This window comes from Triticum urartu, chromosome 2 (genome assembly GCF_003073215.2).
Source record: "Triticum urartu cultivar G1812 chromosome 2, Tu2.1, whole genome shotgun sequence".
NCBI lineage: Eukaryota > Viridiplantae > Streptophyta > Magnoliopsida > Poales > Poaceae > Triticum > Triticum urartu.
In genome coordinates, this window is record NC_053023.1 from 713,549,721 (window position 1) to 713,621,809 (window position 72,089).

The following is a 72,089-nucleotide window of genomic DNA, read 5'->3' on the forward strand; positions in this document are numbered from 1 at the left end:
TAGGGCAATCTAGAGGTATCTTTAAACTGTATCGGCATCACAATCATCTTATTTTCCACATCCATCTAGACGGTTTTGTCATGGACACACACACAGACCATCGGATAGACTCAAAATGGGAAATGCAAACCAAGCTCAAGCCGTGCCCGCTGAACCGTGAACAACGTATGCGGCGGAAAAGGAGAGGAAAACGTGGAGGTTTAGGAAGAAAGGGAACCAAGATCCTTGGCACGGCACACGAAACGCATGCGTTATATGGATTTAGACCGACCTACGACAGTGGATCCAGTTTCTTTCTTGCTGCATGTCGCCTTGCTTGCTTGCCCGGTTCAGTGGATTTGGGAGTGGGAGCTAGCTAGCGCAAGTTGGCTAGCCGTACCAACGAACAAACAGCATATGCCAATGGCGTACCGGACCATCGACGGTGCCTGGCGTACCGGACCATCGACGGTGCCACGGACACGTGGATGCATGGTCACATGGCCTGCACTGCCACCGCGGCAGCGACGAGGTAGTTGCCGTCTCTAGCTAGTCCGGTCCGCTCTGGGACAGGGGACGGGGGACCAAGAAATGCATGCATGCAATAGCAACCGTGACCGGACACACACCCGTGTGCTGGATTGGACAGAAGCTGCACTAAACGAAAAATATCTCTCATCACAAACATTAATTCACATGTGAAAAAATATATAAAAAAGACGGACCGCCTATTCGTGAGATACCTAACAAAAATGTTGACAAGTCGAATATTTGAGACGCTAGATCTCCATCCAACAACCAGGGTTGTGTTATTGTCCATCTTCTTTCACATGCCGTCTCCGACCCAGCCCTAACCGCAAACCTCCGCCACTAGACTGTCTTTGTACACTGTAGCAGATGTGTACAATAAACTTTTATAGTATAGAATGTGTTTGGGACTCACGCCCAGGCCTGGGGCCTTGCATGCTCCGCCCCTGCACCCACTCCCCCCTCATGACACATACAGTAATGCACGTCATCGCCTTGCAGGGACGGAGCTACGTGAGGGCCAACAAGTGCCCCGGCCTGCCCAGCCTAGCAGGATATGCACTCAGTTTTGAGATGTGGAACTGCAGCTCAAGAGTAATCTTCTATAGCTTAGCTCGCCGACCCGCCCAATCTTTTCCTTCAAGCTCCGCCATTGTTGCCTTGGCCATCCCTCTACCCTCCATGTCAAGTTTCAAACCCGCTCCCGCTTTCGACCTCGTGGCATCGCAAGCTCCCACTCGTACAATGCTCACATTCGCCATGGAGTTTCAAATCCACGGACGACTGCAGCCTTACCGTCTCTCGGCTTCGGGGCGAAGTGGAAAAAGTATTGAGATGCAAAACGGTTTTAGATAACAGGTGTTTAGCAAAACCAAAAAAAGAAGATAATACGATCTACGCAAAATCGCATCCAATAGAAAAGTAGCCTGTAAATTCAAAAAAAAAAAGTAGCCTGTATCACGTGAAACAGAGAGCTGTCTACACTCATCTAGCTTTCACCAGAAATGATACTACAAAGAGCTTTACTGCACTGACACTGCTATGCTACTGGTAGGTCTCACGTGCAAGACACACGACACACGTCCATGTCATCACGGGCTCACGGCGCGGTGACTTTCCACAAACTCCAGTGGCCGATCCCGAGCCCCGCCGCTATATATTCTCGACCCCGTCCCGCTCTCCAAATACTCCATGCCATCCAATTCTCAAGTTCAACGAAGGCAAACAGCAGCAAATAAACGTATATGTGTTTGCGTCCTATTAGCAGATCTGTTGGCTGTACGGTGGAGCCAAAGGTATTCAACTGCACACAACCAGCTAAAAAAAGAGCTCGATTTGTGTTTTACTTTGTAAAAGCTGAGTGTGAACTCTTTCCTGTATCTACTTGTTTTCTAAGACACATTATAAATGCAAACCCTCACAACACGCACGCGCACACACTCACTCATACGAACACGGTGGTTGAGGAGGAGAGGAAGGGGACGGAGAGGAAAGTACTTAGTTTTTTTTTTTGCGGTGGAGAGGAAAGTACTTAGTTGCTTAGGTTTATGTCCTATACTTGGTACTCTGATGTGTTCATTGATAACTTGTTTTTAGGATACGTCTGGTCTTGTCCGAAAGAACTAGTGGTTGGTGGCTCCCGAGCTCAAATGAGCTCGGCGTGAACAGTAAATTCTGAAAAAAAATGAAAGCAAGTTCAAAAAAAATCTGTTTTTTTATGGTAAACTTTAGCAGATGTTTTGAATGTTTGTAACATTTCACTGTGGAATGACATCCGTGGAAGGCGTGCCAAAAATAACAAAATCAGCATTGCAAGATGCTTTTGAAAATAACACTTTTGAAGCATCAATTTTTCTGCCACGACTTCCACAGATGTCCTTTCATGATTTGATTTTACAAGCACCCAGAACATTAGTCAATGTTTGTTAGAAATAAATTTTAGAACTTTTTTGGAAAAATAATTTGTTTACGAATTCACTATCATGAGCTCGAGCTTGGAAACATCACGTCCACTGCAGTTGCTTCATTGTCTCTTCGATGCCCTAATTTGCGTGGCCGAGACATGGAGACATCATATGGCTGCGGGTAACCGCGATCCTACATTGCGATGTGTCTTCGCGGAGGTAGTGCGTCGTGCATTATTTGGTCTGATGATGGCAGATCATGGCTATAGCGATGGAGTGACAACTCGGGTGCATTGTCTCGAGACCATTAGTCGTGTCCAGATTTACCATTGAAGTACACTTGCATCAGAGGGGATCGTTGGATCGCCTCTAATATGAGATTCTAGCAGCACTATCTTCCATCACCCTATAATTCGCGCCACTTGTGAATCGATGGATGTTCTTCGTTTCATAGACCACTTTGGGTGCCTGGCTGCTTGCCTCTGTTGGAAATATGCCCTAGAGGCTATAAAGGTGCACTACGGGTATCTCCGAAAGTGTCTGTTGAGTTGGCACGAATCGAGACTGGGATTTTGTCACTCCGTGTAAAACGGAGAGGTATCTGGGCCCACTCGGTAGGACATCATCATAATGTGCACAATGTGACCAAGGAGTTGATCACGGGATGATGCGTTACGGAACGAGTAAAGAGACTTGCCGGTAACGAGATTGAACAAGGTATCGGGAAACCGACGATCGAATCTCGGGCAAGTACTATACCGGTAGACAAAGGGAATTGTATACGGGATTGATTGAATCCTCGACATCGTGGTTCATCCGATGAGATCATCGTGGAGTATGTGGGAGCCAACATGGGTATCCAGATCCCGATGTTGGTTATTGGCCGAAGAGTTGTCTCTATCATGTCTACGTGTTTCCCGAACCCGTAGGGTCTACACACTTAAGGTTCGGTGACGCTAGAGTTGTAGAGATATTAATATGCGGTTAACCGAAAGTTGTTCGGAGTTCCGGATGAGATCCCGGACGTCACAAGGAGTTTCGGAATGGTCTGGAGGTAAAGATATATATATATATATATATACATATATATATATATATATAGGAGTAGGATTTTCTACAAGTGCTTGCCACAGAACTAGTTAAGGGTTTCAGCGGTGCAAAAGTACTCAAAAATTCTGAAAAAAATACTGAACCAACACACCTATAATATAACATGATCCAAGGGAGGGATTAAAAAATACAACTGTATGTGTCCTAGACAAAAAAACAAATAGTTCAGTATATATTTATGTCGCACTGAGCTGAAATGCTTATTATTTTTATCGAGGACACATAGATGCATATTTTGACAATCCCTCCGTTGGATCATCTTATTACATTAGAGAGATGCTCCCATATTTATTTCATATTTTTTGATAACTTTTGAACCTTTAGAAGTTTAGGAAGTCTAGTTTCGGCCACCGGGAGAGTTTCGGGGTCACCGGTATTGTACCGGGACCACCGAAAGGGTCCCGGGGGTCCACCGGGTGGGGCCAGCTGTCTCGGAGGGACCCATGGACTGAAGTGACATGGGAACCAGCCCCTGGTGGGCTGGTGCGCCCCCCTTGGGCCTCCCTTGCGCCTAGGGCTGGAAACCCTAAAGGGGTGGGGGCGCCTCCACCTGGCTTGGGGCCAAGCCACCCCTAGGCCGCCGCCCCTCCCATTAGATGGGATCTCTAGGGGCCGGCGCCCCCGAGGGCCCCTATATATAGTGGAGGGGATGGAGGGCAGCAGCACCCAAGCCCTGGCGCCTCCCTCCCTCCCGTGACACCTCTTCCTCCCCGCTTGCGCTTGGCGAAGCCCTGCCGGGATCCCGCTACTTCCACCACCACGCCGTCGTGCTGCTGGATCTCCATCAACTTCTCCCCCCCCTTGCTAGATCAAGAAGGAGGAGACGTCTCCGCTCCGTACGTGTGTTGAACGCGGAGGTGCCGTCCGTTCGGCGCTAGGATCATCGGTGATTTGGATCACGACGAGTACGACTCCATCAACCCCGTTCTCTTGAACGCTTCCGCTTAGCGATCTACAAGGATATGTAGATGCACTCTCTTCTCTCTCGTTGCTAGATAACTCCATAGATTGATCTTGGTGATGCGTAGAAATTTTTTAAATTTCTGCTACGATCCCCAACAGTGGTATCAGAGCTAGGTCTATGCGTAGATTCTATGCACGAGTAGAACACAAAGTAGTTGTGGGCATCGATTTTGTCAATTTACTTGCCGTTACTAGTCTTATCTTGATTCGGCGGCATCGTGGGATGAAGCGGCCCGGACCGACCTTACACGTACGCTTAGGTGAGACTGGTTCCACCAACTGACATGCACTAGTTGCATAAGGTGGCTAGCGGGTGTCTGTCTCTCCCACTTTAGTCGGATCGGATTCGATGAAAAGGGTCCTTATGAAGGGTAAATAGAAATTGGCATATCACGTTGTGGTTTTGGCGTAGGTGAGAAACGTTCTTGCTAGAAACCTATAGCAGCCACGTAAAAACTTGCAACAACAATTAGAAGACGTCTAACTTGTTTTTGCAGCATATGTCGTGTGATGTGATATGGCCAAAAGGATGTGATGAATGATATATGTGATGTATGAGATTGATAATGTTCTTGTAATAGGAATCACGACTTGCATGTCGATGAGTATGACAACCGGCAGGAGCCATAGGAGTTGTCTTAATTTATTTATGACCTGCGTGTCAACATAAACGTCATGTAATTACTTTACTTTATTGCTAACCGTTAGCCGTAGTTGTAGAAGTAATAGTTGGAGAGACAACTTCACAAAGACACGCTGATGGAGATCATGGTGTCATGCCGGTGACGATGATGATCATGGCGCCCCAAAGATGGAGATCAAAAGGAGCAAAATGATATTGGCCATATCATGTCATTTTTGATTGCATGTGATGTTTATCATGTTTTTACATCTTATTTGCTTAAGAACGACGGTAGCTTAAATAAGATGATCCCTCGCAATAATTTCAAGAAAGTGTTTCCCCTAAATGTGCACCGTTGCGAAGGTTCGTTGTTTCGAAGCACCACATGATGATCGGGTGTGATAGATTCTAACGTTCGAATACAACGGGTGTAAGCCAGATTTACACACGCAATACACTTAGGTTGACTTGACGAGCCTAGCATGTACAGACATGGCCTCGGAACACGGAAGACCGAAAGGTCGAACATGAGTCGTATAGAAGATACAATCAATATGAGGATGTTCACCGATGATGACTAGCCCGTCTCACGTGTTGATCGGACACGGCCTAATTGACTCGGATCATGTATCACTTAGATGACTAGAGGGATGTCTATCTGAGTGGGAGTTCATTGAATAATTTGATTAGATGAACTTAATTATCATGAACATAGTCAAAAGGTTTTTGCAAATTATGTCGTAGCTCACGCTTTGGTTCTACTATTTTAGATATGTTCCTAGAGAAAATTTAGTTCAGAGTTGACAGTAGCAATTATGCGGACTGAGTCCGTGAACTGAGGATTGTCCTCATTGCTGCACAAAAGGGCTATGTCCTTAATGCACCGCTCAGTGTGTTGAACCTCGAGCGTCGTCTGTAGATGTTGGGAAACATCTGGCATACACGTTTTGATGACTACGTGATAGTTCAGTGCGTAATACTAACTGTTAGAATTGTGGCACCAAAGACGTTTTTAAAACGTCGCAGAACATATGAGATGTTCCAAAGACTGAAATTGGAATTCTAGACTAGTGCCACCGACAAGAGGTATGAGACCTCTGACAAGTTTATTAAGCCTGCAAACTAAGGAAGAAAAGCTCAATCGTTGAGCATGTGCTCAGATTGTCTGAGTACTACAATCGCTTGAATCAAGTGGGAGTTAATCTTCCAGATGAGATAGTGATGGTTCTCCATAGTCACTGCCACGAAGCTATTGGAGCTTCGTGATGAACTATAACACATCAGGGATAGACATGATGATCCTTGAGAAACTCACGATGTTTGACATCGCGAAAGTAGAAATCAAGAAGGAGCATCAATTGTTGATGGTTAAACCACTAGTTTCAAGAAGGGCAAGGGAAAGAAGGGATACTTCATGAAACGGCAAATCAGTTGCTGCTCTAGTGAAGAAACCCAAGGTTGAACCCAAACCCGAGACTAAGTGCTTCTGTAATGAGGGGAACGGTCACTGAAGCAGAACTACCCTAGATACTTGGTAGATGAGAAGGTTGGCAAGGTCGACAGAAGTATTTTGAATATACGTTATATTATTGTGTACTTTACTAGTACTCCTAGTAGCACCAGGGTAATAAATACCGGTTCGGTTGCTAAGTGTTAGTAACTCGAAATAAAAGGCTGCGGAGACTAGATAAAGGTGAGATGATGATATGTGCTGGAAGTGTTTCCAAGGTTGATGTGATCAAACATCGCACGCTCCCTCTAACATCGGGATTGGTGTTAAACCGAAATAATTGTTATTTGGTGTTTGCGTTGAGCATAGACATGATTGGATTATGTTTATCACCACACGGTTATTCATTTAAGCAGAATAATGGTTACTCTGTTTATTTGAATAATACCTTCAATGGTCTTGCACCTAAAATGAATGGTTTATTGAATCTCGATCGTAGTGATACACATGTTCATGTCAAAAGATATAAGATAGTAATGATAGTACCACGTACTTGTGGCACTGCCATTTGAGTCATGTTGGTATAAAACGCATGAAGAAGCTCCACATTGATGGATCTTTGGACTCACTCATTTTTGAAAAGATTGAGACATGCGAACCATGTCTATTGGTAGATATGCATGAAGAAACTCCATGCAGATGGATCGTTTGGACTCACTTGATTTTGAATCACTTGAGACATGCAAATCATACCACATGGGCAAGATGACTGAAAGGCCTCGTTTACAGTAAGATGGAACAAGAAAGCAACTTATTGGAAGTAATACATTTTGATGTGTGCAGTCTAATGAGTGCTGAGGCACACAGTGGATATCGTTATGTTCTTACTTCACAGATGATTTGAGTAGATGTTGAGTATATTTAGTTCATGAAACACAAGTCTGAATTATTGAAAGGTTTAAGTAATTTTAGAGTCAAGTTGAAGATCGTCATGACAAGATGATAAAATGTCTATGATATGATCATAGAGATGAATATCTGAGTTACAAGTTTGGCACACAATTAAGACATTGTGGAAATTGTTTCACAACTAATACCGCCTGGAGCACCATAAGTGTGATGGTGTGTTCGAACATCATAACTGCACCCTATTGGATATGGTGCATACCATGATGTCTCTTATCGAATTACCACTATCGTTTATGGGTTAGGCATTAGAGACAACCGCATTCACTTTAAATAGGGCACCACAAAATTCCATTGAGACGACACCGTATGAACTATGGTTTAGAGAAACCTAAGCTGTCGTTTCTTAAAAGTTTGGGGCTGCAACGCTTATGTGAAAAAGTTTCAGGCTGATAAGCTCGAACCCAAAGCGGATAAATGCATCTTTATAGAATACCCAAAAATAGTTGGGTATACCTCCTATTTTAGATCCGAAAGCAAAAGTGATTGTTTCTAGAAACGGGTCCTTTCTTGAGGAAAATTTCTCTCGAAAGAATTGAGTGGGAGGATGGTGGAGACTTGATGAGGCTATTGAACCATCACTTCAACTAGTGTGTAGCAGGTCACAGGAAGTTGTTCATGTGGCACCTACACCAATTGAAGTGGAAGCTTATGATAGTGATCATGAAACTTTGGATCAAGTCACTACCAAACCTCATAGGTCGACAAGGATGTGTACTACTTCAGAGTGGTACGTAATCCTGTCTTGGAAGTCATGTTGCTAGACAACAATGAACCTACGAGCTATGGAGAAGCGATGGTGGGCCCGGATTCCGATGAATGGCTCGAGGCCATAAAATCCGAGAGAGGATCCATGTATAAAACAAAGTATGGACTTTGAAAGAACTACTTGATGGTCGTAAGGCTGTTAGGTGCAGATGGATTTTAAAAGGAAGACAGACAATGATGGTAAGTGTCACCATTAAGAAAGCTCGACTTGCGTTAAGATGTTTCCCGACAAGTTCAAGGAGTTGACTACGATGAGACTTTCTCACTCGTAGTGATGCTAAGAGTCTGTTGGAATTATGTTAGCAGTTACTGCATTATTTATGAAATCTTGCAGATAGCATGTCAAAACATTGTTTCCTCGACATTTTTTTGAGGAGAGGTTGTATGTGATACAACCAGAAGGTTTTGTCAATCCTGCAAGATGCTGACAAGTATGCAAAGCTCCAGCAATCCTTCGAAGGACTGGAGTAAGCATCTCGGAGTTGGAATGTACACTTTGATGAGATGATCAAAGATTTTGGGTTTATACAAAGTTTATGAGAAACTTGTATTTCCAAAGAAGTGAGTGGGAGCACTATAGAATTTTTGATGAGTATATGTTGTTAACATATTGTTGATCAAAAATGATGTAGAATTTCTGGAAAGCATGCAGGGTTATTTGAAAAGTGTTTTTCGATGGAAAACCTGGATTAAGCTACTTGAACATTGAGCATCAAGATCTATAAGGATAGATCAAAACGCTTAATAGTACTTTCAAATGAATACATACCGTGACAAGATTTTGAAGGAGTTCAAAATAGATCAGCAAAGAAGGAGTTCTTGGCTGTGTTACAAGGTGTGAGTATTGAGTAAGACTCAAGACCTGACCACATCAGAAGAGAGAGAAAGGACGAAGGTCGTCCCCTATGCTTTGGACGTAGGCTCTATAGTATGCTATGCTGTGTACCGCACCTGAAGTGTGCCTTGCTGAGGGAGCCCTCGATTAGGGGGTGTCCGGATAGCCGGACTATACCTTCGGCCGGACTCCTAGACTATGAAGATATAAGATTGAAGACTTCGTCCCGTGTCCGGAAGGGACTTTCCTTGGCGTGGAAGGCAAGCTTGGCGATATGGATATGTAGATCTCCTACCATTGTAACCGACTCTGTGTAACCCTAGCCCTCTCCGGTGTCTATATAAACCGGAGGGTTTTAGTCCGTAGGACGAACAACAATCATACCATAGGATAGCTTCTAGGGTTTAGCCTCCTTAATCTCGTGGTAGATCTACTCCTGTAATACCCATATCATCAATATTAATCAAGCAGGATGTAGGGTTTTACCTCCATCAAGAGGGCCCGAACCTGGTAAACATTGTGTCCCCTGCCTCCTGTTACCATCCGCCTAGAGGCACAGTTCGGGACCCCCTACCCGAGATCCGCCGGTTTTGACACCGACACTTGCCATGAGTCAGTCAAGGGGTACAAGAGTGATCCAGGAATGGATCATATGACAGCGGTCGAACTTATCCTTAGTAACTAGTGGACTAAGGAATTTTCTCGATTATGGAGGTGGTAAAAGAGTTCGTCGTAAAGGGTTACGTCGATGCAAACTTTGACACTAATCCGGATGACTCTGAGGAGTAAATCGGATTCGTATAGTAGAGCAGTTATTTGGAATAGCTCCAAGTAGCGCGTGGTAGCTGCATCTACAAGATGACATAGAGATTTGTAAAGCACACATGGATCTGAAAGGTTCAGACCCATTGACTGATAAACCTCTCTCACAAGCAAGATATGAACATACCCCATGGGTGTTGGATTCATTAAAATCACATAGTGATGTGAACTAGATTATTGACTCTAGTGCAAGTGGGAGACTGTTGGAAATATGCCCTAGAGGCAATAATAAAATGGTTATTATTGTATTTCCTTGTTCATGATAATTGTCTATTGTTCATGCTATAATTGTATTAACCGGAAACCGTAATACATGTGTGAATACATAGACCACAACATGTCCCTAGTAAGCCTCTAGTTGACTAGCTCGTTGATCAATAGATGGTCATGGTTTCCTGACCATGGACATTTGATGTCATTGATAACGGGATCACATCATTAGGAGAATAATGTGATGGACAAGACCCAATCCTAAGCCTAGCACAAGATCGTATAGTTCGTCTGCTAAAGCTTTTCTAATGTCAAGTATCATTTCCTTAGACCATGAGATTGTGCAACTCCCGGATACCGTAGGAATGCTTTGGGTGTACCAAACGTCACAACGTAACTGGGTGGCTATAAAGGTGCACTACGGGTATCTCTGAAAGTGTTTGTTGGGTTGGCACGAATCGAGACTGGGATTTGTCACTCCGTGTAAAACAGAGAGGTATCTCTGGGCCCACTCGGTAGGACATCATCATAATGTGCACAATGTGACCAAGGAGTTGATCACGGGATGATGTGTTACGGAACGAGTAAAGAGACTTGCCGGTAACGAGGTTGAACAAGGTATCGGGATACCGACGATCGAATCTCGGGCAAGTACTATACCGGTAGACAAAGGGAATTGTATACGGGATTGTTTGAATCCTCGACATCGTGGTTCATCCGATGAGATCATCGTGGAGCATGTGGGAGCCAACATGGGTATCCAGATCCCGCTGTTGGTTATTGGCCGGAGAGTTGTCTCTGTCATGTCTACGTGTCTCCCGAACCCGTAGGGTCTACACATTTAAGGTTCGGTGACGCTAGAGTTGTAGAGATATTAGTATGCGGTTAACTGAAAGTTGTTCGGAGTCCCGGATGAGATCCCGGACGTCACGAGGAGTTCCGGAATGGTCCGAAAGTCCAGTTTCGGCCACCGGGAGAGTTTCGGGGTCACCGATATTGTACCGGGACCATCGGAAGGGTCCCGGGGGTCCACCGGGTGGGGCCACCAGTCCCGGAGGGCCCCATGGGCTGAAGTGACGTGGGAACCAGCCCTTGGTGGGCTGGTGCGCACCCCTTCGGCCTCCCTTGCGCCTAGGGTTGGAAACCCTAAAGGGGTGGGGGCGCCTCCACCTGTCTTGGGGGCCAAGCCACCCCTAGGCCGCCGCCCCTCCCATTAGATGGGATCTCTAGGGGCCGGCGCCCCCCAGGGCCCCTATATATAGTGGAGGGGAGGGAGGGCAGCAGCACCCAAGCCCTGGCGCCTCCCTCCCTCCCGTGACACGTCTTCCTCCCCGCTTGCGCTTGGCGAAGCCCTACCGGGATCCCGCTACTTCCACCACCACGCTGTCGTGCTGCTGGATCTCCATCAACTTCTCCTCCCCCTTGCTGGATCAAGAAGGAGGAAACGTCTCCGCTCCGTACGTGTGTTGAACGCGGAGGTGCCGTCCGTTCGGCGCTAGGATCATCGGTGATTTGGATCACGACGAGTACGACTCCATCAACCCCGTTCTCTTGAACGCTTCCGCTTAGCGATCTACAAGGGTATGTAGATGCACTCTCTTCTCTCTCGTTGCTAGATTACTCCATAGATTGATCTTGGTGATGCATAGAAATTTTTTAAATTTCTGCTACGATCCCCAACAGCCTCGTGTGTCCAACTTTCTCAGTCGCATAGTTGGGCCCACATCCGAATCGTGTGCACTTGCATCTTCTTCGTTGGCTCAATGACTGCTCGACAAGGATTACTATTGCAATTTTCTATTATTTTTAATATTATCCTCTGCCTTAGCATAACTTTCGTCTTGTATGACTTTGCTCTTTGTCGGTGTCAGACTTGTGCGTGCGTGTCAATGTTGAATGTGTGGATCCTAATTGTGCAGAGGCCGGATGTGTTCTCTTTGTGTTTTGTATCACTTGAAGCTCCATGATGAGTTAACAAAGAACATCCTTATAAATAAATGGGATGGCATTCTATCAATAAAAGATACTGATAGTTTAGACGGGTTTCTAAATGAGATATGCACCAAAATGGCTACGACGCAGTAGATGCCAATGCTTTATTATTTACCATTAATTTGTATATTCATAGATATTATTCTTTTCGAAGTTGGGGCAATTGCCAGCTTTGTAGGAGAGAGACAATACATATGTTCAAATTCTTTTAAAATTCTCTCTCCATCCACATTTGCGACTTGATTCGGGATTAGCTAAGCTTTATTGACATGAACATTGACTCCTGGGCCAACTTTCACTCGGTTAAGGATTGGTTGTGTTCCAATATTCATCTCTAGAATGTCCAGGGGCATGACATGCGCGTGCTAGTTTGTTGGGCAATATGGACCGAAAACCCGCGTGATTCTTTCAAAATAATTTCATCCATGTCAACCAACATTGGTACAAAGATTTAACTAGAAGACATGGGTGGAGTATCACTAGGGCTAAACACTCGAGCTATGTCATACAACGAGAGTGTACCTTTTTGTTTGTTTTGACCTTCGGAGCATCCTTATCTAGCTTGTAACACCCCGACACTAATCATGATGGCAAAATTTCATTTTCAGCAATGTTTATTCAAAATAAAATAATAATATTTTATAATAATTCATACTAAAGGAACACCATTATCGTTTGGCAAAACTATATGCAAAAGAATCTAATATGGAGTGAAGATAAAAATGTTCATCTCTCTACAATTTTTATTGGTACAATAATTATTTACCAATGGGAATACAATGGTTGGAAAAACAAATTAGATATTGTTTAAATAATTAGACTACAAGGAATACTACTAATATTCACATTTCTAAGATCTCATTTGATTGCTACGAGAAACAATCAATGAAAAATCTTGCATCCATAGAAAATACTCTTTTATTGGCACACCGGAAGATACGATTTTCTGTAAACACTTCTCCATAGTGTTAAGGATGAGTCATAATATGTTGTTACTTTGGGAGAGGTGCAGGCGGTGAGACATTATCTTTAACGACATCGAACGGCTATGTATTGGTCATAAACAAATCTGACAAATAACATAATCTTGCCTCCAGAATTAATGCGCGACCTCATATGGTGCCTCCAATTAGTAATATGAAATAGTTTTTACCATGTTATACAATTTATTTTTTATAACAAAGGGGAGATATCTAGAGAACTTCTGGACCGCTATGTTTTATAATTTTCATAACCTAATGCACACATCTGGCATGAAAACACCATGTAACATTACATTTGTAGAAAACACCAATTAATCTTATCATAAATCTTATTAAGATTTATTTTGAAGAAGACTCCATCTTTTATCTGTTATGCATTTCATGCAATAAGGCCACACCTATTTTATTAGTTCTAACAACAACTCGATTATTAATAATGTTAGTAAAATTTGAAATAACACATTAAGATGAAAAATCGACCTATAATGTTAAGTTTTACTAGCATCGACACATTTAGGATTAAGAGTGAGAATTCCATAATAAAAATCTTGCAATATCCAATCTGCCATGGTGGAATTCATGGAAAAAGAAAATGAAGATCATAATAAACTAGAGGCCATAATTTATCACAAAACTCAATAGGCAGTCCATCGGGCCGAGAAATTATATTATGTCTCCTTTGGGGAACACCGGCTTTTATTTATTACAAACTAAAAACACTACGAAGAAAAGATCTATCAGCATGATCTAGAGCACATGGCATAGGGTAATCTAGATATATGTTTAAAGTTGTATCAACAGCACAATAAATAGACCGTTTGGTACGGGTGGTTCGCTATCTACAATAAACACAACAAATAGATTACCCATATCCAATAATATGCTTTTCATTGTATCAGCAAAGCATTCTATAGAACATTCCATATCCATTCAAATGGATTTTTTGTGAAGAAACTTTTGATCTATTCATTAGTCATGACAGTACAAAGAACACATTATTAACAAAAATTACATCCATGTCCGTAGAGCAACAAGTGATGACTATAAGCACTGAAACAAGCTGAAGGTGTGGCACCGTCATCGTCCCTCCCTCACCGGAGTTGGGCCAAATTTGTTGTAGTAGACAGTTGGGAAGTCGTCGTGCTAAGGCCCCACGGGACCAGCACACCAAAACAGCAACCATCGCCAATGAAGAGAAGTATAGATCGAAAGGATCCAACCTATAGACACACGAACTAAGACGAACAAAGATTGTATCCAAGCAGATTCACCGAAGACCAGTATCCACCGAAGACCACGAGATACGCTGGAGACATACCTCTACACGCCATCCGACGACGCTAGACGCATCACGGAATGGCGGCTAGGTCGGAATAACCTTATTCCATCTTCAGGGAGCCGCCACTGCCTCAACTTTCTAAGGACACAAACCCTAAACAAACTCACAAAACACCTAAAAGCGAAGCGAGATCCCTCCTGTCGGTAAGGGCCAGGGTCCACCGCACCTCCATGACCCTAGGGCCACTGGAGACGAGGCAGACCCGCCGGAGGCAATGGAACCCTAAACTTTTTTCTTCCTTTGGAAGGAGGTGGCTGTTGTTGCACACCTTGGGTTTTTGTGTCATCCAAATGGATTTGTCAAGGGACACACCTAAAAGCTTGGATCATCGGATAGACTCAAAATAGGGAATGCAAACCAAGCTGAAACTGTGCTCAGCCGTGAAGTCACAACCAAGAGTGGAAAATAAGGAAATTTAGTTTAACTACACATAATTTTTTTGTTTTTTCTCTACTTGGGTGGCCAGGGCGACACAAAAATGTCCACTCATGTCTACCGGCGCACCAATGCACGCTACGCGCATGACACATATTAGGTTTTTCTTTATCCTTTTTTGAGATATGGTTGCCAAAAGTTTGTTCCATTAATTAAACTAAAAACATAAGTAAAAAATAAATAAACCCTAGATCTAACTAGGGTGGATGCTGGAGCATGCGGTGGCGCTGGAGCCTACTGCTCATCCTCGTCGCCGATGAGGTCGATGTAGGTTGGAGGCGACCATGGCCATGCTGGTGCCAGAGGTGGCGGTGGCCCTACTGTCAGTGTGTGTTGTGGCGTAGATGGCGCCTCCTACGTCTCGTGCTGCTGCTCCTACTGGCGCTCCTCCTCCTCCGGCTTTGGTGTCGCTTGGAATGTGGAAGCACTACTAGGAAAAGGGCTATAGATAGGATTGACACTAATGGCGCACCAGGGAAGCAGTGCGCCACTACTATATATTAATGGCGTACCAGAAAACAGGTGCGCCACTAGTGATAATTTTTTTTCATTTTTACATACATACTAATGGCGCATCCTACCGAAGTGCGCCATTACTAGTTCTAACTAGTAATGGCGCACCAGACAGGGAGTGCGCCAGTACTGAACTTTTTTATTCTTTTTTTTGCAAAACTACTAATGGCGCACCGCCTCACAGTGCGCCATTACTAGTTTAAACTACTAATGGCGCACCCTGTAGAAGTGCGCCATTAGTATATATTTTGATATCATGAATATTTTTAAATTTCATGGGCACTTTTTGAATTCATGAATATTTTTTCAAATTTGATGATATTTTTTCATATTCAATATGATAGAATATTGAATATTCATGAGGACACTCGATCTCGATCCCCCTTCATCTCGATCTCGATTCCCCCTCCATCTCGATCTCGATCCCACCCGCGCCTCCTCTCCCCTCTTCATTTTTTAAAAAAATAAAAAAAAGGATAGACTACAATTGTTGTTAAACAACAATTATTACTGTTTTTATAAAAAAATATTACTATTTCATATTCATATTCATTTTCTAAAAAATTATTACATGCAACAAAAAAATTACTTATGGCGCACCTCTGGCTGGTGCGGCATTGCTATATATATATATATAAAGATTACTAATGGCGCACCTCTGCCTGGTGCGCCATTGCTATGTAAAAAAAAAGATTACTAATGGCGCACCGGCCGCAGGTGCGCCATTAGTAAGATTCCCCCTTGCTAATTCCCTCCCTCTCGCCAGATCCCCTTCATCCCTCTCCCTCGCCCCCCTAACTAATTCCCCCCGCTGCCCCGACCCACGCCGCCGCCGCCGACCCCCCGCACCCTCCCCCGCTCCACCGCCGCCGACGACCCCCCGCACCCTACCCCGCTCCACCGCCGCCGCCGACCCCCCGCACCCTTCCCCGCTCCACCGTCACAAATGAATGCAACTAAAAATCCAAAAAACAAATTTGTTTATATTTTCAAATAACAAATTTGATGATATTTTCAAATAATAAATTTGATGATATTTTTTCGATTCATAAATATTTTCAAATAACAAATTTGATGATATTTTTAAAAAAATATTACTGTTTTTATAAAAAAATTATTACTGTTTCATATTCATATGCATTTTCTAAAAAATTATTAGATGCAACAAAAAAAATTACTTATGCAAAAAAAGTTACTTATGGCGCACCTCTAGGTGGTGCGCCATTACTATCAAAAAAAAAGATTACTTATGGCGCACCGCTCTGGGGTGCGCCATTGCTAATTCGACCGATCCCTTCGTCCCTCCCTTGCCAGATCCACTTCGACCCCCCCTCGCCACACCCTCACGCGTGCCCCCTCCTTCCGCCGCCCGGCCGACGCCATAGTCGCGCCACCGTGCTCGCCCTCTCTCCCGCTCGCCTTCTCCGCCAGATCCCGAGCCTCGTCGCCGTGTTAGCCGCGGCCATCGTCGTCCCCGCACCTCGGTGGCAAGTCCACGAGCTCCGCTTCGTCCTCCCCGACCCCGGCCTCGAGCTCGTCTCCGCTGCATCGCCCTCGTCTTCCCCCTCGGGCACCGCCACCCTCTGCTGCTACTAAGCTCTCGTCGGCCTCCTTGTGCCACCCGGTGAGCTTCCCCTCCCCCCTGCTGCTCTCCTCTTCCACCTGGTGCAAATTAACTGAAGCAAGATCTATAGACTTTTCTTAAACTTGTAAATGCATGCCTTATTACTGTCCTAGTAGATTGCATTGACTGTTCCAACCAAGGTAGTATGGGTGACATCTGTACCTAAGTCTGCTTTGAAATATTCAGCTAACAACTAAGTTTGATAATTGGTGGTGTCTGGCTAGCTAGTGCCCCAAATAACTATTCTGCTCTTAGTTCCATGTTACTGAAGTTGCGCTGTTTATTTTAATATAAACAACAGAAACCAACAGAATTTGAAATTCAAGTGCTCCTGAAGTGTTCCAGGATTCTGGTTTTTTGACTTGGGGATCTGTTGTTTCTAAATAAACCAGCAGAAATCAAATGCCATTGTTATTCATTAAAAAACTAATTATTAATGAACAAGAGGAAACAAAATTTTATGTTATGTTTCATGAACTAAATAGTCCTACCTTTGAAAATATTCAGCTCATCTTGGAGTATTACATTGTAAATCACAGTGCTATTTTGTTGTAAGGGAAAAGTATATTTAGATTGCATCAATCTGTAGTTTGTGTTTTTATTTGTTCCTGATTTGAGGTTGTGGCTTTGGCATTGTTCTGCTCCTTACATCTATCACTATCGTATATGTCAAACTTGAGATCAAGCAAATAACTATTCTCGATACTCCTGTTTACTTCATGCTGAGAACTTCAGCTTTTTCAAGTTGCTGGACTATATGTTCATTGGTACTACTTGTGATGCTGCTCCTGTACTACTTGGGAATTTTGTCAACTTGTGATGCTGCTGCTGTACCCCGAGAGGCCCTTGAGTTTGCTGGAATGTCAATTAACTTCCGTTCCAGCAAATTCGGTGTAACACCCCGGATATGTTTTGCCTAATATGTATTCCAACTCTTGTCGTTTCCGGCGTTAAGTTATTTTATTTTCTCGGGTTCGGGTTTTTGTCTCCGTGTGTTGTTATCTTTGTCATGCATCTCATATCATGTCATCATGTGCATTGCATTTGCATACGTGTTCATCTCATGCATTCGAACATTTTCCCCGTTGTCCGTTTTGCATTCCGGCGCTCCGTTCTCCTCTGGTGGTAATTTCTACCTTCCTTTCGTGTGTGGGGATTAAACATTTCCGGATTGACCGAGACTTTTCAAGCGGCCTTGGTTTACTACCGGTAGACCCCCTGTCAAGTTTCGTACCATTTGGGCTTCGTTTGATGCTCCAATGGTTAACCGAGGGACCGAAAAGACCTCGTGTGTGTTGCAGCCCAACACCCCTCCAAGTTGGCCCAAAACCCACTAAAACCCTCTCCATCATCTAGAGCGTTCGATCATGATCGCGTGGCCGAAAGCCGCACCTCATTTAGACACTCCTAACTCCTCCTATGCCTATATAAAGGCCACTCCCCGAAATTTTCGGACAAACCCTAGATCACTCCCTCTCCTTGCGCGCCGGACACAATCCGCGCCGACGGACATGTCCGGCTAGCCGCCCGCCGCCACGTGGCATCCTCTCGTTGGTCGCACCGCCCTCGCCCCACATCGCCTGTCCCCGCCGCCGCGAGGCCCGGGAGCCCGGAGCCGGCCCCCGCGGCCCGCTCCCTCGCGCCGCCCGCCCGTGCGTCTCTTCGCCCGTGCCGGCGAGCCTCAAAATGTTGTAGTGCTCTATCCATCCATTCGACGCCGACCCGCCGGACCACGCCACCGCGCCTCCTCGTCCCCGGCCGAGCCGCGCCGCTCGCCGCCCGAGCCGGTACCGGTCACCGCCGCCTCGCCCTCGACTCCACCGCCCGGATCCGGCGTCTTCTCCCTCCGGCGACCGCGGCAAGTCCGGCCACCGCGACTTCCATTTCCGGCGAACCTCGAGACTCGTGCAGCTACACTGCCCAGATCTAGATCCGTTGACTTTTGCCCCGGAACCCTAACTATTTTTGCTATGTTCATCGCATCGTAACTTTGCACGCGTAACTCCGTTTTGGGCATATAGCATATCAAAATGTTCGTCTCAGAGAGCACATCATTTCATCTCATTGCATTATTTTCATTTGAGTTCATCTTGATGCCCGAAATGCTGTTAGAAGAATGCTATTTGAGATAATTGTCAGATCTGCTGCTCCAATTAGATATTTATCATTTTTGCCATGATTATTGTGTGCATGATATGCCCCTGAGCTCTACATGTGTTTTCTTATATGCTTTGCCATCTTTCCAGAGATGCAACCCATGTATTTTTATGATGTGTGTGGTGACTAGGACAAGTTTGCAAAGTGGGGCATTCGTTAATGCTGATTTCAGGGACTTAGCATTTCCACCAAGTCCTTGACATGTTTATCTCAATATGCCATATGTTCATATTGTTTCCTAGTGATCCGTGCCTCTTTTGAGGATGACCAGTAAGGATGTTTTGTTAATCTTGTAGTGCTCTATCCATCCATGTTCTTGTTTGCAATTATGGAGCACCCTAGCTTGAGTCAATCGAGCTCTACTTTTGTCATTTCGTGAATCTGGTAAGATTGTCTACTTGTTAGCGATTTTGCCGAGGATGTTGTAGTTGATCCGTGCATGCTATGTTATTGTTCTTGCCATGTCTAGCTTGTATAATGTGTATTCTTGATGGGTGTATGCTTAGATTGTCATGACATGCTCTGTAGTGAGTGCATCGAGTTCGTTAACATGCCTACTTGATATCTGTTTTTGCATGCTCTAGTTTTCACTAAGTCTGGTAACTGATTATGTTTTTGCCATGTTCACATGCTTGCAAATGTATTTTCTGATCCCTTTTGGCTCAAGGTCACTAAGGGACTTTTGTTAAACTCTTTGAGTCGCTTCATTCCATGCTTTACTCTACCATGTTCAGGTCCTGTAGCATATAGTTTTCATGCTCCAAAGTGTGCTACCTGATCTGAAATTCCAGACAAGTGTTAATTTCACAAGTCTGAAATCTGTTTACCAAATGCATTTTTGCCATGCTTGTTTGAACCTGTTAATGGATGAATTGGCCGTAGCTCAGTGCTAGTCTTTTGTTAAGCTTTATGAGTGGATCCCTGCCATGTATTTGGTTGCCATGTTTTGGTGCTGTAGCATGTTCATCTTGTTGCATTTAGATGGCTACTTGCTGTAAATCGCAGAACGTGGTCATATTTGAATTGCTTGCCATTCCCAAACCGTAACTCCGATTCCGGTGATCTTTATATCGTTTTCAAGCGGTTTCATCTCACCTTTCCAGTGGCACACTTGGATTTCCATGTTGAGGCCAGGTTCATGCATTCCTTGTCAAATCTTGCATATACATCGCATATCGCATCCCGCATAGCATACCATCTTTGCATCATGTTGTTTGAGTTTGCACGTGGTTGATTGTGTCCTTGTTGCTTGTTTGTCTTGTTTGGGTAGAGCCGGGAGACGAGTTCGGTAACGAGGAGCCCATTGAGTTTGCTTTCGAGGATTCAGTCAACTCTGACAACTTTGCAGGCAAGATGATCATACCCTCGAAATCACTGCTATCTTTGCTTTGCTAGATGCTCGCTCTTTTGCTATGCCTATGCTACGATGCCTACCACTTGATTATCATGCCTCCCAAATTGCCATGTCAAACCTCTAACCCACCATGTCCTAGCAAACCGTTGATTGGCTATGTTACCGCTTTGCTCAGCCCCTCTTATAGCGTTGCTAGTTGCAGGTGAAGATTGGAGACCGTTCCTTGTTGGAACATTATTTACTTGTTGGGATATCATTATATTGCCTTGTTATCTCAACGCACCTATATACTTGGTAAAGGGTGGAAGGCTCGGCATCTCGCCTAGTGTTTTGTTCCACTCTTGCCACCCTAGTTTTCGTCATATCGGTGTTATGTTCCCGGATTTTTGCGTTCCTTACGCAGTTGGGTGATAATGGGAACCCCTTGATAGTTTGCCTTGATTAAAGCTTTTCCAGTAATGCCCAACCTTGGTTTTACCATTTGCCACCTAGCCTCTTTTTCCCTTGGGTTTCCGGAGCCCGGGGGTCATCTTATTTTAAACCCCCCCAGGCCAGTGCTCCTTTGAGTCTTGGTCCACCTGTCAGCTGCCGGTGACCACCAGGGGCAACTCTGGGCTGGCCTACCCGTACCTAGGACAATCTGAGTGTGCCCTGAGAAAGTGATATGCGCAGCTCCTATCAGGATTTGTCGGCACATTCGGGCGGTGTTGCTGGATTTGTTTTAACTTGTCGAAGTGTCTTGTAGAACCGGGATACCGAGCCTGATCGGAAAATTTCTCGGGAGAAGGTCTATTCCTTCGTTGACCGTGAGAGCTTGTCATGGGCTAAGTTGGGACTCCTCTGCAGGGATTTGAACTTTCAAAAGCCGTGCCCGCGGTTATGGGCAGATGGGAATTTGTTAATGTCCGGTTGTAGATGACTTGAACCTTAACTTAATTAAAATGAATCAACAGTGTGAGTTACCGTGATGGTATCCTCTCGGCAGAGTCCGAGAAGTGAACACGGTGTTGGAGTAATGCTTGTCGCAGGTTGTTCTCTAGTTATTCGTTCGCGCTTTGCCTTCTCTTCTCGCTCTCTTTTGCGAACAGGTTAGCCACCATATATGCTAGTCGCTTGCCGCAGCTCCACATATTTTACCTTGCCTTACCTATAAGCTTAAATAGTCTTGATCGCGAGGGTGCGAGATTGCTGAGTCCCTGTGGCTCACAGATTACTTCCAAACCAGATGCAGGGCCTGATGATTCCGTTCCAGATGACGCGCTTGAGCTCAAGTGGGAGTTCGACGAGGACTCACACCGATATTACGTGTCTTTCCCTGATGATCAGTAGTGGTGCCCAGTTGGGGCGATCGGGACCGTGTCGCATGTTGGGTTTATATTTCATTTTGGCGCCGTAGTCGGGCCATGAGTGTTTGGATGTCGTAATGCTATTTATGTACTTTGATTGACGTGGCGAGTGTAAGCCAACTATGTAGCTCCCCTTTTATTATCTATATTACATGGGATGTTGTGAAGATTGCCTAACTTGCGACATTGCTTTCAATGCGGTTATGCCTCTAAGTCGTGCCTCGACACGTGGGAGCTATAGCCGCATCGAGGGCGTTACAAGTTGGTAATCAGAGCCTTCCCCGACCTTAGGAGCCCCCATTGCTTGATCGTTTTTAGCGGTCGAGTTGAGTCTAGAAAAAATGTTTTGAGTCATTTAGGAATTATATATCGGAGAGTTTAGGAATTCTTTTTACTCCCCAGTCTCCTCATTGCTCTGGTAAGGCATCCTGACGTAGAGTTTTGACTCTTCTCTTCTCAAATTTCACTAATTTTTTTTAGGATCACGCGGGTATCTTGGAATTGTTCCGATGGTTTTGTGACGAGAACATTGTTCTTGGTGCCTCCTGTCTTTAGGGGTTGTGGCAGTGTCCCAGGGAGTTGAGCTCCGAGGTGTTGTCATCACAATTTTATCGTTGCTGTTCTGGAATACCTGAGTTTAGTACGCTGACATCGAAAATCTCTTTTATGCAGTTCGTTGGTGAGATAACCTCGACGCCACCCAGTACTTGGGCGGGAGTTCGGGAGTATCGCCATAACTTGTATAACGGATGCTTTTCGAAGGTTGAGGTAGATGGTTTCCGAAGTTTTTCTTGGTTATGTGTTGAAGGATGGATACAGCTGGATGTAGGATTTGCTAGATTTTGGTGAGATATTATGCTTCCCCTGTATCCTCAACACCTGATTGCATAACCGGAAAGGTTTGGGAGTTTCATAGGTGGGAATTCTTGTAGCTCTAGTTCTTCTTCCACGGATATTTGGTTTGAGATTGGAATTTCTTACCGAGTATTCGTTCTTGATCCGTACCTTGTTGATTTATTTCTCTACCTAAATTCTAAGTGGCTTCTCAATTTATGGATATGTGACCATTTCAAGTGGAATGCATTCGTTCTTATGTTCGGATGTGAAGACTATATGTTGCAATTTCATCCCGTTTGATTCAGCTTAATTTTATCTGTCAATGTGCTAACGGTTGTCACCCTCTTCAGGATGGCTCCCGCTAAGAGCACCAATCAGAATCAGAATCAAGATCCGCCACCACCTCTACTTCCTCCGGAGGCATGGCAAGCTGTGATGGCCGCAACCAATGCAAACACGCAGTTGATCATGCAAATTCTTTAAGAGCGCAATCAAGCAAACCAAGGCAACCAAGGCAACAATCAGAATCACTTTGCTACACTCAACCAGTTCCTTACTAACGGGCCAAAGACTTTCAGCAATTGTGTTGAGGAAACTGATGCTGACGATTGGCTCGTGGATCTGTGCAAGCATTTCGAGTGCAGTAACGTCAGGCCTGAGGACTTCGTCAAGTTCGCTTCCTTCCAACTCAAAGATCAATCTGCAGAATGGTTCCAGCAGTACAAGGATTCCAGAGGAGGCCGTGTGATTACCTAGGATGAATTCCGTCAAGACTTCAAAGCTCATCATATCCCTCAGAGCGTGGTTGAAAGCAAGCGTGAGGAATTCCGCAACCTGAAGCAAGGCTCTTTGTCTGTCTATGACTACAACAAGTTGTTTCAGATGCTCGCCCGCTTTGCTAAGCAGGACGTCCCCGACGAGAAGAGCATGATATACCAGTTCAGGGGTGGTCTCAGAGAAGAAATTCAGCTAGCTCTTGTTCTCTTTGAGCCCTTGAGATACGATGAGTTCTACAACATGGCACTGAAGCAAGAGGCCGCTCAACTGAGGTGTGATGCTTCCAAGAAGCGAGCCAGAGATGCTACTCCTTCTTCCTCTACTCAAGTGGCCAAGCAGCAGAAGTATTGGCTTCCTCTTCCTCCGTTCTGTCAGCCGTTCCAGCAGAAGAGCAAAGATGACAGTGGATCTTCCCACCCACCCAACCCTGGCTTTCAGAACAGGACTTCGTCTCAAGCTCCAAGATCGAGTGCTTCGTATCACCGTCCGCTTTCAGAGGTCACGTGCAACAAGTGCCAACAGAAGGGTAACTATGCCAACAAATGCTTCAATCAGAGGCGTCTTCCTCCTCCTCCTCCTGTGAGATCGGCAAGTACAGTTATGGTCAAGCATAACCCCAAGCACGCCAAGGTCAACTTGATGAACGCAGCTCAAGCAGAGGACTCGTCAGATGTCATCATGGGTAACCTTCCTGTTAACGATATTCCAGCTAAAGTTCTTTTTGACACTGGTGCATCGCATTGTTTCATCTCAAGACCGTTTACATCTAGGCATGAATTGACTTCGCAAGTTTTGCCTAGTCCGTTAGCAGTGTCTCTCCCGGTAAGCGCATGCATGCTGACTCCATCATTCCGGATGTTACTATCACCTTGGGTGACTACAAGTTTCTGGCTTCTCCAACGGTTCTTGGTGACTCGGATATTGATCTTATTCTCGGGATGGATTGGCTTTCTAAACACAAGGCACATCTTGATTGTGCAGCCAGGCAGATTCAATTGACTCATTCGTCTGAGGATGTAATTGTCTTTGCTGCTCGGGATAATACAATCCGTCTATTTTCCCTCAATGAGAAGGGTGAACTGGATGCTATCTCGCAGATTCCAGTCGTTTGTGAATATCAAGACGTCTTTCCAGAAGAGTTTCCAGGGATGCCTCCGCACCGGCCAGTTGAATTCGTCATCGATCTTGAGTCTGGCACGGAACTGGTTTGCAAGTGTCCTTACAAGCTCGGACCTGAAGAGTTGAAGGAGCTGAAGAAGCAACTCGATATTCAAGAGAGAATGGGTCTCATCCGGCCTAGTTCTTCTCCATGGGGTTGTGGTGTTCTTTTTGTGAAAAAGAAGGATGGAACGGACCGACTTTGTGTTGATTACCGTCCATTGAACAAGAAGACCTTCAAGAACAAATACCCACTTCCCAACATCAACGAGCTGTTCGAACAACTCAAAGGTGCCCAAGTATTCTCCAAGCTTGATCTCCGTATGGGTTATCATCAGATTCGAATCCGTGAGCAAGATATTCCCAAGACGGCTTTCAGGACAAGCTTTGGTTCATATGAATACATTGTCATGTCTTTTGGCCTCGCCAACGCTCCTCCAACTTTCTCTCGCATGACCACGGGTACCCCGAGGACGGCAAGACGATATTTCAAGACATCGGGGCTAGCAAAGCCCCTCAGTCCGACTGCACCAGCCAGCCGGCTGCCGACTGCGCCAGCCAGCCGGCTGCCGACTGCAGCCCGACCTGACACCGACAAGACATCGACGAGACGGTCATACCGCGATGTCATCTACAGTGTATCTGTCCCTGGGCACTGTTTTATAAAGTGCCCCAGGGACAAGGAGGCATGCATGTCACATACACATCTCTCATGGGCATGGTGTCCCATGCCCACTTGTCCCCCACGCCACTACCTAGCTTAGGTAGTAAGCTAGCTCACCTATATATATATGCCACCTATCCATCCATCCACCACATGCTCACACTCACGCATGGACGCACATGCCCTCACGGCCATGCATGCCATGAGACTAGCCGGCCACAAGGCACTCAGGCTATACATATATACGAGATCAGATGCATTTGGCACTGATCTCAGATACAGCTCTAGGAGCACTTTGTACTGCCCGATGTACACCCCACATATATACTCAGACATGCAGCAGTAGGAGTATTATCTCTACGGAGAGCTACGAAGCTGGGTAAACAAGAGCGTGCTACTCGCATACCCGCTCCCGGTCCTATCAGCAGCAGTCTTACCCACACACTAAGCCCTTGTGGCATCTGTCGACTCGAAAGCCCCCCGTGAGAATACCACGACAGTTGGCGCCCTCCGTGGGGAAGGTACTACTACTACGCTACCACGCTGCTGCTGGTTTCGCTGTCCGGGCGGGACCCCTTTTTTTCATCGCCTCCGCCGCGGCGTCGCGCCGTCTCTCCGGTAGCGCTCGGGGGCTCGACTTCGACCCGCCCCCGGAGCGGCCGTGCGGGACGGCGCGCCCTCGCTGTCGGCTTCGCCATATTCGTCATCACCAACGCAGCGCCGGCCGTCCGTCCACGCGCACGCCCCGCGCGGTGCCTCGTTTCGGTCGGCCGTGTCCATCCACGCGCGGCTTGCGTCTGCTTCTCTCCGCGCTGAGCCTTGCTCTGGCCGGAATGCGCTTTCGCTCTTCCATATATCATCCACATTAGCTGGCTAGAGGCAAGTCAGCCCTAGTCAAACCATTAGCAAAACCGTGGTCAGACGCTACCCATACATTGGTCAGATACACTTCCCAGAACAATGCGTTTCCTGCACCATGCTTCGCGCATCTCGGGCCGTACTCGCATCCGGCGCCTCGCTTCCTCCTCTCCTGCTGCCTCCACCGCTAAATCGTCATGGCACTGCTGCCTCGTTGGAGCTGCTCTCGCCGCGCCCAAGCTCCGTCACCTGCAAGCACCCACTTGGGATTCAACGAATCCTACGCCCGCCTCCAGCGCCGTGCGGCTGCACCCCCATGCCCGTGGCACCGCGCCCCGCGCCGGGCCTGCGCGTGTGCGCCCGCCGAGCTGCTCGGCCTCGCTCGCGGGCTCTACCCCGCTTCGGATGCTGCGCCCGCACGCCCGCCTTCGCCTCCAACCATGGCCAGGCCGCCTGCGCCATTGCCCTCATGTGCGCGAAGGCCCCTGCCGCATGGCTGCGCGCCCCAAGCCGCGCGGGGCCGCTCGCTTCGACTCCCACTGCGCTGCGCGGACGCCGCTTGGGGCCTTCTCACGCGCGCCCGGCTGCTGCCGGCTGCCCGGACCGCTCGAGCTCTTTCGTCCCCACAGCCTGCCCTCCTCCGCGCGCACGGGCATCCGGCCGCCTCCGCCCGTGGCTCGTCCGCCACCGGCCGCCTCCGCCCGTGGCCCGTCCGCCCCCGACCGGCTGCGCCTTATCCGGCCGGCTCCTCTTCCCGCAAGCGCGCCGGGCCGGATTGCCGCTCATCGGTTTCAACCGCTCGCGGCTGCGTCTCCGTCGCCCGGCCCCCGCCACACGATAACCTGGCCCCGCCGGCTCGCGCGACCGCGGCCAGTCGGCTACGCCTCGGCCCGCGGCCGGGTTCTCCGCCCTGCACCCCTTTGCCATCTCCACCAACCACATCCGTCGGCACCTCCACGCCCCGTGCCGGCTTCCGCACCAGCCGCGTCCGGCTCCCCGACGCCGCCCCATCCTTAGCCGGGTCCGGCTCGCCCCGCTACCCGGCCTCCCGCCCGCTGCTCGTGCCAGCTCGGCCGGGTCCGGCTTCGCCCCCGCCAGTCGGCCCCCGTGTCCGGCGTCGACTCCACCTCGCCGGGTCTCCTCGCCGTTGCGCCCGGCCGACTCCCTCGGCACCCGACCGCCGGGTCGCCGACGCCTCGCCTCCGCTCCTCCGCCCGGCGCCGCCTCCCCTGGCCGGCTCCGCCGCCCGGCCGCCGGCTCCCGGCCTCGCGCAGGCCGGCTTCCACATGCCCTGCCGGCTTCCGCTGCGACCCGGCCGCCGACTTTCGCCGCGTCCCGCCCCTGTCCGGCTGCTCATACAGAGAAAAAGATTGGCCGGCTGCCCAAGGGGCCGACTGAAAAAAAAGAGAGAGAGAGAGAAAAGAGGTCGGCTGGAATAAAAGAAAATATGAGAGAAATGTGTGTCTGACGTACGTTCGACCGCTAGGTGCCTGGCTGGCTACAAAAATCCCGACTGCTGTGTCGGAGTCCGCCTGCCCAGCCGGCTGAAGAAGAAGAAAAGAAGACAAAGTAGTTGCCGGGAGATCCGGCCCGACTGCTCAGCAGTCGGCCCGAATCTCGGGGGCTACACCCAGCGGGTGCGCTAATGCGCCCCCGCGAGGAAGAAGACAAAGTAGTTGCCGGGAGATCCGGCCCGACTGCTCAGCAGTCGGCCCGAATCTCGGGGGCTACACCCAGCGGGTGCGCTGACGCGCCCCCGCGAGGAAGAAGACAAAGTAGTTGCCAGGAGATCCGGCCTGACTGCTCAGCAGTCGGCCCGAATCTCGGGGGCTACATCCAGCGGGTGCGCTGGCGCGCCCCCGCAAAGATTGCAGACAAGAGAAAAGTTTTGTTCGGCTGCCAGTAGACGGCAGAAGAGAAAAAGAAGAACAAGGGCGTTGCAAGACGCCTTGCCGCCTGGCCGGTCGAGCCTGACCGGCCGGGACCCCCCTTCGAGCGCCTGGGGGCTCCAAGGCTGCATCCAGCGGGTGCGCTGACGCGCTCCGCGAGCACCGAGCCGCGCCGGCTGTCTCCGACGACCGCGACTAGACAAAAATCAATGTGAGCTCCTCGCCCGCATATTTTTGCATCACGCAAGCACGGATAACCCCGAGCGATGTTCGGGTGCTATCTCCGCATTTTTTATTACAGTAGCATCACTGTTCGCCCCGGCGCCAGCCAGAGTTGGCCCGGGGGCTAGCCGCTTGGCCTGAGACGTTAGTTCCTGCAGACGGCTTAGTACCGTGCGCGGTACCAAAGGCCCACTTTTGGTCACAGACCGCAGAGCGGCTGTCCGACTAGCAAGAGTGAACGCTGGAGGCCACCCACGCGAAAAACGCCCGAGAAGAAAAACGTTCGGGCGACCCGGCCGTTTTCCTTTACAAGTATCTACTCGGTTGAATCTGCTCCTAGACTCTGAGTACTGTACACTCCACTTCGCGGCCCACTCTTAGCCACAGACCGCAGAGCGGCTGTTCGGCAAGCAAGAGCACAAGCCAAAAAGCAGAGGGAACACGAAAAAGATTAAGGGGGCTCGGATGAAACCGAGTCGGCACCCTCCGCATAAAACTTGCAATGCTAAAAGTAAACATTTGATATATCTGCATGGACTAACTTTATCTTTTTCATGATCATTTCCATGAACACTCGCCAAAAACCTCCGCCCAACTTTGCCAAGTTGCCCGGAGGCTTGGGGGCTACTGTCGGAGTAATCGACCACGGGTACCCCGAGGACGGCAAGACGATATTTCAAGACATCGGGGCTAGCAAAGCCCCTCAGTCCGACTGCGCCAGCCAGCCGGCTTCCGACTGCGCCAGCCAGCCGGCTGCCGACTGCAGCCCGACCTGACACCGACAAGACATCGACGAGACGGTCATACCGCGACGTCATCTATAGTGTATCTGTCCCTGGGCACTGTTTTATAAAGTGCCCCAGGGACAAGGAGGCATGCACGTCACATACACATCTCTCATGGGCATGGTGTCCCATGCCCACTTGTCCCCCACGCCACTACCTAGCTTAGGTAGTAAGCTAGCTCACCTATATATATATGCCACCCATCCATCCATCCATCCACCACATGCTCACATTCATGCATGGACGCACATGCCCTCACGGCCATGCATGCCATGAGACTAGCCGGCCACAAGGCACTCAGGCTACACATATATACGAGATCAGATGCCTTTGGCACTGATCTCAGATACAGCTCCAGGAGAACTTTGTACTGCCCGATGTACACCCCACATATATACTCAGACATGCAGCAGTAGGAGTATTATCTCTAAGGAGAGCTCCGAAACTGGGTAAACTAGAGCGTGCTACTCGCATACCCGCTCCCGGTCCTATCAGCAGCATTCTTACCCACACACTAAGCCCTTGTGGCATCTGTCGACTCGCAAGACCCCCGTGAGAATACCACGACAAACTTCATCTTCAATGCCTACACCAATGACTTCGTTTTGGTCTATCTCGACGACATTCTAGTCTTTTCGAAGAACAAGGAAGATCATGCCAAGCACTTGCCTTTGGTACTCGATAAGCTCAGGGAACACCAGTTCTACGCCAAGTTCTCCAAGTGCGAATTTTGGCTCGATGAGGTTCTTTATCTTGGTCATATCATCTCTGCCAAGGGCATTGCGGTGAATCCTGAGAAGGTGTCTGCAATTGTGAATTGGGAACCACCTCAGAACGTGAAGCAACTCCGTAGCTTCCTCGGTCTCGCAAGCTACTGTCGAAGATTCGTTGAAAACTTCTCTAAGATCGCGAAGTCTCTCTCAAATCTTTTCCAGAAGCACGTCAAGTACGTTTGGTCTCCGGAGTGTGACATTGCTTTCAACACTTTGAAAGAGAAATTGGTCACTGCTCCAGTTCTGACTCCTCCTGATGAATCCAAGCCGTACGAGGTCTTTTGCGATGCCTCTCTCCAAGGTCTTGGCGCAATGTTGATGCAAGCGAAGAAAGTTGTGGCTTATACCTCTCGCCAATTGAAGCCCAACGAGAAGAACTACCCCACTCATGACCTTGAGTTGGCGGCAGTTGTGCATGCTCTTTTGACTTGGAGACATCTCTTATTGGGAAGGAAAGTGGACATTTTCACTGACCACAAGAGTCTCAAGTACATCTTCACTCAGCCTAATCTCAACCTCAGGCAAACTCGATGGGTCGAAATGATTCAAGAGTATAATCCGAGTATCGAGTATACTCCAGGTAAGGCCAATGTGATTGCTGACGCATTGAGCAGAAAGGCTTATTGCAACAGTCTGATTCTCAAGCCTTATCAACCCGAGCTTTGTGAAGCTTTCCGCAAACTTAATCTACAGGTTGTTCCTCAAGGTTTCCTCGCCAACCTTCAAGTCTCCCCTACCTTGGAAGACCAGATTCGCCAAGCTCAGCTTCTTGATGGTATGGTGAAAAAGGTGAAGATTGGGATTGCCAAGAGTCAACCCAAGTACAAGTGCTACCGCATTGATGACAAGGATACTCTCTTCTTTGAGGATCGTATTGTCATGCCCAAAGGTGACCTTTGTAAAGTGATCATGAACGAGGCTCACAATTCTCTCCTCTCCATCCACCCTGGGAGCACGAAGATGTATCAGGACCTCAAGCACGCTTATTGGTGGACTCGAATGAAGCACGAGATTGCTCAATTCGTGAATGAATATGATGTCTGCAGAAGAGTGAAGGCAGAACACCAAAGGCCAGCTGGTCTCCTCCAACCTCTTACCATTCCAGAATGGAAGTTTGACCACATTGAGATGGACTTCGTGACTGGATTTCCAAAGTCCAAACGTGGGAATGATGTTATATTCGTTGTCATCGACAAACTCACTAAAGTGGCTCATTTTCTGCCTATCAAAGAGTCTATCACTGCAGCTCAATTGGCGGAACTCTATACCTCTCGAATTGTATCTCTGCACGGTATTCCACAAGTGGTCTCTTCAGACCGTGGCAGCATCTTTACCTCCAAATTTTGGGATTCTTTTTAGAAGGCCATGGGCGCCAACATCCGCTTCAGCACAGCTTTCCATCCTCAAACTAGCGGTCAAGTCGAGCATGTCAACCAGATTCTTGAAGATATGCTCAGGGCTTGTGTGATCTCCTTCGGCATGAAGTGGGAGGATTGTCTTCCATATGCTGAATTCTCCTACAACAATAGTTTTCAAGCAAGTTTGGGCAAGGCCCCATTTGAAATTCTGTATGACAGGAAGTGTCGTACCCCTCTCAACTGGTCTGAAACCGGTGAACGTCAGCTTTTGGGTAATGACTTAATCACAGAGGCAGAGGAAATGTGCAAAGTCATTCGAGATAACCTCAAAGCAGCCCAATCGCGCCAGAAGAGCTACTATGATAGTAAGCACCGTGATTTGGCTTTCGAGATCGGAGATCATGTTTACCTCCGCGTCTCTCCTATGAAAGGTACTCGTCGCTTCGGTATCAAAGGGAAGCTTGCCCCTAGATACGTGGGACCTTTCAAGATCGTCAGCAAGAGAGGCGATCTCGCCTATCAACTCGAGCTTCCTTCAAACTTTGCAAATGTTCATGACGTGTTCCATGTCTCTCAGCTCCGAAAGTGCTTCAAGACTCCTGATCGCACCGTCAACTTCGAGGACATTGAGCTCCAAGAAGATCTCTCTTATCGTGAGCACCCCGTTGCTATTCTTGAAGAGACTGAACGCAAGACTCGCAACAAGTCAATCAAATTCCTCAAAGTCAAGTGGTCACACCATTCCGACCGTGAAGCTACCTGGGAACGCGAGGATCACCTCCGTTCTGAATACCCGGCGTTCTTTCAGTCCTAGATCTCGGGACGAGATCCTTTCGTAGTGGTGGAGTGTTGTAACACCCCGGATATGTTTTGCCTAATATGTATTCCAACTCTTGCCGTTTCCGGCGTTAAGTTATTTTATTTTCTCGGGTTTGGGTTTTTGTCTCCGTGTGTTGTTATCGTTTTCATGCATCTCATATCATGTCATCATGTGCATTGCATTTGCATACGTGTTCATCTCATGCATTCGAGCATTTTCCCCGTTGTCCGTTTTGCATTCCGGCGCTCCGTTCTCCTCCGGTGGTCATTTCTACCTTTCTTTCATGTGTAGGGATTAAACATTTCCGGATTGGACCAAGACTTGCCAAGCGGCCTTGGTTTACTACCGGTAGACTGCCTGTCAAGTTTCGTACCATTTGGACTTCGTTTGATGCTCCAACGGTTAACCAAGGGACCGAAAAGGCATCGTGTGTGTTGCAGCCCAACACACCTCCAAGCTGGCCCAAAACCCACCAAAACCCTCTCCATCATCTAGAGTATTCGATCACGATCGCGTGGCTGAAAATCGCACCTCATTTGGACACTCCTAACTCCTCCTATGCCTATATAAAGGCCACTCCCCGAAATTTTCGGGCAAACCCTAGATCACTCCCTCTCCTCGCGCGCCGGACACAATCCGCGCTGACGGACATGTTCGGCTAGCCGCCCGCTGCCACGTGGCGTCCTCTCGTTGGTCGCGCCGCCCTCGCCCCACATCGCCTGTCCCCGCCGCCGCGCGGCCCGGGAGCCCGGAGCTGGCCCCCGCGACACGCTCCCTCGCGCCGCCCGCCCGTGCGTCTCTTCGCCCGCCGTCGACGCCGACCCGCCGGACCGCGCCACCGCGCCTCCTCGTCCCCGGCCGAGCCGCGCCGCTCGCCGCCCGAGCCGGTACCGGTCACCGCTGCCTCGCCCTCGACTCCACCGCCCGGATCCGGCGTCTTCTCCCTCCGGCGGCCGCGGCAAGTCCGGCCACCGCGATGTCCATTTCCGGCGAACCTCGAGACTCGTGCTGCTACAGTGCCCAGATCTAGATTCGGTTGACTTTTGCCCCGGAACCCTAACTATTTTTGCTATGTTCATCGCATCGTAACTTTGCACCCGTAACTCCGTTTTGGGCATATAGCATATCAAAATGTTCGTCTCAGAGAGCACATCATTTCATCTCATTGCATCATTTTCATTTGAGTTCATCTTGATGCCCGAAATGCTGTTAGGAGAATGCTATTTGAGATAATTGTCAGATCTACTGCTCCAATTAGATATTTGTCATTTTTGCCATGATTATTGGGTGCATGATATGCCCCTGAGCTCTACATGTGTTTTGTTATATGCTTTGTCATCTTTCCAGAGATGCAACCCATGTATTTTTGTGATGTGTGTGGTGACTAGCACAAGTTTACAAAGTGGGGCATTCGTTAATGCTGATTTCAGGGACTTAGCATTTCCACTAAGTCCTTGACCTGTTTATCTCAATATGCCATATGTTCATGTTGTTTCCTAGTGATCCGTGCCTCTTTTGAGGATGATCAGTAAGGATGTTTTGTTAATCTTGTAGTGCTATATCCATCCATGTTTTTGTTTGCAATTATGGAGCACCCTAGCTTGAGTCAATCAAGCTCTACTTTTGTCATTTCGTGAATCTGGTAAGATTGTCTACTTATTAGCGATTTTGCCGAGGATGTTGTAGTTGATCCGTGCATGCTATGTTATTGTTCTTGCCATGTCTAGCTTGTATAATGTGTATTCTTGATGGGTGTATGATTAGATTGTCATGGCATGCTCTGTAGTGAGTGCATCGAGTTCGTTAACATGCCTACTTGATATCTGTTTTTGCATGCTCCAGTTTTCACCAGGTCTGGGAATTGATTATGTTTTTGCCATGTTCACATGCTTGCAAATGTATTTTCTGATCCCTTTTGGCTCAAGGTCACTAAGGGACTTTTGTGAAGCTCTTTGAGTATCTCCATGCCATGCTTTACTTTGCCATGTTCAGTTCCTGTAGCATATAGTTTTCATGCTCCAAAGTGTGCTACCTGATCTGAAATTCCAGACAAGTGTTAATTTCACTAAGTCTGAAATCTGTTTACCAAATGCATTTTTGCCATGCTTGTTTGAACCTGTTAATGGATGAATTGGCCGTAGCTCAGTGCTAGTCTTTTGTTAAGCTTCATGATTGGATCCCTGACATGTATTTTGTTGCCATATTTTGGTGCTGTAACATGTACATCTTGTTGCATTTAGATAGCTACTTGCTGTAAATCGTAGAACATGGTCATATTTGAATTGCTTGCCATTCCCAAACCGTAACTCCGGTTCCGGTGATCTTTATATCGTTTTCAAGCGGTTTCATCTCACCTTTTCAGTGGCACACTTGGATTTCCATATTGAGGCCAGGTTCATGCATTCCTTGTCAAATCTTGCATATGCATCGCATATCGCATCCCGCATAGCATACCATCTTTGCATCATGTTGTTTGAGTTTGCACGTGGCTGATTGTGTCCTTGTTGCTTATTTGTCTTATTTGGGTAGAACCGGGAGACGAGTTCGGTAACGAGGAGCCCATTGAGTTTGCTTTCGAGGATTCAGTCAACTCTGACAACTTTGCAGGCAAGATGATCATACCCTCGAAATCACTGCTATCTTTGCTTTGCTAGATGCTCGCTCTTTTGCTATGCCTATGCTACGATGCCTACCACTTGATTATCATGCCTCCCAAATTGCCATGTCAAACCTCTAACCCACCATGTCCTAGCAAACCGTTGATTGGCTATGTTACCGCTTTGCTCAGCCCCTCTTATAGCATTGCTAGTTGCAGGTGAAGATTGGAGACCGTTCCTTGTTGGAACATTATTTACTTGTTGGGATATCATTATATTGCCTTGTTATCTCAATGCACCTATATACTTGGTAAAGGGTGGAAGGCTCAGCCTCTCGCCTAGTGTTTTGTTCCACTCTTGCCGCCCTAGTTTCCGTCATATCGGTGTTATGTTTCCGGATTTTTGCGTTCCTTACGCGGTTGGGTGATAATGGGAACCCCTTGATAGTTCGCCTTGATTAAAGCTTTTCCACCAATGCCCAACCTTGGTTTTACCATTTGCCACCTAGCCTCTTTTTCCCTTGGGTTTCCGGAGCCCGAGGGTCATCTTATTTTAAACCCCCCCCCCCCCGGGCCAGTGCTCCTCTGAGTGTTGGTCCACCTGTCAGCAGCCGGTGGCCACCAGGGGCAACTCTGGGCTGGCCTACCCGTACCTAGGACAATCTGAGTGTGCCCTGAGAACGAGATATGTGTAGCTCCTATCGGGATTTGTCGGCACATTCGGGCGGTGTTGCTAGATTTGTTTTAACTTGTCGAAGTGTCTTGTAGAACCGGGATACCGAGCCTGATCGGAATGTCTCGGGAGAAGGTCTATTCCATCGTTGACCGTGAGAGCTTGTCATGGGATAAGTTGGGACTCCCCTACAGGGATTTGAACTTTCGAAAGTCGTGCCCGTGGTTATGGGCAGATGGGAATTTGTTAATGTCCGGTTGTAGATGACTTGAACCTTAACTTAATTAAAATGAATCAACAGTGTGAGTTACCGTGATGATCTCTTCTCGGCGGAGTCTGGAAAGTGAACACGGTGTTGGAGTAATGCTTGTCACAGGTTGTTCTCTAGTTATTCGTTCGCGCTTTGCCTTCTCTTCTCGCTCTCTTTTGCGAACAGGTTAGCCACCATATATGCTACTCGCTTGCCGCAGCTCCACATATTTTAGCTTGCTTTACCTATAAGCTTAAATAGTCTTGATCGCGAGGGTGCGAGATTGCTGAGTCCCTGTGGCTCACAGATTACTTCCAGACCAGATGCAGGGCCTGATGATTCCGTTCCAGATGACGCGCTTGAGCTCAAGTGGGAGTTCGACGAGGACTCACGCCGATATTACGTGTCTTTCCCTGATGATCAGTAGTGGTGCCCAGTTGGGGCGATCGGGACCGTGTCGCATGTTGGGTTTATATTTCATTTTGGCGCCGTAGTCGGGCCATGAGTGTTTGAATGTCGTAATGCTATTTACGTACTTTGATTGATGTGGCGAGTGTAAGCCAACTATGTCGCTCCCCTTTTATTATCTATATTACATGGGATGTTGTGAAGATTGCCTAACTTGCGACATTGCTTTCAATGCGGTTATGCCTCTAAGTCGTGCCTCGACACGTGGGAGCTATAGCCGCATCGAGGGTGTTACAAGTTGGTAATTAGAGTCTTCCCTGATCTTAGGAGCCCCCATTGCTTGATGTTTTTAGCGACTAGACAATGATCTGCTGAAGAAAGAATAGGGTCCTACTATCATGTCAAAAAAAATTGAGAAAAAGAAAACCAGGTCCGAGGCATGTTTTTTTTGCGAACTAGTAGGTCCGAGGCATGTATGATCCGGTTAAAAATTGTGAGCCACGCTCTGTCCCTGTGAGAGGATGGCTGGTCATAGTGGGACTAGTGTGTGTTGTGTGCGGTGGTAGGGTGAGTTTATATCGGTCTACTCGGATGTAACGCGGTGATGATTCTTATATATGTATATATATATATATATATATATATATATATATATATATATATATATATATATATATAGTTACCGTGATGATCTCTTCTCGGCGGAGTCTGGAAAGTGAACACGGTGTTGGAGTAATGCTTGTCACAGGTTGTTCTCTAGTTATTCGTTCGCGCTTTGCCTTCTCTTCTCGCTCTCTTTTGCGAACAGGTTAGCCACCATATATGCTACTCGCTTGCCGCAGCTCCACATATTTTAGCTTGCTTTACCTATAAGCTTAAATAGTCTTGATCGCGAGGGTGCGAGATTGCTGAGTCCCTGTGGCTCACAGATTACTTCCAGACCAGATGCAGGGCCTGATGATTCCGTTCCAGATGACGCGCTTGAGCTCAAGTGGGAGTTCGACGAGGACTCACGCCGATATTACGTGTCTTTCCCTGATGATCAGTAGTGGTGCCCAGTTGGGGCGATCGGGACCGTGTCGCATGTTGGGTTTATATTTCATTTTGGCGCCGTAGTCGGGCCATGAGTGTTTGAATGTCGTAATGCTATTTACGTACTTTGATTGATGTGGCGAGTGTAAGCCAACTATGTCGCTCCCCTTTTATTATCTATATTACATGGGATGTTGTGAAGATTGCCTAACTTGCGACATTGCTTTCAATGCGGTTATGCCTCTAAGTCGTGCCTCGACACGTGGGAGCTATAGCCGCATCGAGGGTGTTACAAGTTGGTAATTAGAGTCTTCCCTGATCTTAGGAGCCCCCATTGCTTGATGTTTTTAGCGACTAGACAATGATCTGCTGAAGAAAGAATAGGGTCCTACTATCATGTCAAAAAAAATTGAGAAAAAGAAAACCAGGTCCGAGGCATGTTTTTTTTGCGAACTAGTAGGTCCGAGGCATGTATGATCCGGTTAAAAATTGTGAGCCACGCTCTGTCCCTGTGAGAGGATGGCTGGTCATAGTGGGACTAGTGTGTGTTGTGTGCGGTGGTAGGGTGAGTTTATATCGGTCTACTCGGATGTAACGCGGTGATGATTCTTATATTGTATATATATATATATATATATATATATATATATATATGTACATATATATATATATATGTATATATATATGGCAGCATATCTCGTGAATCCAAGCTTATTGTGTATCCATGTATCCCTGTGATCTCAGCCATTAACACTAAATCATGCGCCTCCCGTGCAGCAACAGGAACATTTACAATTAGCCGCCCGCTTTTGGACCTAACAACCATTTATTTTGCAGCAAACTCCCGAAAGTCCGTCCTCCACGATCCTCAACCGAGGTCCCCATGTCGTTTCGTGCTGCCCCAAATCCTCTGATCCTCTGCAGCCAAATCCCGCACGCCGTCGCTCCAAAATCTAAATCCCAACCCAAAGGCCTCATACGATAGAAACCTTGGGCTAGACGGCCCCCATGAAGTCCTTTGGCGACGGCAACCAAGAAGCGACGACAACAGCGACCAGCGACAGCAACGGAGATCCGGTGGCCGTCTCAACGACGAAGCCATGGCGAATTGATGGTTCCGCGACGGTGACAACTCGTCCCAAATGCGGCGCCAACACCCCCAAAATACCCTCCTCCAACCACGACAGTCCCGATGTTGTAGCATGACGTCTGTAGGAAGCTGTTTGTTGACTGTAGCAGATGTATTGGTGCGATGCTTAATGGGATGCTTAATGCTGCATGCTTAATTGCTTTGCTTATAGCCTGTAGCCTGTAGAGATGTAGGCTGCCGAAGATGTACTTAGTGCAGTGCTTGTATCCTATAGCATGTCAGTTTGCTTATATCCTGAAGCTGTAGGCTGTAGTAACAGATTGTACTAGTGCAATTCTTGCCCACATAGTCATGTTAGTGAAATTCCTGTCAGTTTGCTTGGCATTTGGCAAAAAATAAGCCCTTCTCTGCTACTGTGAAAAATTTCTGTGACTAGTTCAGTTATGCATTGTTAAAAAATTGGTGACTTCATGTGGTCAAAACATGTAGTGATCAGTAACCTTTTGACTTAAAGGAAGTGGTCTGCAACAGCATTGTCCGGTTTTGAGATCAATGCCATAAGCAAAAAGTCAGTATGAGAGGTTCCCATGAAGTGACTAGATCCATTATGTGTTGAAACTTTCTGAGTTATCGTGGTTGAAGCAAATACTGTTCAGTAAAGCTTCTGAACTATGAGAAGTGGCTTGCGATGTGTTTGTTCAGTTTTGAGATCAAACATATAAGCGATGCGACACTATGAAAAGTTTATTGAACATTTGCCCTAGGTCTTGGTTGATCAAATAAATTGACAAAACTGCATTGTTTGTCCTTGTACGATGCTAGTCTGAGGAAAAATATTGGTGCAACAGCAAGCATGGTCAACATTTGAAATCCTGAACTTCAGCTTCATATTTAACCATCTAACGGATATGAAGGGGCAATAAAAATGCATGTACTGCCACTATACAGCCTCTCAAGTTACATAGAAACCAGAAATGTCATCATGCTTCACTTGGTAGAAAAACATTAAGTGGATACATATGTTCAATATTCTGTAACAATTTGACAAGCATCAAAACTTGTCAGAAATCAACTAAACTTTAATTGGATATAACACAAATTCTGATCCATTATATGACTTCAGTATATCAAATTGCAAATAATATAACATAGATTAAATCATTATTTTCTTGGACAATTTTTCATATCAGGAAGCACCATTTGGTTGCACATCTTCCGCAATCAAGCTCCTTTTCCCTTGAATAGTTTTGCTTGGACAATTGCGACTATCATGAAACACCATTTGCTTGCATGTCTTGCACAAGCGTGCAACCTTTAACTTCGCTTCTTTGTCCTTCCTTTTCCTATCACCCTCCTTGATCTCCTTTCCACTCTTTATTCTTTTGCATCTCCCCACGGTACGAACATCAGTTGGTGGATGTATATCAACTTCTGTAGGAATATTACAACCAATAAAAGCCTCATATTCGTCTTGCCTAGTGTTCTGTGTGGCTGCAGGGACCATTTGGTCTAAAGGCGCCTCAATGCTCAACACACTTGATGTTAAGAAGTCCATGCCTTCATTTGAGTGCTTTGCCTTTTGAATCAACTCTTCCATCTTATCACGTACAGTCGAAATCTTCTTTCTCGTGGCTGCATCTAGTGAATCTGTGGGCTTTTCTTCTAGTAGGTTCCCCTGTTCATCATAAACATTCTCCCTGCAAAGGAAATAAGATATTGTTAGTCCTATGATTTTGAAATTAGAATAAGAAATTGATTGGCATGCATTTTTTACCTCTTGCACCGTTTCTGCCATCTTTTCATAATGTAATAGTTGGGAAGTTCATTTTGGTTCTCAATCCTCAACACTTGGATAATATGTCGACATGGAATACCGATTGACTCAAATAACTTGCACGGACAATTTGCTATCATGGTTGTAGTGTCATAGGAGACCTCCCTAACCTTACCAGATCGACCTCTCAGGGTCACCGTTTTTAACCCCACACCTTGTGTAATACCCTGAACACAACAATGATCTCTAGCAGCAATAACTTGTAGCTGAAATTTCTCGAATACCTCATATGTGAATACCTCACTACCTTGTTTCTCCATTGTCCATGGCGTAAATAGTTGTGGGGTGGTATGCATGCTTCTGTTGTCTGCCATTAATTCTTCCTCACGTTGGCATTCTAAAGCTGTGTCGAACCTAAGCCAGAACTCAACAAAAGCAAGCCTACGATGAATGAAACGGTTGAAAAAAGAATTTGCACTTTCTGACCTTGAAGTGGTTTCGAGACAAGCCGCAAGAGATATATCCATCATTAAAGTGTGGTATCCATGTATCTCTAATGGTAAACCTCTTAGCTAACCACTCCGTTATCCTCCAATCCAAAATCTGTAATGATGGAATTCCATTGTGACTCAAACTCATTGTTGAAGTTTCCGAACCCCAAACACATGAGTTCAATCTCGTCCAAAATTCAGAATCTTCTCTAATCACAGGTCAACTTTTTCTGGAACCTTTTCCATTATATGCCACATGCATAAGCCTATGCATAGTGGCTTGGAAGAACTTTGTCAATACCATTCTTGATGCTAGCAGCTTCATCAGTTATGATGAGTCTAGGTGCTACCCCTCCCATTGCTTTTAGGAAGGGTCTGAAATAACCAAATGTATGACTCATCCTTCTCATTTGATAAGAATCCAGCACCAAAAAAGACACTTTGTAAGTGATGATTAACCCCTGTAAATGGTGCAAATATCATGTTGTACTGATTAGTGGTGTATGTAGAATCAAGGATATCACATCACCAAAGTGACTATAGTTCTTCCTGCCTTGTGGCATCCGCCCAGAACACACGCAATAGCTTCCCCTCATCATTCACGTCAAAATCATAGAAAAATGCTGAATTCACTTCCTGCTTTCTAGCTAATTGGGCCACAAACATTTGAGCATCTGCGTCTCTGATTTTATACCTGAGTCCGCGATAGTAATTTTGCAAGTCCCTCTTTGTGCACCCAGCATTCGGAATTCCACCCTCGCTAACTTGCAGGAGCCTGTATGCCTGGGAGGTTCCAATGCTTGCCTTATGACATGTGTATAAAGTATTCTTTGCCCTCTCACTAACTCTACGATTGGAATCTGATCAAATGACGCTTATAGGTGATACAAGACCATGAACATGCTCAATCCCATGAGTCTATCTTGTAGGTGTTGTCCCCACAAAGTCTAACAAAGATATGGGCATCACAACCGCATCGCGTATTCTGTCTGCTTACGTCTTTTCCTCAAGGGGTCATTAATCTCCTTAATATCTTTTGACTTGAATCCTTCTCTACTACACATGAAACGCTTAGTCCGGACCACCTTATTCTCAATCTTTTTCTGTTGTCCGATTACGAACACCAAAACCTGATTCATGTGCATATGCCTTGTAGAACTTCTCACGGCCTCGAGTCCTTCAAATGTCATACCCACTTTAGGCTTCAAGTGCTCATCACATTCAGGTGTAAAAGATGAAGACTGCAATGTCAAGAATAAACGGAATAAGTAAATTTTCATGTGTTCAGTATTTTTTTGGCAAATGCATGCATAGTTTGCAGTTAGTGAACTGACTTACAAAGAGAGGTATGGTTGTGTTCTTTTTGGGCGTACTAAATCCCCCGGGGCTCATATGCATTTGAATGTTATTGATTGGATCCATACTTCTGCACATGTAGCTACACAATTAGCCTTGCAAAATACACTATGTATACACAAGGACTGAATTTGTCGGTTGTTTTACCTCAAAGTTTTGATGCCCACGTGTCTCTGATTGCAAGGGGTACTTGCTACTTGTCCGTGTCTAGTCGCCGCTGCAGCAGAATATTTCAGTTATACATGAGATGGATCAGATCGGGGAAGTACAAGCATGGGGCACTTGTTGGTGCTTATCTGGTTTGTGTTAAGTGTTAACATGGGAGTAGAGGAGCACGTAAAGGATTGGGATGCTACCTGCATGGGGGCGGCCGGGTGGGTGCCGGTGCACGTCAGGATCAAGTCGATCCAGATCAGACGTATGTGCAGTTCGGCGGCGGCGGCGGCGCACGACGCATACAGAAGTTGGGGTATTGTTGCAAAATTAAGTTGCTGCTTTTAGTCAGAGGGCGGGCGTGTAAGTGTAAAATTACCGCAAACTCTGATAATTCATACGATTAAGATCGTGGGGGTGAAAAGAAAGGGATACACGGACACACAAATAGCTCGGATTCACGAGATATGCTGCCATATATATATATATATATATATATATATATATATATATATATATATATATATATATATATATATATATAAAGCCGGCAACCCTTTTTTGTCAGTAACATGCATATGCTTTTTTATGGAATAAAGCAAGGTTAATAGTATAGCTAGCTGTTGGCTATATATTTTTGCGGAAAATAGGGAGATTTCATAACTCAAGGCGGCTTTTCAGCTGTACACAAGTTTACAACTTCGTATGTGCCAATACAAACCAAATGGCAGTACGCGGTGTACTACGCCCATAGGCTACGAGGCTACGACTATTTTTTTTAGTGCGCCTAATATGGGTAATCTATAGCTCCCATTGGGTCCTCTAAAATCATTGACTAGATGTCTCGCAAAAGTGTCTTGTATCTTGAGCGGTCCCCAGGACTCGCGGTTAACATCGAGACTGCCTAAGCATAGTCCAACTCAATGGCGGTGGGTAAGATAGTTGGGTGAAGAGCAAAATCAAGGCCTTCTTTACACGCCATAAGCTCTGCCTCTAGTCCATCATTGCTGTTGGCTATATGATGTTGTCATCAATTTTATAGCTGGCAAGTATAATAGTTAGATATAAATATATACTACTTTATTGATTTATGACCCACAACACTCTCACAAAAGTCTATAGGAGCACGATTGTAGCTTGCTTCTCTTCTCATTTCTTTTATCTTTTCTCCAACTTGACAAAAATATACTCCCTCCGTTCCTTGATATAAGGTGTATAGATTTTTTAGAAAAAGTTTGAAATATAAGGTGTCTTGTGTTGCACCACTCGTTTGAATAAATTTTTTAGGGATTTGATTATATTTGCTTATATTAGGCAAACTCCTCTATTTTCTCATGTCAATTAGTCAGGTGTAATCTCGCCCGAAACTTGTGAAATTTTCACTCCATGTGCGTTCTTTAATTTTCGTGTCAAAAACTATACACCCTATATTTAGGAATGGAGGGAGTATTATTTAAAGCCTTACAGTCGTCTACATTATTTTATTGTACTTGCTTTAACATGCCCATGTTACTACCTCAATAATGTATAGTAACATATGTGTTTATTTAACTAGATGTAGACTCATTTTCTCCACGGGTGTGTTATGTTACGGTAACATATTATGTTACCCCTTATTAATTACTTGCCATATAAATAAATTTGTCTTGGAGTACGTGGTGTTACTAGCTAATTTACTCTCACTATGGTTTTGCACATAGATAGATTTGCCTGAAATCTCTCCTACAGGTGCCCGGAATTTGTCCTCCCAAAACCCCTTAAATTACGATGTGGTTTTGGACACATGCGAGCTCTATACAAGAAAATAAAGTATCAAGGAAAAATGAAAATATATCTAAAATATAAAAATACTAAAATTCATACTGTGTTACAGAAGAGTTAATCAAGGTCATCATCGAGGATATTACAACGTGGGAACTATTAAAATTAAAATGTAAAACTTTAAAACATCAAAATTTTCACAAACATTGTGAAGAACAGGGAAGTCATGAAAACTCACAATAGTTTCGAAAACTATTGATAATCTACATATAATCACTATCGTTTCTAAATTATGTATGTCTTTTCTCGAATTTCCATTTTTTAACATATACTCAAGATTTATGCCTTTTCATTTTTGCATTCCTTAAGAAAGGGCTTTAGTTATATTTCCACGATATGCATTTTGTATGAATTTGTTATAGGATTTCATTTTTTATGAAATACATTTTTTCTTTAATAAAATACTTAGTCCAGTCCTTTTGTACTTCTGTGAATTCTTTTAGATGATTGGGTTACCATAAGGTGAAACCGGTTTCACTGCCACATCATGACTCATACTGCTTTGAGTCAAGTGAGCGGCCTGGTTTAAGAAATTTAACGTCCAAAATGTCCAATTTTGAAGTTAAGGAACCAAAACCCAAACTTGTTTTCTTTGACAAACACGAATATAAGTTTGGAAACTCCCGAAATATAGAAAATACTACACATGTTACATACTTTCTACTTTTTCATGATTATTATGATCGCTAGGACATGGTTTTAGAATTAGTCCAAAATAATGTTTTGAGAAACACCAAGTACAACATAGACACACATACATACACACATCACCATCACACATACACACTTACATATCACATAATGGCTATTGCCATCAAGGAATTTAACACATTAAAGATGCCACCGTTGGTACCTCATTGTCAATAGGAATGTAGCCTCCCACTACAAAATATGTTGACATAATGAGACATAAAATACGCAATACCTAGGCTTAATCTTTGTTGGACAAAGGGGACAACCATATCTTGGTAGCCATCTAACCACATGCACGACTTTGATGGGTAGCCAAAAATGGCAAAATGTATAGAAAAAAATTCAAGTAGAAGCAATATCATAATCCAGCTCAAAGGTCGTAGCCAAACACAAAAAACATTGTTGAAGGTATATAAATTTTGCCATCTTTTTCGAGCTTAGAAGCTCACACTCCCGATTTCATAAAATGAAATCAACAAGGTCCACAAGTTTCAGTGAAACCTATTACAACAAACCTCAAACTCTACTTAAAAGTGAAACTAGGGAAAACTTAAACACCATCAGAACATAACCATAGGAAGCAAGCAAAACACATTTGCAAAGCAATGTACACAAATATTTCCCAGAACTAGAAGAAACTACAACTTCGGTATGGCACCAATCTAATTTCCTAGCCCCCAACCTTCTTGTCAATGACCTTCATCCCACACGCCTGCATAAAAAAATCAGTGGCTACTCTTGATAGTTGTAGATAGATATTGTCATGTCTCTGTTGAGTATTTGTATTCTATATAGTTATCCAGTTGTCAATCTGTCTAGCGAGTTGACACATCACCAACAGTTGAATCAAAACATGATGCATTTTCTCACAAAGACCAAATAACCGCAACAACACCCACACGATTCCATCCCTATAACATTACAGGGAAAGATCAAAATCCAAGAGCTAATCTCTGAGAAGCTGATAGTCGCATCAATAATGCAGTAGAACATTTTGTACCAAGCCTCAAATATATTTGGCTATTATGCAGTTAAATAACAAACTATAGTGATATTCAAGTATGTCACAAAAACAACACCTATTGTCACTACCTTTACAGCCTCTCATAATCAAGATACATTTAACTTGGATACCATTATTAGAAGCTATACAAAAAATACATTAATTTGAAATGGGCCCTCAACAAACCAAACACTTCTATATCGACATTTAAACTCTACATTTTCTATGGCTAGATATGTGGACCGTACGGAAAACCCCCAGATTTGGTCAACAGCGAGACACACGTGTCTTCTTAATCAGACGGTTTCAAACCACTACATTGTTCCTAATGCAAAAAGTGAAATTATAAAGCCTTCAATATTCGTCACACAACAAGATATCACCAATCCAGAAACCCTCCCAAAACATAGCTCTGTTTCCATTTCTTGTTGTTTTAATAGAAAATAAAGAATACTTCCGTTACTTCCACTAAACCCTACCTCAAGTGCGATTGTCCAGATTGTTCCTTTCACTAGGACAACATGCTATAATATATTTATTTCTAATAGACTTCTACCAAATCCGATGTTCATTGTCAATTTTCCACGTCCATTTAGTAAGGCACATGTGTATCTACTAATACAAGCTAACTATAATTCTTAGGCTCACACACATTTCCTATAGAAATCAAACCTTTTACCATGACCTCTCGACAATTTAACATGGATACCATATAGAATGAATTTTCTCATTAATACTTGTTTAATCCTTATTATTAAGACTGACTATCTAACTACGCGAAATGTCCACATATTTAAAAGATAATTGTCATCTTCATGTGTAAAAATAGTCTATAATCTTGGATTATATATTTTTGCTTCACCAAAATAGGAGTGGTCTCATTTTGAAAAAATCAACCGATAAATGTGAGATACGATCCTAAGGACGTATTAAAATTTCAAATGCAGTAAACGATTGAAATTATTCAGAGACATGAAGATGGTTGCATTTGCATATTGCAGCATGTTCATGCCGCCTTGTATTAAATTATTTGGTAAACTCAGTAATAAAATATATTTCAGTATAATTATTAATGATAATGATAAAATCATCTACTACAATGTTTAACAAAATATGGGATAAATAATTCCCTTGTCTCAACTTTTTTTAGTTCTGAAAGGTTTACAATAACTGAATTATAAATCCAAATCCGGCAGCCAAACTTATTATAGCATACATTTGAAGAAAATAAAATATAAACATATCATACGTCTTCTCATAATCTAATAAAAATAAATGCCAATTAAATGTATCATAAGTATTCTCAAAATCTACTTTAAACAATGACTAATTAAATGTATAATAAGTATTCTCAAAATGTATTTTTTAACAAGACAAATGATCCCTTGTTCCTATGATTTCCATGCAACACTTTTATGACAAGACAGCCCATCTAAAGGGGGTATCCATCTTTTATAAAAGTTGTTTGTTAAGGTAAAGACTGCTGACAACTCTACTGCCTTTTACCTTATTACAAATCATAAAATACACATTAAGAAGACAAATTGGCTTGTAACGTTGAATTTTGACATGATCTACACATTTAGGAAGTGAGAATACCATAACTATATCTAGCAATATAAAATCTACTACAATTCCTGGAAAAGACAATGAAGATCATGACAAACTAGAGGCCAAAATTTATAATAAAACTCAGTAAGAAGTTCATCGGGGCGAGGAGTTCTATTATGTACGTTTGGGAAACAACAACTTTTATTCCATCCAAACTGAACAGAGTATCAAGAAATGATCTTTCTTTTTTGCGGGAAATCAAGAAAAGATATATCAGCATAATCTAGAACACAAAGGCATGGGACAATCTAGAGATATATCTAAAGCATGCGTCAGCAGCACAATCCATAGATATTTCATATCCATCCAGATGGAATTTTCATGGAGACACACACACACACCTAAAAGGTGCGATATCATCGGATAGACTCGAAACGGTAAACGGAAACCAAGCTCAAGCCGAGCCCGCTCAGGCGTGAACAACGCATGCGGCGGAAAAGGAGAGTAAAACGTGGAGGTTTAGGAAGAAGGGAAACAAAGATCCGTGGCACAGCACACCAAACGCATGCGTCATATGGAGGTCGACCGCCCTACGTCAGTGGATCCAGCTTCTTGCTGCATCGCGCCTTGCTTGCTTTGCCTGGTTCACTGGATCTGGGAGTGGGACTGGAGCTAGCTAGCGCCTTTAAGGTAGGCCGTACCAACGAACAAACTGCAGATGCCAATGGCTTACCGAACCAAACCATCGGTGCGCTCGGCAAGGTCCTCGACGGTGCCACGGACTCGTGGATGCATGGTCAGGTGGTCTGCACTGCCACCGCGGCAGTGACGCCGGTAGTTGCCTTCTCTAGCTAGCCTGGTCCGATCCTCCGGGGCTGCCTTCTCTAGTCTGGTCCTCCCTGGGACACGGGCACAAGGGGACCAAGAAATGCATGCACAACCGTGATAGTTTTCACACCGGTTTGGACTCGAGCACAGATGGACGAATTTTTCCTCTAAGACAGAGTTATCTGATTGGAATATTTTTATTCTTTTGAAAATGATCCAAACATATTATAAATGCACAAAGAAAATGATCTAAGGAAGCGTTGGCATCCGCCTGAGTGTCGCACATGCGGTGACAGAAAAAATAAATCTAAACTACTAGCCGAAGCGGAGATACTGAGATTCCCTCACATCTGGAGCTCGTTCAGCCATGTACATGAATCATCGAAACTTGAAGTCCGTATATTGCCATCCTACAAGAAATCTTCTTGGTTGCGGGAAGGATTGAATCGACATCTTTCAAGTATTGTCCACGGGAAGCCTATCAAGTTGTACTTCGTTGCTCTTTTGATTCAAATTCTATAATCTCCTAGGATGGTGGTAATACTCCAAGTTTTATTTCGAACAAGCTTTTGAATGATGTAAGTTTATTGACAATTCAATAAAGTGCACTAGAGGGCTTCTCCGTGAAAAAAGTCAGAGTTGAACAAATCAAGCTGCACTAAACGAGAAATGATTTTCTTATTACCCGCATCTGTGGTGACAAAAAAAAAAGATCTAACCTAAATTATTAGCCGAAACGGAGGTACCGAGATTCCCCTCACACCCGGAGCTCGTTCAGCCATGTACATGGATCATCGAAATTTGGAGTCCATATACTACTGTCCTAGCAGAAATCTTATTGGTTGCGGGAAGGATTGGTCGACTTTTCTTTCAAGCATTGTCAACGGGAAGCCTATCAAGTTGTGCACAAGTTACCTCGTTGCTCTTTTGATTCAAATTCTATAATCACCTAGGATGGTGGTAATACTCCAAGTTTTACTTCGAACGAGCTTCTGAATGATGTAAGTTTATTCACAATTCAATACAGTGCACTAGAGTGCTTCCCCGTGAAAAAAATCAGAGTTGAACAGATCAAGCTGTACTAAACGAGAAATGATTTTCTTATCGGAAAGAATGGTTCAAATACTTTGTGAAGAGTCTACGTCGAATCGCCTCCAACAGAAAAGTAACTTCTATCTTTTTTTTTAAACAAGGCAAAAGATTTGCCATTTTCATTAATTAAGGAAGAAGGTTTAAGACAAATAACCGCAAAGCGGGAGACAAATATCTACTCTCGCGGCATTACAATACTCAAGTGCGTGGCACCGGCAATAGCCCAAAGATGAGCCTCCTCTTTTATCTTCGCGACGAGCATCATCGTCGTAGCAGCGATGTTACGAAAAACTCTTGCATTACGCTCTTTTCAAATCTCCCAAGACATCAGCATGAACAAGGAGGCGATAGTGAGTTTCTGAAATAGACATCGACCATACTTCACTCGTCTTACTTTCACTGGAAATGAAGTGCTATGCTAGTGCTAGGTCTCACGTGCGAGACGCACGACACACGTCCAAGTCATCACGGGCTCACGGTTCCGCAATTTCCGCCAACTCCACAGTGACGGACCCCGAGCCCCGGGCCTATATATTGCCACCCCGTCCCGCTCTCCAGATACTCCACCCATACGCAAGCTCAAAGAGTCAAGACAGAGAGAACAGCGGAGCAGAGCTAGCCCAGAGTCGACAAGCATGTGCAAGGTCATCAACACGGTCCAGTCTCTCGCCTCGCTGCGCCGCGCCGTGCGACGGTGGTGCGGCCGAGCGGCGGCCTCGGTGCGGCCCGTAAAGGACATGCTGGACGCCGCCGTGCCGGCGGGGCACGTGGCCGTGCGCGTTCGGGGCCGCGGCGACGGGGAGTCGTCGTCGAGGCGGCTCGTGGTGCCGGTGGCGCAGCTGAGCCACCCGGCGTTCCGGGAGCTGCTGCGCCAGGCGGAGGAGGAGTACGGCTTCCCGTCGGCCTCCGGGCCCCTCGCGCTCCCCTGCGACGAAGACCACCTCCGCGACGTCCTCCGCCGCGTCTCGTCGTCTGACTCCGAGGAGCGCCGCTCATTCCCTCGACGCCGCGGCGTCATGGCGGCGCCGCACGATGACTCGCGGCCGCTGCTGCAGGGGGTGGCCGCCGAGAAGCTCGTCTCGTGATCGATCGGTCGTTTGTTCGTGCGCCCAGACTCTGTACATTGCAGGAGCGGGATAGCCGTGTCCATTTGGCCCTTTACCTGCAGGCCAGTAGCACTGCGCGCGCTCCCATGCCGCGGCGCCGTGCCATCCATGGCGACGACGAGTGCGCGCGCTGAAACCGGGCAAGACTTTGCAGACTCGTGACAGGACAGTTAAACTGATAGATCACCTCGATGATGTACTATCCTGCACTATCACTCCATTAGTCGAGCTGGCATTACAAAATGTACATATCTTCTCCTCCTAGAAAATAAACGTGTATATATTTGCATCCTATTTCCATATCTGTTGGCTTTATGATGGACCGCAAAGTAGAGATAATCAGTTATACCGTGCACGGGATATCCGTGTATGGATCCACCGTTCATGCCAGCTTTAAGATTCGTGTTACTTTTTGGCTGGTTTTAGAACATCTAGTTTTAATGCTTTTTGTTGCGTTTTTCTTTCTGCTCCTAAGTGCATCATTTTGTTTTAATTCACCACATTCTCCACTTATTCATAAAGGGCAGGGATCTCTGCCGAGATAATGTGCAAAATACACCCAGAAGGTTCATGCACCCAAACTAGTAGAATGCCCGTGCGTTGCTACGGGCTCCAACGTATAAATGAACCAATAAGTAATTAAGGTCATCTTCAAGATTGACGCTCATTTCTCCCTCATACGTCCGGACGTGTTCGAGCATCAAACAGGCGCCCAGCAGGCTTCCCAAAATCCTACCTTCGTCCGGATTATCCATCATGTCAGCTCCAACACACGGTCCGGACACAAAAACTCCATCCCATGATCCACTCTTTCCCATTTCATGCCGGAGCCTCCCCTTCCCCCTCGGTTTCCTGCCGTAGTAGGGCATTTCTCGCTGGAGACCCTTGAAGCAACCATCAAATGGATTTACCCTTCTATCCTAACCAAAAAAAATTTACGACTTGATGAAAAAAAATATGAACAACTCGTTCATGAAATTTTCTGCAAAGCCATCTCTAGTGAAATGCAATTTGCCACATTTTCTAAAGTAGGAACATTATTCCGCTCAGACAGCCAAAAGGCCAACTCCAATGCATGACCCTAAATGAGCATCCATTTTGTGTGGATTCTGTCTGTTAGGATCGACCAAAGGGGTGGTGTCTGGCCATGCCTAACCAAATCTGGCCGGTGTGCCCAACCGGCCGTCCCATTTCGTTCGGGCATAGTGTTTTTTTGCAAGATGTTTGAAATCTAAAATTAAGGCAAGACCATAGACATGCCAGCGGCCATAGTTCTTGCCGACCAGAGTGCTAGCGGCCGACACACTTGCCAACACACAAAAAAGGGCCATAGTTCTTGCATCGCGTCCCTAGTTCATGTCGGCACACAAGCTGACATACAAAAAATGATGGCGCTCTTGGTCATAGCTCAATCATCTAGCTCGAGCATCTCCTTTTACTTCTTCTTGAACCACGGCCTTTTCCTCGGGGACATCTTTGTCAAGTCCACGGTCATGATCTCCACCTCCTTCGCCGTGAAAGTGAGTGCCACCTATTTTACTTTGTCTTTGCATTGGTCGCCTCAAATCTCGAGCTTCTTGGTTTGGACGTTCTCCTCAATCTCGAGCTTTTTCTATTGTATCTCAATGTAGGGTACTTGCTCCTCTTTCTCTTGGCGCTTCCTCTCCTCCCTTGCTTGCATTTGGGTCATCATGCCTTGCAAAGTTTCTTGCAAGGCAAATGTCGCCGTGTCATGCTTTTCGTCCACCTTGGGGTTGGTCTTGCCCCTCGGCCGCTTCTCCCCTTCTTCATGCTCAACCACGGCCGCCGACCCTCCATTCTTATTTTGGGTGGCATATTGCTCCTTGTACTTGGGGCAATTGCAAATGATAGTCCAACCAATGGGTAAGGGTGAGCGGCTTGTTACCATGTTGGGCCTTGAAGGGAGGGCGGAGCAGGGGGGTGGTGGGAGGGAAGGGGAAAGGGCGTGCCCCAACTGGCATACCAATGGGAGGACATGGGCGTGCGTCCTGCCCCGGCATACCAATGGGAGGACATGGGCGTGCGTCGTGCCCCGACTGGCATACCCTATCCGTTTGTACACAAATCCGGCTCAAATTTGGGACGTGAATGGGTCGCGGATGAACGAAAAACAGACACCTGCTTGTTTGCGTTGGGCCACGTTTTTTGTCCTTTTCAGCCTAACTAAACAAACCAACCCCAATCTCCATCCCACTCATTCTCACCCCTCACTCTTATTCCGCTCGGACAGTCGTAACTACTGCAAAATTTAAAATATTTATTAAGTGTGTTTTTTCAGTCAATGCAAGATGCCGTTCCTCACCTTCATTTCATCCGAAGAGTCAAAAATTAGGATTTAATATAGCTTTCAACAGGAATACAGCCTCTTTTCTAGATGGTTAAATACATGCGTACATGCATGTCTATTACATGTAGCATATCTGGAGTAGTAACTCACAAAATCTTATTTGACTACATCAAGATAAATACAACTTTACTTGCTGGACTGCTTCGTTAGAAACTGAACCTTTGTGGCAGAAAGTATCTCTAATCATGTTGACAACCAGCAACACTTTGCCAAAGGAACCTGCAAAGGACCTTGAAAGAAACAGAACAAAAGAATATAGATCAGTATGCTAATTCTATGCAAGATATAAATGGATTGGTGTAAACGGCTTGTAAATGAAGTAAGGAATAAGCGTACACCACAAACTTGGTATATGAAAAAAAAAAGCATACCAGAGCAGCTCTAGCGAGGGTGTGTTGGTGCTTTCCAAATTCCTGAACCTTGAGCGTGCGGCTCTAGATTGTTGGGACGGACCTGGGGTACAGTGAGTCAGTGACCATTAAAAGACTGTCGGGCGAAACTTGTTTTGACTGTAACTTTCAATCAGTTGGTAAGAATTGTGCAAATAAGATACTGTTAGAAATCTATCGACATCCTCTACAACTTTGATTTTATGGTCATATCAAAACTATCGACAGTTTAAGCCTAGTTGTCAAAGTTAGTCTTCTGTTTCCAGTACCTAATTAGCAATTGCATCAACCAGGCATCAATTATTCTAATCCATCCATCAAACCATATTCTAGGGACTATCAGAAAGTTACCTTTTGAGGCAAAAGCTTCAGCTCAAAGATGACGAATTTTGTCCTGAATCTTGGCTAACTCCTCTCCTTTCTTTTCTCCCCCATAGTCTTCTCTCTCCCTGGCTATTTCCCCTAGATGTGTAATAACAGAGGAGTAGCAGCAACCACATGGTACATGTGGTTAGCAAACTCAAAATTCACACAGAGGAGTAGCAGCAGCAGCTCACCTCTCAAGGCCCCTCTCTCTGCTACATCGCATCTGCGATCCACTTCTATAAATGTGGGTAGACAACATCACCTAATCTTGCATAATCTAAACCAAGACAACGCATCAAAGAAGACCAGGTTAGCATCAAAGGAGGGAGACAGGAGGGAAGATAGCACCATGGTCCATGGGAACCAAAATCAAGCACGGGAGGGAAGATACCACCAGGGGTGAGATTGTGGAAGTCGAGTGAGATGAGGCTGCTCGCTGGACTCGACCACCACCCCAAACCCTATCTGGATAAAGGAGGAAGGAGACCACACAATAAAAAATTAAGACCTACCGTCTCTCTCCACCCTGCGGGCGAGAGTTCGAAGCTGGACACGATCATATCTTGATGAGGCTATGGGATGCTGGCTAAAGAGCTTGACCATCTGGGGGCGTTCATAGTTTGTACAGATCGGCTCTAAGGCGTGATGGAGAAGGGGCATCTGGGATGATGGCATCGACCAGCGCGGGCATGTCGTGATGGAGAAGGGGCTCGAAGGAGACAACGAGGTCGTCGATCAGGAGCGGTGGAGGACAAGTTTGAAGAGCCGACGACGTCGCGTAGTGGATTCAGCGTGGAGGAAGGAGGCTGGCGGCGTTAACCTAGCCGCCACGGGGTAGGGCGGCGGCAGTCGGGAAACGCGAAAGGAGCATATGGAAGTGGAGGGCGTTTCTGGCGTGGGTCATGTTGGCTGGCTTTTTCCTGGAAGGAAGAATTGCCCTGGTTTTCTTACGACAGTTTTTTGGTTCGATGAAAAAAATCGATGGCGAGCGGGGGGGCGTGCGAGGGCAGGGGAGCGGACGAACGAACGAACGACGTAAGGACTCGTAGTAGCGATTGTTCAAAACCCCATCCTTAGCTAACCCATGGGCTGCACTATTAGCAGTGCGTCTAACCCATGCCACCTTCCACCTCTGGCGTGCCCCCAGCATTTGTTTGACCTCTTCAATCATTGGGCCCAGCTCGACATATCGCGCTCCTTGCTCTGCAACTTGCCAACGATTTCTTTGCTATCCATCTCAATATGTAGGCTAGTTGCACAAGTGTATCTTGATGGTTCATTGTGTATCAACGTGGATCAGCAAACCCAATTCAAAACAAGTGCACCCTGTTTTATTGATACACAATGAAACACAAAAACTTTGTAAAACATTTTGAAACAAGACAAATTTTAAAAACAACTTAAAAGGTAGCACGGATATCAAAGCAAATCATGGACGATGGGCCCATGCACGATAGAGAATCAATATCTCGAAAGGTGTGTGACAACACTTTTAGCTCAATGGTATCTTGCTGTGTAAAATTGGGGTGTGAACACTTTTTGTTTGTACCATGATTGTTAAAGTGGGGTGTGAACTCGACGATATTCAAACGCTTCATTACGAACATATACACAACAAGCGAGAGAAAAACACGTAGATTCGGTCCAGAAACCATGTGTTCACCTCGCCTGGCATGGGAGTCGAGATCACTTGTTGGCACGTACTCAACATGCCTAATTAATCCCATGAATTAAGTGGAGGCTTCTGTGCTGGGTACGCTAAGAGCATCTCTAGCAGACCCTTTATATCATGGACCTGTAAACTGAGTTTAAAGTTCGTAGAAATGCCTCGGATATGGACCGATAACAGCGACGGCAGAACAGAAACGTAAAATTTTGAAAACAGATCTTCGTGGGAGATATCGAACTACTTCAGTAGAACCGGCAGCGTTCATAGTACTTGATCATCATACAATTGTACAAAGTAGACCAGAGTATCGGCAGTCACCGTAAACCCTATTGCCAAAATTTGGCTCACCGGAGCCATCCACGTGCAGCGGTGAGGACTTCAATCGTCGCCGACAAGGAGATGAGGTCGACGTAGATGTCGTCCTACGCCTTGGCTTCGCGGCGCCATGCCTCAAGGTTGGTGCCAAAGTCCTGCACCTTCGCGAGCTCCAGCTCGAGGAGGACGTCGTCGCTCGGCTAGAGATCGACGGCACTACTGCGCCTCCTCCTCCTCCTCCAGTGCAATGCGCACGATGATGGCCCGCTCGAAGATGTCCGCCTCCGCCAGGGTGAGGAAATCTTCCGGCCCGATGACGCCACCGCCCAGCCGCACCGGCTCCGCCCCGAGCTCCCTCTTCACCGCGCGGAGCGGCGGGGGCTACCTCCGGCTCTTTTTTCACCGGCATGAGGAGCGGCGGACGGGAGCTCGACCAGCCGGCGGAACTGCCCGCGGCGGAGGAGATTCCTACGCCGGAGGACAGACGCGCCTGCCTGCGGTCGTACTCCTCCATCTCGCAGCGGAGGAGCGACGACGGCTACTCTAAACCGCGGTTCGTGTACTTCCGGGCGGCTCGCTTCTTTGCGCCGTCGGCTTTGACACACCGCTGCTGCTCGGGGTCGTGGCTACCGCCGGAGCGGTGGCCCGAGCTCCACATCCCGTGTCACATGGTGGAGTGCGACAGCGGATTCGAGTCACCAGCGGCGAGAAATCAAGAGGGGAGAGGGGGATTGATGCGGCGCGGGGATAGGGTTTCGCCTCATATACTTGCTGCAAACCCATAGATATACTGCGCGAGGGGGTGGTTTTCCTGGCCACTGTAAAATCATTTATGGGCCAGGCGACTATACAGGCTCTGATCTGGCTCAAAAAAGGGGGTCAAACCCGTGTAGTCTTCGAATTTTTACAGGTTACACGTTTTGAAGAAGTTTGCTACAGATGCTTTTTTTAGGATCAACATTGCTTTATTATTAAACATAGCTAGAAATCTCGTCTAAGATAACCTAGAGGATAGACTCCGGTGGTACAGCCCACCAAACAATACAAACCTCATCCCCTAAACTTAATTTATCTAGCTTATCAGTGGCATCATTTTCTTCTCTCTTTGTCCAAGAAACCTTCACCTGCGAAAACTGGGTTAGCAAACGCTTGATTTCCTCAATACAAGGCCCCAAGGTCGAGAGATCTTGATCATTTTTGTTGATTGCCGCTGCCACACCCAGATTGTCCAGCTCCACATGAAGCACATTTGCTTCGCTAGCTAGTTGAATAGCTCGCCGACAAGCCACCACCTCCGCCTGCTCTGCGCTCGACGCAGCATCGACAAAGAGACACGCAGCAGCCCGAAAGCCTCCATTATGGTCTCTCAAGACCACCCCTACTCCTTCCTTTCCGCGCCCTTTGGAGAAAGCTCCATCGGCGTTTGCTTTTATCCAGCCCTTCACCGACGCTTCCCACCTAGCTCTCACCACCGGCATGCGTTCAGTAGTGGATTTCTCGTGAACTTTTTGCCATTCCTCCACTAGCCGCATCACCTGCATCATTATTTCATGTGGATCTTCAATCCGCTTTCCATCCCGGGCCTCATTGCGAGCTAGCCACAGAGCGTAGACTGATTGGATCATCACTGCTCTCTCTTCCACCCCTGCATGCTCGAACCACTCGAGGAGCCATCTAGCATCTGCACTCTGGGAATCAAGCTGACACGATGGGATCACCACCGCAATTCCCTTTTCCGACTATGGTTTTTTCCAATATAGAACCGAGTGAGGATAGCCCCAGAATCTATGGTAGATCGTCTCGTTGCGTCCACATGCCGTGCAAACACTAGTGCAGAACCGGACAATAGCACCGGTTTGTAAGGCCCTTTAGTGCCGGTTTGGTAACCGGCGCTAAAATGTAGGCACTAAAGCCCCCCCCCCCTTAGTACCGGTTCAGCACGAACCGGTGCTAAAGGGCAACCACGTGGCACGAGCCAGCTTCGGGGGCAGGGAGCCCTTTAGTACCGGTTGGTGTCACCAACCGGTATTAAAATGTTGGGGGGGTTTGGGTTTATGATTTCTTTTTCATTTAATTTTGTGTTTTCCATTTAATTCTTTTTCGTTTGCTGGTATTTTACGATACTACATATTGTACACGTTATGCATATATATATATATATAATAGAATTTCTAGTAGAACCGATCATTATATATATATATATATATATATATAATTTCTCCTAATTGGTGCCTTCGGAGCCAGTGGCATTAGCCTAGCTAATTGGTGCCATCGGAGCACGATAACAATTGGAAGTGGTTCATGGGGCGGTAGCGGGTAATAGTATTCTCCTTTGAAATATATGACCTGGTCGAGCAAAAATCCCGCTATTTCCTCTTGAATTGCTTCTATGCGGTCCTGTGCTAGGAGCTTGTCCCGCACCTCTCTGAACTGTTAAGAAGGAGATCAATATGCATGTGTATTAGTTGTGTGACTAGATATCGATAATGGTGTAAAAATTGTGAATAGTGTTCTGACAATCGATATCGTACCCACTCCTGTCTTTGAGATTTGCTCCTTTCGGACGCCATCATGCGAATGTTCTCGCAAACGTAGTATGCACATAGATCATTCCCCGGCGCCTGCTTCAGGGCCTTTACGAGAATGGAATTTGATCAGATAATAATTAATCAAGCATGATAATTAAAGAGATGGCAGCTAGCTAGTACTACTTAATTACTTACCTTGGGTCGATACCATTTCAGCTTTTGTTTCCATGCGCCTGGAGTGGCCCTGATGAATTTTGCCCAAGCCCTGCCCCGCCGACAAAGAAAATGAATAAATGTGTTATTAAATAGTTGTTATCAGGAAATGACGAACTAATTAAATAGGCCGAGATATAGTTAATAATGATTGAAATTACTTGTTGACTATCCCCTTCACGATGGTGTAGTCACTTGCTTTCTTAAGTAGCGAGTCTAGTACTTCAACTGTTCCTTCATCAACTTTAATGATTAACAAGATCCAGTGAAATCTGCATGCACACACGTTTGCATGTCTTAATTAAGCGGGCATATGTAAGCAAAAACATGTAGCTAGCTAGTAGGGAAAACCGAATTTGTAGTACAAGACAGTGTGACTCACTGAAAGTTGTAAGAAAGTAGTATATCTTCATTGTATTTGAGTTTCTTGAAGAACTGTAGCATGCTTTCCTCTACACTTTTTCGTGATATGGATCTATTTTCCATGTGTATTCATTAATGGTATTTGGGTCAACGAACCCAATGCCATAGCGTCCACCTTTTTTCATTTCATAAATCTTCATCCTGCATAATATCACAGAAAAGAATATAGTGAGGATAATTACAGGTAATGATTGATCAAAATGATCACAACAGCTAGCTTGAGACTTAAATTACAGAAAGAAATCACTTACAGACAATAGCAACTGACGATAGATTTGTCGAGTGCGTCTTTATTGTATAGCTGAAATAGTTCTGAATACTCAACGGTCACAGCTTTCTCATGGTAGTACTGATCCTTCTTGACATTCACCATGAGGGACTCTCGATTGGAAATCTTGGTAATGTCCATGTACCATTGATGCAATTCATACATTCTCGTTGGGAGCTTATTGACCTCCTCTGGCTCGACCAAAGGTTGGCCCCGGGCATATTTCCGTTTTATTTCCTCCTCTCTAGTCGGAGACATGGGCTCGATATCGAGGAGTTGTCCAACAGTGATCCCGATCGATTCAGCCTGCGCAATATGCTCCTCAGTTATTACCACATCGCCCACCCCGGGAACGTTAACGGTTTGCCCACAATAATATTGGGCGCGCCTACTCTCATGTGTTGTTGGCACAACAAGCGGGGGGATTGATTGCGCCGCCTGTTCTCCCAGCTGGGGAACGGTTTTACCGCTCCTTTTGCCAGCTGATTTGCTTGAGCTCGAGCTCGTCTCCTTCTGTAGACGTGCTCGATTTAACTTCCTGAGGTGGCGCTCATAGTATGTGTCAACAGGCTTGGGAGCTGGTGGTCTAGCCATACGAATGAAGTGGTCAATCTTTTCCACAGGCACTTTCTCCCTTGGCGGCGGTGGCGGTTTCGGTGCAAAATGGGCTTCCACCTCGGCCTTCGATATGGCTACGTTTTCCTCCTCGGACTTGTTGTAAGGCCTCTGCTGAAGAGGCGCGAGGCTTCGACCATATTGAAATCGCTTGCCTCCGCCTGTACCTGCAGTACTACCTCGACTTGTACTGCTACGCACCATAGCTGAGGCGGCTCTCTTCCGTGATTGTTGAGGCGGCGAAAACGGCTGACGTGGCTGAGTTGGAGGAGGAGGAGTGGCCTGAAGTTGTGCCGGACTTGGAGGAGGAGTGGCCTGAAGCTGTGCCGGACTTGGAGGAATGGCCTGAAGCTGTGCCGGACTTGGAGGAGGAGTGGCCTGACGCTTTGCCGGACTTGGAGGAGGAGTGGCCTGAAGCTGTGCCGGTCTTGGAGGAGAAGTGGCCTGACGCGTTGGTGGACTTGGAGGAGCGGGAGTCTGCTGACTCGGTGGCGGACTGTGACGAGGAGTCGGATGACGCGGTGTCGGTGGCCTTCGAAAGATGATGCAATCCTTTCTCCATAGGATGGTACGATGGTTGGCCTCTCCTAGTGTGTGCTCATCGTCACCTCCAGGAATGTCAAGCTCTAGCCCCGAATATTGGTCCACCACCTCATCAACCAAGACACGAGCATAGCCCGCTAGAATCGGGTTGCAATGGAAGGTTGCCTCGGGGGGATTTGTAAAAGCAAGGGCGTCTGCCACCTTCATGGATATGTTCTTCATTTTGAAGTGTAGCTCGCAGTTAGTGTTCTCCATGATGTCATCCACTGGGTAGCTATCCAGCAATGCGTTGCCCGGGGCAGAACCCACGCTGCTTCTCGGCATGGATGGGACGGTGCTATCCATTGGTGGATCATCCGCTAGCTACTGAGACCCCTTTTGCTGGCTAAGTGAGTCGATCTGCTCCTGCTGCCGCTGGAATTTGATTGCCAAGTCCATGTGCGCTGATTCTAGGCCTTGAAGGCGTTCATAGTCTAGCTACCTCTGCTCCTCCTCCATCTTCCTCTTCTTCTCCTCCGCAATCTTCTTTCTCGCACGGGTTTTGTAGTCTGCGTTCCAGTCTGAAAACCCCTCATACCACGGAATAGCGCCCATGCCTCGTGTTCTTCCCGGGTGTTCCGGATTTCCCAGGGCACGCGTAAGCTCATCGTTCTCTCTGTTGGGCTCGAACAACCCCGATCGAGCATCTTCTATTGCAACAAGTAGCTTATCTTCGGCTCCGTCCAGACATGCCTTCTTCGAAACTTTGCCTGTCTTCGGGTCCAACTCCACTCCATGCGCATAGAACCAAGTCCTGCACCTGGGGGGCCAGCTCAATGTTTCTGGAGTGACACATGCATCCAACATCTCTTTCTCAGACTTATCCCACTTAAGCATTCCCACCGCATAGCCACCTGGCCCCAGCTTATGGAACTTATCCTTTTTTGCGGCATTGGCCTTGTTTATTCTGGACCGTTTCTTAGATAATTCCGAATCCTTGAATTTCACGAAATCGTCCCAATGAGCACTTTGCTTCTCTAGTGTTCCCTCGAATACTGGAGTCTTCCTTCCTCCCTTGACGTACTTGGCCCATTCACGAATCTTGTGGTTCTTGAATGCAACCGTCATCTTCCTAAGAGCAGCGCCTTGACTTTCTCCACATCTGCATCTGTGAAATGATCTGGTAGGGTGAAATGTTGAAGGAAATATGCCCTACAGGCAATAATAAAGTTATTATTTATTTCCTTATATCATGATAAAAGTTTATTATTCATGCTAGAATTGTATTAACCGGAAACATAATACATGTGTGAATACATAGACAAACAGAGTGTCACTAGTATGCCTCTACTTGACTAGCTCGTTGATCAAAGATGGTTATGTTTCCTAACCATGGACAAAGAGTTGTTATTTGATTAGCAGGATCACATCATTAGTTGAATGATCTGATTGACATGACCCATTCCATTAGCTTAGCACCCGATCGTTTAGTATGTTGCTATTGCTTTCTTCATGACTTATACATGTTCCTATGACTATGAGATTATGCAACTCCCGTTTGCCAGAGGAACACTTTGTGTGCTACCAAACGTCACAACGTAACTGGGTGATTATAAAGGAGCTCTACAGGTGTCTCCAAAGGTACATGTTGGGTTGGCGTATTTCGAGATTAGGATTTGTCACTCCGATTGTCGGAGAGGTATCTCTGGGCCCTCTAGGTAATGCACATCACTTAAGCCTTGCAAGCATTGCAACTAATGATTTAGTTGCGGGATGATGTATTACAGAACGAGTAAAGAGACTTGCCAGTAACGAGATTGAACTAGGTATAGGATACCGACGATCGAATCTCGGGCAAGTAACATACCGATGACAAAGGGAACAACGTATGTTGTTATGCGGTCTGACCGATAAAAGATCTTCGTAGAATATGTAGGAGCCAATATGAGCATCCAGGTTCCGCTATTGGTTATTGACCGGAGACGTGTCTCGGTCATGTCTACATTGTTCTCGAACCCGTAGGGTCCGCACGCTTAAGGTTACGATGACAGTTATATTATGAGTTTATGCATTTTGATGTACCGAAGGTTATTCGGAGTCCCGGATGTGATCACGGACATGACGAGGAGTCTCGAAATGGTCGAGACATAAAGATTGATATATTGGAAGCCTATGTTTGGATATCGGAAGTGTTCCGGGTGAAATCGGGATTTTACCGGATTACCGGGAGGTTACCGGAACCCCCCGGGAGGTATATGGGCCTTAGTGGGCCTTAGTGGAAGAGAGGAGAGGTGGCCATAGATGGGCCACGCGCCCCTCCCCCCCTTGGTCCGAATAGGACAAGGAGAGGGGGCCGGCCCCCCTTCCTCCTCTCTCTCCTCTTTTCCCCCCTCCGCGAATCCTATTCCGACTAGGAAAGGGGGAGTGCTACTCCCAGAGGGAGTAGGACTCCTCCTGGCGCGCCTCCTCTTGGCCGGCCAGCCCCCCCTCCCTTGAGCCTTTATATACGGAGGCAGGGGCACCCCTAGAGACACAAGTTGATCCACGTGATCATATTCTTAGCCGTGTGTGGTGCCCCCTTCCTCCATAGTCCTCGATAATATTATAGCGGTGCTTAGGCGAAGCCCTGCGACAGTAGTACATCAAGATCGTCACCACGCCGTCGTGCTGACGTAAATCTTCCCCGACACTTTGCTGGATCGGAGTCCGGGGATCGTCATCGAGCTGAACGTGTGCTAGAACTCGGAGGTGCCGTAGTTTCGGTGCTTGATCGGTCGGGCCGTGAAGACGTACGACTACATCAACCAAGTTAACGCTTCCGTTGTCGATCTACACGGGTACGTAGATCACACTCTCCCCCTCTCGTTGCTATGCATCACCATGATCTTGCGTGTGCGTAGGATTTTTTTTTGAAATTACTACGTTCCCCAACAGTGGCATCCGAGCCTAGGTTTTATATGTTGATGTTATATGCACAAGTAGAACACAAGTGAGTTGTGGGCGATATAAGTCATACTGCTTACCAGCATGTCATACTTTGGTTCGGCGGTATTGTTGGACGAAGCGGCCCGGACCGACATTACGCGTACGCTTACGCGAGACCGGTTCTCCCGACGTGCTTTGCACATAGGTGGCTTGCGGGTGACAGTTTCTCCAACTTTAGTTGAACCGAGTGTGGCTATGCCCGGTCCTTGTGAAGGTTAAAACAGCACCAACTTGACAAACTATCGTTGTGGTTTTGATGCGTAGGTAAGATTGGTTCTTTCTTAAGCCCGTAGCAGCCACGTAAAACATGCAACAACAAAGTAGAGGACGTCTAACTTGTTTTTGCAGGGCATGTTGTGATGTGATATGGTCAAGACATGATGCTAAATTTTATTGTATGAGATGATCATGTTTTGTAACGGAGTTATCGGCAACTGGCAGGAGCCATATGGTTGTCGCTTTATTATATGCAATGCAATCGCGCTGTAATGCTTTACTTTATCACTAAGCGGTAGCGATAGTCGTGGAAGCATAAGATTGGCGAGACAACAACGATGCTACGATGGAGATCAAGGTGTCGCGCCGGTGATGATGGTGATCATGACGGTGCTTCGGAGATGGAGATCACAAGCACAAGATGATGATGGCCATATCATATCACTTATATTGATTGCATGTGATGTTTATCTTTTATGCATCTTATCTTGCTTTGATTGACAGTAGCATTATAAGATGATCTCTCACTAAATTATGAAGAAGTGTTCTCCCTGAGTATGCACCGTTGTGAAAGTTCTTCGTGCTGAGACACCACGTGATGATCGGGTATGATAGGCTCTACGTTCAAATACAACGGGTGCAAAACAGTTGCACACGCAGAATACTCAGGTTATACTTGACGAGCCAAGCATATACAGATATGGCCTCGGAACACGGAGACCGAAAGGTCGAGCGTGAATCATATAGTAGATATGATCAACATAGTGATGTTCACCAATGAAACTACTCCATCTCACGTGATGATCGGACATGGTTTAGTTGATTTGGATCACGTAATCACTTAGAGGATTAGAGGGATGTCTATCTAAGTGGGAGTTCTTTAAGTAATATGATTAATTGAACCTAAATTTATCATGAACTTAGTACCTGATAGTATCTTGCTTGTTTATGTATGATTGTAGATAAATGGCCCGTGCTGTTGTTCCGTTGAATTTTTAATGCGTTCCTTGAGAAAGCAAAGTTGTAAGATGATGGTAGCAATTACACGGACTGGGTCCGTAACTTGAGAATTATCCTCATTCCTGCACAGAAGAATTACGTCCTGGAAGCACCACTGGGTGCCAGGCCTGCTGCTGGAGCAACACCAGATGTTATGGACGTCTGGCAGAGCAAAGCTGATGACTACTCGATAGTTCAGTGTGCCATGCTTTACGGCTTAGAACCGGGACTTCAACGACGTTTTGAACGTCATGGAGCATATGAGATGTTTCAGGAGTTGAAGTTAATATTTCAAGCAAATGCCTGGATTGAGAGATATTAAGTCTCCAATAAGTTCTATAGCTGCAAGATGGAGGAGAATAGTTCTGTCAGTGAGCATATACTCAAAATGTCTGGGTATAATAATCACTTGATTCAAATGGGAGTTAATCTTCCAGATGATTGCGTCATTGACAGAATTCTCCAATCACTGCCACCAAGCTACAATAGCTTCGTGATGAACTATAATATGCAAGGGATGAATAAGACTATTCCTGAGCTCTTCGCAATGCTGAAAGCTGCGGAGGTAGAAATCAAAAAGGAGCATCAAGTGTTGATGGTCAACAAGACCACTAGTTTCAAGAAAAAGGGCAAAGGGAAGAAGAAGGGGAACTTCAAGAAGAACAGCAAGCAAGTTGCTGCTCAAGAGAAGAAACCCAAGTCTGGACCTAAGCCTGAAACTGAGTGCTTCTACTACAAGCAGACTGGTCACTGGAAGCGGAACTGCCCCAAGTATTTGGCGGATAAGAAGGATGGCAAGGTGAACAAAGGTATATGTGATATACATGTTACTGATGTGTACCTTACTAATGCTCGCAGTAGCACCTGGGTATTTGATACTGGTTCTGTTGCTAATATTTGCAACTCGAAACAGGGACTGCGAATTAAGCGAAGATTGGCTAAGGACGAGGTGACGATGCGCGTGGGAAACGGTTCCAAAGTCGATGTAATCGCGGTCGGCATGCTACCTCTACATCTACCTTCGGGATTAATATTAGGCCTAAATAATTGTTATTTGGTGCCAGCGTTAAGCATGAACATTATATCTGGATCTTGTTTGATGCGAGACGGTTATTCATTTAAATCAGAGAATAATGGTTGTTCTATTTATATGAGTAATATCTTTTATGGTCATGCACCCTTGAAGAGTGGTCTATTCTTATTGAATCTTGATAGTAGTAACACACATATTCATAATGTTGAAGCCAAAAGATGCAGAGTTGATAATGATAGTGCAACTTATTTGTGGCACTGCCGTTTAGGTCATATCGGTGTAAAGCGCATGAAGAAACTCCATACTGATGGACTTTTGGAACCACTTGATTATGAATCACTTGGTACTTGCGAACCGTGCCTCATGGGCAAGATGACTAAAACGCCGTTCTCCGGTACTATGGAGAGAGCAACAGATTTGTTGGAAATCATACATACAGATGTATGTGGTCTGATGAATATTGAGGCTCGTGGTGGATATCGTTATTTTCTCACCTTCACAGATGACTTAAGCAGATATGGGTATATCTACTTAATGAAACATAAGTCTGAAACGTTTGAAAAGTTCAAAAAATTTCAGAGTGAAGTTGAAAATCATCGTAACAAAAAAATAAAGTTTCTACGATCTGATCGTGGAGGAGAATATTTGAGTTACGAGTTTGGTGTACATTTAAAACAATGCGGAATAGTTTCGCAACTCACGCCAACTGGAACACCACAGCGTAATGGTGTGTCCAAACGTCGTAATCATACTTTACTAGATATGGTGCGATCTATGATGTCTCTTACTGATTTACCGCTATCGTTTTGGGGTTATGCTTTGGAGACGGCCGCATTCACGTTAAATAGGGCACCATCAAAATCCGTTGAGACGACGCATTATGAACTATGGTTTGGCAAGAAACCAAAGTTGTCGTTTCTGAAAGTTTGGGGCTGCGATGCTTATGTGAAAAAGCTTCAACCTGATAAGCTCGAACCCAAATCGGAGAAATGTGTCTTCATAGGATATCCAAAGGAGACTATTGGATACATCTTCTATCACAGATCCGAAGGCAAGACTTTTGTTGCTAAGTTCGGAAACTTTCTAGAGAAGGAGTTTCTCTTGAAAGAAGTGAGTGGGAGGAAAGTAGAACTTGACAAGGTAACTGTACCTACTCCCTTATTGGAAAGTAGTGCATCACAGAAAACTGTTTCTGTGACACCTACACCAATTAGTGAGGAAGCTAATGATAATGATCATGAAACTTCAGAACAAGATACTACTGAACCTCGTAGATCAAGCAGAGTGAGATCCGCGCCAGAGTGGTACGGTAATCCAGTTCTGGAAGTCATGCTACTAGATCATGAAGAACCTACGAACTATGAAGAAGCGATGGTGAGCCCAGATTCTGCAAAATGGCTTGAAGCCATGAAATCTGAGATGGGATCCATGTATGAGAACAAAGTGTGGACTTTGGTTGACTTGCCCAATGATCGGCAAGCAATTGAGAATAAATGGATCTTCAAGAAGAAGACTGACGCCGACGGTAATATTACTGTTTACAAAGCTCGACTTGTCGCAAAAGGGTTTCGGCAAGTTCAAGGGGTTGACTAAGATGAGACCTTCTCACCCATAGCGATGCTTAAGTCTGTCCGAATCATGTTAGCAATTGCCGCATTTTATGATTATGAAATTTGGCAAATGGATGTCAAAACTGCATTCCTGAATGGATTTCTGAAAGAAGAGTTGTATATGAGGCAACCGGAAGGTTTTGTCGATCCAAAGGGAGCTAACAAAGTGTGCAAGCTCCAGCGATCCATTTATGGACTGGTGCAAGCCTTTCGGAGTTGGAATAAACGCTTTGATAGTGTGATTAAAGTATTTGGTTTTATACAGACTTTTGGAGAAGTCTGTATTTACAAGAAAGTGAGTGGGAGCTCTGTAGCATTTCTGATATTATATGTGGATGACATATTACTGATTGGAAATGATATAGAATTTCTGGATAGCATAAATGCATACTTGAATAAGAGTTTTTCAATGAAAGACCTCGGTGAAGCTGCTTACATATTAGGCATAAAGATCTATAGAGATAGATCAAGACGTTTAATTGGACTTTCACAAAGCACATACCTTGACAAGATTTTGAAGAAGTTCAAAATGGATCAAGCAAAGAAAGGGTTCTTGCATGTGTTAAAAGGTGTGAAATTGAGTCAGACTCAATGCCCGACCACTGCAGAAGATAGAGAGAAAATGAAAGATGTTCCCTATGCTTCAGCCATAGGCTCTATCATGTATGCAATGCTGTGTACCAGACCTGATGTGTGCCTTGCTATAAGTCTAGCAGGGAGGTACCAAAGTAATCCAGGAGTGGGTCACTGGATAGCGGTCAAGAACATCCTGAAGTACCTGAAAAGGACTAAGGATATGTTTCTCGTATATGGAGGTGACAAAGAGCTCATCGTAAACGGTTATGTTGATGCAAGCTTTGACACTGATCCGGACGATTCTAAATCGCAAACCGGATACGTGTTTACATTAAACGGTGGAGCTGTCAGTAGATGCAGTTCTAAACAGAGCGTCGTGGCGGGATCTACGTGTGAAGCGGAATACATAGCTGCTTCGGAAGCAGCGAATGAAGGAGTCTGGATGAAGGAGTTCATATCCGATCTAGGTGTCATACCTAGTGCATCGGGTCCAATGAAAATCTTTTGTGACAATACTGGTGCAATTGCCTTGGCAAAGGAATCCAGATTTCACAAGAGAACCAAGCACATCAAGAGACGCTTCAATTCCATCCGAGATCTAGTCCATGTGGGAGACATAGAGATTTGCAAGATACATACGGATCTGAATATTGCAGACCCGTTGACTAAGCCTCTTCCACGAGCAAAACATGATCAGCACCAAGGCTCCATGGGTGTTAGAATCATTACTGTGTAATCTAGATTATTGACTCTAGTGCAAGTGGGAGACTGAAGGAAATATGCCCTAGAGGCAATAATAAAGTTATTATTTATTTCCTTATATCATGATAAAAGTTTATTATTCATGCTAGAATTGTATTAACCGAAAACATAATACATGTGTGAATACATAGACAAACATAGTGTCACTAGTATGCCTCTACTTGACTAGCTCGTTGATCAAAGATGGTTATGTTTCCTAACCATGGACAAAGAGTTGTTATTTGATTAACGGGATCACATCATTAGTTGAATGATCTGATTGACATGACCCATTCCATTAGCTTAGCACCCGATCGTTTAGTATGTTGCTATTGCTTTCTTCATGACTTATACATGTTCCTATGACTATGAGATTATGCAACTCCCGTTTGCCAGAGGAACACTTTGTGTGCTACCAAACGTCACAACGTAACTGGGTGATTATAAAGGAGCTCTACAGGTGTCTCCAAAGGTACATGTTGGGTTGGCGTATTTCGAGATTAGGATTTGTCACTCCGATTGTCGGAGAGGTATCTCTGGGCCCTCTAGGTAATGCACATCACTTAAGCCTTGCAAGCATTGCAACTAATGATTTAGTTGCGGGATGATGTATTACAGAACGAGTAAAGAGACTTGCCAGTAACGAGATTGAACTAGGTATAGGATACCGACGATCGAATCTCGGGCAAGTAACATACCGATGACAAAGGGAACAACGTATGTTGTTATGCGGTCTGACCGATAAAAGATCTTCGTAGAATATGTAGGAGCCGATATGAGCATCCAGGTTCCGCTATTGGTTATTGACCGGAGACGTGTCTCGGTCATGTCTACATTGTTCTCGAACCCGTAGGGTCCGCACGCTTAAGGTTACGATGACAGTTATATTATGAGTTTATGCATTTTGATGTACCGAAGGTTATTCGGAGTCCCGGATGTGATCACGGACATGACGAGGAGTCTCGAAATGGTCGAGACATAAAGATTGATATATTGGAAGCCATTAAATCTTGGGCAAAATGTGTGATGAGCTTGAGAGGAAGAGGGAAAAGAACAGAGCGGAGAGGGGAAAGGGAAAGAACAGAGCGAGCTCGGGTGGACGAAGGGTCTATGTAGGACGACCTTTAGTACCGGTTCGTGATACGACCCGGTACTAAAGGTGTTGGAGGGGCCCCGGACTGACAACATCCTGCCACCACTCACTTTAGTACCGGTTCGTGGCACGAACCAGTGCTAAAGGTTCGCCACGAACCGGTACTAATGAGAGCGGCCCGGCTAGCTGATGGAACCGGCACTAATGTACACATTAGTGCCGGCTCAAATTCAAACCGGCACTAATGTGCTTCACGTTTGACCCTTTTTCTACTAGTGAAACAACTCCCGCCTTGATTCTTCGACGATGTAGTTCGTGTCCAACAGCTAAACCATTGGGAAGGAAACGCCACATGTGAATCTTTGCCTTTCCCGTGGCCAAAGTGTCCCACACGGCCATCCAACTCTTATGTTGGTTCATAGATGATGAAGACCCATGCCCGCCTGTTCTTGCCCTGTTCTGAGATATACGCAAGTGATACGCCGAGCGAATTGTGAAGTGTCCGTCTTTGGTGAAATTGCACGCTAAATGATCATCCGTGCTCGAGCCACCGATGGTGATCTGCTTTATATTTGTTGCGTCCTCCTGTGAGAACGTCGAATCCAGCAGCTGCTCATTCCATCGCAAACCTGATTGATCGAGAAGGTGGCAAGCCTTAGTGACTCCTGGGACAAACTCAGCACCCAGTGGTGTTAACCTGCCGTTCCTTGGTATCCACTGGTCGTGGTGTATGTTTATCTTAGAGCCGTCTCCCACGCGCCAAACCAGGCCCGCTCTAAGCAGGTCCCAACCATGGAGAATACTTCTGAATGTGTAGGAGCCGCCATTAGGGCACGTTGCATTCATGACCCCCAATCCCTCCCCCCCCGCTGAAATATCTTGCTTCCAATACCCGCGCATATAGCGAGGAAGGAGCTCTCAAAATCCGCCAAGCTTACTTGGCAAGTAACGCTTGGTTAAAAGCCTCGGCGTCTCTAAAGCCCATGCCTCCTTCCTTCTTCACTGCACACATTTTATCCTAGGCAATCCAATGCACTTTACGCTCACCATTAACTGCCCCCATCAGAATTTTGAAGAGATAGATGTCAGGTTCTGGCACATCTTCTTTGTGAGGAGAAAAAAGCTCATAGTAAACGTTGGAGTAGCTTTGAAGCCCCGACCTAACAGATAGCTAATGTCTTGCCTGATCGGGGGCCGGAGCTGACGCGTGCAAGCTGCGAGGTTGGGCTGCACGGACTACCCCAGGTTGGCAGGGCAGCAGGGGTGGTGCACACCGATCTCTCCTCGTCTCGGTGTCATGTCACGCGCAGCAACACACACGAGCACATCCATTGCGCCATTGCGGTCCCATCCCTGCAGTTTGCGCCAACCCCAAAGCCCCAAGGGCCAGCGCTATATATTGTCCCCGCCCCATCCCGCTCTTCCACTCCACCACCACCCACATCACAAAGCTCGCAACCAAGTCTCGCGACCAGAGACCTAGCAGGCGGCAGCAGCAGCAGCTCGTCGGGGCAAAGCAAGCCAAGGCAAGATGTGCAACGTCATCATGATCCCGTCGAGAGTAACTGATTCAAGAAATTAATTATGTGCAACTCCTTGCCGGGAGTCATACGAGTAAATTAATTACTACTCCCTCCGTCCCATAATATAAGAACGTTTTTATATTATGGAACGGAGGGAGTAATAAAGATGGATTGCTTGTTTTGGTGTACATTCAATTGGTCATCAATTGTGATTCGTGCATGTCTTCGTCATGTTGATGTGGCGAGACTTGTCTTGGCCATTAATCATTACTCCTAGTTTTTTGTTTGTTGCATAAATCAATCATTAGCCTATGCTTATAGTAAGATAAAGACACTGCTTTCGTTAATGAAATCCGGGGTCGTGCTCTCTCTTTAGAAAAACTTTGTCCTAATGGCCTTACTGGCAGTCACATCCAAAAGCTTGCGTAGATATTGTTTGGGGGTGCAATTCACTCAAATACAACATTCACACTACTGCATCAAAACCTTGAAGATAAGCAAACCGAGTACAACTCAGTTGATCAGGTTCTGTGTAGTGGAACCTATCCACCCGGTGTCAAGCCATCGATGCTCGTAGTTTTGTGGATTTATTCCATGATTTAGCAATTTTATTATTGTCATGGCAAGCAACGTGTCGGATTTGATAATTTTGCCAACTTAAGATGCTCATATAGATGCCTTCATAGACTTGTCGTATGTATGTGCATGTGAGCGTCTACCCTTGCACTGTCTTTCACATTTTTTTTAAAATACTCTAGTGTGGTATACCAATAACGGCATCAAAGCCTTGAAATTATACTAATTACAGTATTTAATTATGAAAAAAATCTTAATACAAGATGTGCTTGCTACCCGGTAACAGACCATTTTCGCCTGTTACGGTCAATTTCTCTTTATCACCACCTGATCACTTGATCACCATGTTTTCCGACTTCTTTCTGCTAAATCAATGAAGCCGGTGTTTAAGCCAGTTCTTTCAAAAAAAAAGAAACTTGCGTTCTTTGAACTCACGCCCTCATCAAAACATGGCTACGGCCGGTGATTAGACAAAATTAGGTCTTTTTTGGTTCATAGGATAGGATTATCGTAGGAATAGGAATCTTGTAGGAAATAAGATGACATGTATCTCAAATTCTATGAGTAGGAATAGGAAACAAGATGTCATTTGGTTGATACCAAAGAAATTTTTTCATTGAGTCTAGACTCATTTTTATTTTTCTATGAAATGTGGAGGATAGGAACCAATCCTATGTAGGAATAGGAATCCATTCCTATGAACCAAAGAGCTCTAAAGAAAAAAATTCTATAAAAATCCTATCCTGTAGAATTCCTATGAAATTCCTTCAAACCAAAGGAGGCGTTACTATTTTTTACACGGTACATACGCAGACGCTCAAATCATCGCATACGTCTATGTAGTCGATGGCAGCGTTTGTTCTCACTGAACGAACATCACCGAAAAGACTAAAATAAATCTAAAAATGTAAATACCAGTGTCAAGTCTAAGACTTGAACTCTGATGTGTTGGTTCCAACAAAAAGAAGCTAACCATCCGAGTTAGGCTCAGTTTACAGTGTCAATTGGTCACGCTAGTACGACAATACATTGCTTCATGCTGATGGAGTTAGAGCATCTACATCCAGATTTTACAAATTTGATCCCCTATGTGCACACACGTG

At 45.7% G+C, this 72,089-nt stretch overlaps 2 protein-coding genes and 2 long non-coding RNA genes across 7 annotated transcripts; 1 reads left to right on the forward strand and 3 right to left on the reverse strand.

Annotated features, from left to right (window-relative positions):
• Nucleotides 1-39,093: 39,093 nt before the first annotated feature.
• On the reverse strand, nucleotides 39,094-40,335 carry LOC125534287 (protein FAR1-RELATED SEQUENCE 5-like). Its single transcript, XM_048697548.1, has 2 exons — nucleotides 39,865-40,335; nucleotides 39,094-39,787 (listed from the first exon to the last, which is right to left on the reverse strand). Exons 1-2 carry the CDS (start codon nucleotides 40,236-40,238, stop codon nucleotides 39,277-39,279), a joined length of 885 nt encoding a protein of 294 aa, XP_048553505.1. The 5' UTR covers nucleotides 40,239-40,335; the 3' UTR covers nucleotides 39,094-39,276.
• A 1,358-nt stretch (nucleotides 40,336-41,693) lies between these two features.
• On the reverse strand, nucleotides 41,694-42,180 carry LOC125534288. The gene is made up of 3 exons (XR_007294442.1): nucleotides 42,068-42,180; nucleotides 41,859-41,928; nucleotides 41,694-41,781 (listed from the first exon to the last, which is right to left on the reverse strand). It is a non-coding gene; the product is annotated as an uncharacterized LOC125534288 (long non-coding RNA).
• A 7,252-nt stretch (nucleotides 42,181-49,432) lies between these two features.
• On the forward strand, nucleotides 49,433-50,248 carry LOC125534289 (protein SMALL AUXIN UP-REGULATED RNA 10-like). The gene has a single exon (XM_048697549.1). The coding sequence runs from the start codon at nucleotides 49,488-49,490 to the stop codon at nucleotides 49,935-49,937; it is 450 nt and encodes a 149-aa protein (XP_048553506.1). The 5' UTR covers nucleotides 49,433-49,487; the 3' UTR covers nucleotides 49,938-50,248.
• A 2,043-nt stretch (nucleotides 50,249-52,291) lies between these two features.
• Nucleotides 52,292-53,612, reverse strand: LOC125534291. 4 transcript variants are annotated; one of them, XR_007294446.1, is made up of 4 exons: nucleotides 53,594-53,612; nucleotides 53,067-53,358; nucleotides 52,698-52,779; nucleotides 52,292-52,556 (listed from the first exon to the last, which is right to left on the reverse strand). It is a non-coding gene; the product is annotated as an uncharacterized LOC125534291 (long non-coding RNA). The 4 variants fall into 4 exon arrangements; XR_007294445.1 differs by having other exon boundaries at nucleotides 53,473-53,605; XR_007294444.1 differs by lacking the exon at nucleotides 53,594-53,612 and adding an exon at nucleotides 53,476-53,565.
• Nucleotides 53,613-72,089: the final 18,477 nt, after the last annotated feature.

Coding starts and splice junctions, on each gene's coding strand:
- LOC125534287 (XM_048697548.1), bottom strand. CDS start 40,238: ATGGCAGACAACAGAAGCATGCATACCACCCCACAACTATTTACGCCA. Junction 39,788..39,864: donor TGGCAGAAACGGTGCAAGAG/GTAAAAAATGCA, acceptor TTTCCTTTGCAG/GGAGAATGTTTATGATGAAC.
- LOC125534289 (XM_048697549.1), top strand. CDS start 49,488: ATGTGCAAGGTCATCAACACGGTCCAGTCTCTCGCCTCGCTGCGCCGC.